The sequence below is a fragment of the Lactuca serriola genome, chromosome 2, assembly GCF_051521515.1.
Source record: "Lactuca serriola cultivar US96UC23 chromosome 2, Lser_US96UC23_V15, whole genome shotgun sequence".
Lineage (NCBI taxonomy): Eukaryota > Viridiplantae > Streptophyta > Magnoliopsida > Asterales > Asteraceae > Lactuca > Lactuca serriola.
Window position 1 is genome coordinate 183593745 of NC_136409.1, and position 72089 is coordinate 183665833.

At 38.6% G+C, this 72089-nt stretch overlaps 1 protein-coding gene across 1 annotated transcript; it reads right to left on the bottom strand.

Annotated features, from left to right (window-relative positions):
- Positions 1 to 35251: 35251 nt before the first annotated feature.
- LOC145089847 (uncharacterized) lies at positions 35252 to 36800 on the bottom strand. The gene is made up of 2 exons (XM_079028237.1): positions 35894 to 36800; positions 35252 to 35646 (listed from the first exon to the last, which is right to left on the bottom strand). The coding sequence occupies exons 1-2, from the start codon at positions 36798 to 36800 to the stop codon at positions 35252 to 35254; spliced, it is 1302 nt and encodes a 433-aa protein (XP_078884363.1).
- Between the last annotated feature and the right edge of the window lie 35289 nt (positions 36801 to 72089).

Consider the following 72089-nt stretch of genomic DNA (forward strand, 5'->3'; position numbering starts at 1 on the left):
TTTGATAGTTGTTGTCTAGGAAAGTGATGTCTGGTAAAGTGCTTTCTGGGAAAGTTTTCTGACTGGGAAAGAAACCATGTTGTTTGATTGTACATCTGATTGACTGTGCTGAATGATGAAAAAAAGTAATAGAAAATAAAAAATAAATTAAAAAAAAGTTATTTAAAAAAATTAATAATCCAAGAAAGAAAGAAAGAGGCGGGGTTTGGTGCATAATTGTCTTTCCAACCCATTCAGCCAGAAAGATATGATTTTGGGGCTTTCTGGGAAAGACATATCTTACCGGGAAAGACCATTTTTTGTGCAAATCAAACAATCTTTCCGGTCCATTCAGCTAGAAAGATCTGTTTGGACCTGGAAACGGGACCTTACTTCAGTTCATGACTATATGGGGGTTCCTCCCCCACTTCGATTCAACTAGCTCCTTCTAGCTCATTTTCTGAAAAGGATTCCCAATCCTTCTTACCACTCCATGGTCGATCTGCTAAAAACTGATGCTTATCGCTGCTAGTGATCCAAAACTAACCATTATCGTGATGCTACCGCCCCTGAAAAATAGGGAAATACTTCCCGAGTCCCAAATCAAACTTGCTACAGTGACTGCATCCTGAGAATCTGCTCTAAAGGGAAACATCTTCGAACTACTACTCCAACATCAATGGTATGCAAATTGCATATAACTCATTCATAGGTAGGAAACATAATATTCTGAAATACACTTACTAACATTGATGCAATACCATAACAATAAAATCATAAACAAAAATTGAGTTTGGAATACATACCAACGATCTATTGTGGCTCGATCTTAGCTTCCTGCGGGACCATGGGCACTGAAGCTTGAACTCTCTCCACCTCCAAAATAGGACAACGGGACTTGAAATGACCTAGTTGGTGACAATTAAAACATATCTGATCCTTATTACAATCCCGGTGTACATCCCCTCTTTCTCCACACTTGAAACACCTAAACTTGTGACAAGCAAACCCATAGGTTCCCCCACACTTGCCACACACCTCCATGCCTCCCTGACTCTCAACACCCAAATCTGCCTAGTTGGGTTCTCCACCCTGTTCCAATCGTCTTGAGGTAAGTGCTTGCTTCCTTTTTCCGAGCTACCTATCCAGACCAATCTCATGCTCCTGAGTTACCCCGACTACCCCATCAGTCGTTTGAATAGTCGATGCCCGACCAAGAAGTCTAGCGGTTAGACTATTAGTAACATGCCCAATAATGACGGGTAACTCCTCTTGCACGGCCCGTGAAACCTCCACCACGATCCAATCATGCAGTGAACTCTTTTGAAGACCAGGCGCGTACCCCATCTCTGCTCCCTGACGACAAAAGCTAATAACGGAATCCTTCCTCCCGAGGGATCCTAGTGATCCACAAACATTCGGCCCCAAAGGAGCCCCTAACTGCCCTGCAGTGATCTCGGCCCGAAAGGCCTCGAGGAGGCTATCCAAAAGCTCCAAAAATCCCTCCTTGACTATGCCAAAGATCAAAGGAGTCTGGTCCAAGATATTGTGCGTAACCTCAGTTGATACAAACTCTCTCATCTGCTCCTCGAGCTGACTAGCTCCCGAACCCGAGCCTGATCCCTCACCGGTGCCCGAACCGTCCATTAGTCTATCTCGTAGCGTCACCATGTTGTAAACATATCATAACAACTATTTGAACATTCCACACGAACGAGGGATCACACACGCACTACAAGTTTCCTAATCTCATCTCGACTCTTCTTGAATCGAGTACGGATCCTCTGCTTTCAGTAGTACATGCCCATACTACCTTCCACATCTATATGTACTTTCCTCAAGAATTGATTTGACTTCACCAGGTCCCTTCTACTAACACTGCTCTCAGCACTAATCTCATCCTAGGCTTGCCCTAGGGTATCCTCCAACTCACTCCGTCCTCAACTGCTGAAGGTCTTCCTAATAATGTCAATTAGCTACCTTATGAACATAGCCACATGCAACAGAGATAAAATAATCCTTTGAGTAAAAGATTCATCCCTAGAATGGTTAGAATCATACGAGAGCTGCGCAATAGGGTCAAATCTATCACTCTGAGATTATCCAGCCTGTGCCACATGTTACTTAGCATATTCATTTAATAGCTAGCTCACATTACTAAGAGTCCCGCAAGCACAAAGCAAGCATAATTCAGACAATGGGAAAAACTAAACACTGAAATCCGTAAGCACGAAGCTTAGTGAGTTTCCCCAATCTACCACATACCATACACTTAACATATAACAAATAACATAATTGTCACACCCCCAAACCGGAACGGCGGAAACGTTTAAGGGCTGATGACTTCATGTGGTAACGTAACAAATGAATATATAGTAAAGAAAGCAATACAACCATCATATATATAATTGAAAGTTTACATTGTTAAAAAGTACATGTTCAAAACCAATTACAATATGAAGCCAAAATATGAATTTAAACTGGCGCTGCAGCGTACCTTCTTCAAAAGTTGTTTGTTACCTGTAATTACTGAATCCCTGGGACATACAAGTAGTTTTGAAAGAGTAGATCAGCATTTAAGCTGGTGAGTTTCATAAGTATTAAATGACAATGTTTGTATGAAATGAAATGTTTTGTTTTTGTTTGTTTGTTCCTAGAAAATCCCATATTTTCTACTAGCATAAATGTAGCCTTCTATCAAGACCAATGTTTGTTTCTAGAAAATGTATGTACGTATAAAATTACCAATACGTCTGTAAAACCCCGTAAATCAATGTGTTTTTAATACTCCATGTGAGTTTTATAACCATGCTATTGACTAGAAATGCCTATACACAACGTTCTTCAGGCGTTGGAATGTTCTGACGTTTGTCACTCCAAATGGTGTACTGTAGCTAACAGTCCGGGCGCGGGGTTTTCAAGCCCATATAGATCTATACACAAACACCATGCTCCCCCTCCAAGGGATTCTGGTATATAATACCGGACTTAGAATGTGTAATCGAACGTACTTGAAGTTAATGTCTCACAAAACTTAGTATAAAATAGATTTACATGTGAAAATGTTCGTTTGCTCTTGTATGTGAAAGTAAACTTCTTGAAATAGTATTTCTAGTATGTAAAAGTTCGTAATGTTCTCGTAAAACTATACCTATTATAGTTTTCTAAAAGTGTGTCTCGTTTGTATAGTAATCCCTAGTAAAATGCTCACTTGTTATGAAAAGTATAATTTTTATAGTGTCTAAGATAGACACATATACATACAGTATGAGCAGAGTGTTTGATTTATACATATATAACAACATTATTCATTTCAAAAAAAAGATATGATGTTATCGTGATATATTTTGCATACGAAAGTTTCCCTATAATAGTTATAAATCACATATGATTCCGTTGATAAAAAGTGTATAATGAAACTTTATATAACACACGATAATAATCGTGTGTTTTAATTGTATTCCCCCCCCCCCCCTTAAAAGCATATAAAAGAATTTATAAAACATTTAAAAGTGTGGATTATAAGGGTATGAACTCACTTGAAAGATTGGAAAAAGGCTAGATGAAAACCGAGCAGAATTTCGATTCGAGAAAGCGGATTTTCTCGGGACTCTTGGGAATCTCGGGAGCACAAATGACCTTCGGGACATGAGCAAGGAAACCGGGGCTTCAGGATAGTACGTTCATGGAAAATGAGGCAAAACGCAAGAAAGATGAGAGGAATTGGCCCTTTTCTTCGGAACCCTCGCATCCCTTTTATAGGAGGTGGGAACCGTCTCGGTACGCTGGGCGTACGCATGCGTCATGCGTGACCGCATCCTCGACTGCTTCAGAACTTAGGATGGGACGGGGCATAGCCTCGCATAGGGGCGACATGCACGATCCGAGGCCTAGGCCTCGAGTACGTTGGGCGTAACTCGGATCGACTTGGTGACTCCTCCTTCAGATAATACCAAGATTAAATAATAAAATTTATATTTTAATTATTTAATAAACTTCAAAAATTAATATCTTCTTCTTACGAACTCCGTTTTCGACGTTCTTTATATCCACGCGTAGGTGAGACTACGCTCTACAACTTTTGTTTAGATTCCGTCGGCAAATTTTGAAATTATTTTTATTATTTATTTTTAAAAGGTCGCGGTAAGAAAATTTCGTTAGAAATTCATAACTTCATTATCTGACATCTGTTTTTGCCAGACTTTTTACCGTTGTAATACCATTGTCGAGACTTTCGATTCTCGTTTAGGTCATTCCGGCCAAAAGTCGCTCGATCTCCGATTCGAGTTTTTAGTTGTCCGTCGCTAAGCCGAACTTGGAAAAATCATAACTTCATTTTACAAAGTCAGATTTGGGCGTTCTTTTTACGTACGATCACGGTTTAATGACATCAAACATAGTAGGTAATTAATTAGAGACTTTTTGGACATTTTATTTTCGAAGTTAATTTCGTTATATCAAAAGTGGTTACAATACTTGACTTTTTAGGTCATTACATAAAGTTGAAATATCGGGTTGTCTCAATAACTCCGGGACTACTCCCAACAGCATCAGGACGAATCACGACATCAGAATCCTGCCTGGCATTGCGCTCACCCCAGCATCCGACCGCATCGGGCATCAGGCTCACCCTTGTACGTACACAACAAACATATATCATAAACACATAACATAATCACATAATATGCATCGGGCTTGCCCCGGCATCGGACCGAATCCCGGAACATATAACATATAACATAATCACATAAATTGCATCGGGCTGCCCCGACGTCGGACCGAAGCCCTAAACATATAACATATAACATATAAACTAGCATACATCGGGCTTGCCCCGAAATACATAATACATGGCATAATGACTAACATACATCGGGCTTGCCCCGACATCAGGCTTACCCTGGAACACTTAACATATAACCTATAACATAATCGTATATACTGCATTGGGCTTGCTCGACATCGGACCGGAGTCTGGGACACATAACACATAACACATAAACATGCATGAATCACAAAGACATCAAGCATACTTAACTACTTCTCAGGACCGCCCTGGCATCGGACAGAAGTCTGGAACATATAAATTGTATCGAGTTCTCCCCGACATCGGGCTCACCACGGCATACTCTACTACTTAAACAGGCCGACATTGGTGCCTTAGACCCGTTCATCCTGGAGGAAAATTCTCCTCGCACAACTAAAGACTGGATGAAACCTTTGGCTGCTATCCGACAATTCCCCGAACTGCTGCTCCCCTAGCTCCCCGAGCTACCAATACCAACATAACACTTAGTCCCAAAATGCCCTCCTGAAGTCAAACTAAGTCAGCTCTGGTAAAAGTCAAAGTCAACGGTCCATGGTCAAAGTCAACACTTCCAGGTTGACTTGACTCGCCAAGTTGCTCCATCAACTCGCCGAGTTCAAAAGCTCAGAATCCTGCAATCGCGAACCAACTCGTCGAGTAAGCCCCTGACTCGCCAAATTCCCTGGCTAACCAGACTCGTGATAAACCGAGTCAACTCGCCGAGTCATTCCCCTAACTCGTCGAGTTCACCCATAACCAGAAAAAGGGACAATTCACTTAAACTCGTCGAGTCCCTCCCTGGACTTGCCAAGTACCTCATTCTGATGGACTATCTTAAAGGATTAAGCCCCTATACATCAGATCTGAACTCCAAACTTCATAAACACTTTGGAAAAGACTTATTAAGCGTAAAGTTTCTAGATTTACCCATCCTAAGTCCTTCTTAATGGGTTTAGACAAAACTGATGGGTTTTAGCCATACGAACATCCTATGTGCTCATACAAACCCTAATGCTTGGATCTAGGTTTCTCTATTGTACATGCAATTCATCCAAGACTATAAACCCTAGATTTAATATATGATAATCAATATAACATATGAATTAGGGTTTAGATCATACCTTGATTGTTATGTAGCAATAACAATCTCAAATCCTTCTTGTATTGACTTTAGAAAGCTTAGAGTCACAAATGTCACTCCTCTAATGGCTCACAAACACCAAGAGCAAGAGGATGAAGAAGAAAAGAGAAGGAGGCTGCCCAAAACGTTTGGAAACCCTAGAGAACAAGTTCTACACGTTTTTGGGGCTTAAGGGTTCCTTAAATAGTGAGGCTATTAGGGTTATCTAACAAGGAAACCCTAATTTGGATGCTTAGGCCCTAAGCAACCCATGTACTCTTTTCTTAAATGCCTTTGGACGATTTCTAATGGGTTTCCCCATAAAATTCGTCCACCCCTTTAATATGGAGTCCATTAGCCCAATATTCAACTATCACACAATTGACAGTTCTAGTCCCTTAAGTTTAATTAATGTCTTTTAGCCACAAACTTAATTCTTATTAATTCTTGACTAATATTAATTAAACAATATGATTTCTCCTTTAATATATTATTCTCATAATATATTAATAAATCATATTTAATCCTTTCTCTCCATAATTCATCCTATCAAGTTGCTTTGATGAAGGCAACCCAAAAGGACCATGCACCATCGGGTCAAGTACATGCCAAAATAGTTATGGACTTAGACACTAATCCAACAGTCTCCCACTTGGATAAGTCTAATAACTATTCCGCATATGACTTCAGATCCCGATCTGCAATCGTAGCTTTCTAAAGCCACTGTCAACTCTGATCTTATCAGATACGCGTGTCCTTTAGATAAGGGATCATATATTCCTCCATTCTAGATATCGTATAGACTGAGACATGGATCTAAATCATTCTCTCTATCTATGTGTTGTTTCCCGAATTCAGATTTATGACGACTGACAATAGACTACAATTGAACACATCAATTTAGTCCCGGCTTGGCCAAGCGCTTAGGTGCCATCACTAAATCATCGAGGGGCCCACATATATCGCTTTCACCCTACTTTGGATAAAAGGAACGGATAAACTTTTCCTCAATGCTCGCTTGCACTCACTCACCGAATCACACACAATAATATGTTTTATAACACCAAGTTACTGGTGCGTTTACATATTATCAATGTGCAACCGACTCGCAAGATGCAACTCACACATCTTGGTTTCAAGAATATAAGATGTTATCGTCTCACCAATCACTCGTGATGAAATCCATGAAGTGATCCAAGTGAGCGTGGGTTTAATCCAATGCTCAAATCATATTCATAAGCACTCATGAACGTTGCAGCAAACATTTGCTTATGTCTAATACTCTTTAGACAATCCACACACCAATTCACGACAGTCTTTATTCATACCTACTTCCAACATATGAACGACTGTGGCCCGTTCGAATAATTTGACTGTTCTTAACCAATTAAATTATTCAGGAAGTCAAAACATGCAAAGTGAAACACAAGAATAATACTAATCCCATATGGCCTCAACCTTTGAGTATAAATAAAACACCTTTTATTTATCACCATATCGATTACTCATTATTTGTCGTTTCGGGTAATCAACTTCTTACTTGAATTACTTACCACACTTGTCCCATGCTTTTAGCATGCACATAATATTTACATACGGTTCTTGCTTTGTGAAATAGATCAAATGAACACATTTCCAATCATACTCATTTCACAACACCTAATCCTTTCCACAAGTGAAAGAATATCAAATTCTTGCCACTTATAGAATATGCTAGATTCTAACATTTTATGCAATGATCCTTTCGTAATGTCATAGCACAAAAGTCACAATGACTATTGCCAATAAAATTACAAAGTCCTCTATCGGGGATTGTTACAAGACAATTCCATAGATGTGATGTCTTTCACTCAAAGTACATTCCTTTGAACATCCTTTTGCATAAAAGTTTCTAATCTAGACATTGATTCTCAATATCCAACTCCCAATATGGAAACATTTCCATATTTTCCATATGACAACTCATTCTTAATAGAATCTTATCTATTCATAATAATGTCGATATGCTCCATCCAATATCATATTTCCAACTACTCACAAGCGACCAATCCTTAGCAAGCTTTGGATCATCCTTTGATAGTTGTTTAATTATCTTAGTCAAAACCGATTCTAGTCCTTTTCCCTCTAAATGCGCTAGACATTTGGAAAATTTTAGAATGGTCAAATATTATTGCATTTGCAATCTATCCTATACCCGAAGCGTATGGGACACGATGCATAATGTCTTACATAAAGATTTGATACTTTATCAATCTTCTGCCATAATATCTTATGTGTCACGTTCTTATGATTCAAATTATGAAGAGGAATGCCGTAATCATAATCGAAATTTAAGAACTCATTATGTATCCTTGACTAAGTTTATTAACATTCCATAACCTAAGCCTTTAGTTTTGAAATGAAGCATAATATTCTCTCCCTTAATTATAGAAAAACAACTTTACATCCTTACTACTTTGCAAAGTATGACTCTTGTTTTCTGTAATTAATATTGCTAACTTGCAATACTTGCCTTAATAACCATACAATCATAACATTTATGCTCCCACTATCATGATGATTATTATAAACGTAACACTTATGCTCCCACTAGCTTTGACATGTATTCAGAAACCAACTTAACTTCCAGAAAACAATAATTATTGAATTTCTTAAGTTCATGTTTCTAATACCTAATGCTTTGATAATCCTTTATCTAAGCTTATAAACCTTTCCTTTAGATAGCTCATATGTGTGTCTAAACAATTAAGACTAATTGCCAAATCTCACAATTCGAATCATGGAAAGGGATACCGTAACCATAATCGAATTCGAGAATACAACTACACAATCACTATCTTCTTAAAATCTTTCTTAGTGAAAGCATTTCCTCACAGTCATTTTCATGAAGGAGGGAATATTACGACACTTAGATTTTAATGGTGTATGTGTTCCTATCCATGTGAATTTGTCAAAAACAAAGTTTACGACAAATTCGAACTCATATGGACCGAACTTTCTTAATCTTGATTTCTTGCCTTATGGTAACACGGCTGCCCACCATGTCTTCCAAGTAGTTAAGCAGCTCACCATTTCCTATCAATGTACTTTTCATTGATCAAGGTCCTTGCCTTTTATGCATTCAAATGAGAACTCGCAGGGCTCACATGCATAATTAACTCAATTTGAACGACACAGAAACAAGATAATGTCAAGACGATAGATTGTAAACCTCTACTCGTGTGCTAGTGATGATCGATAAGGTTTATTCTTGATTAGTTCTTGAAACTTTTCAAGACCATTAAGACTCCCACTGACTCCTTGACATATAAGATTCTTTTGTCAATGAGCATTTCTTGACAAACAAATATTCAAGAGTTAGTGTAGCTTTTATCAAGACAAAACACTTCATAAATTGGTCCTAGTTGGTTTATGTCTTATCCAAGACATCACAACTTTCCAATTTCAAATGTATGAAAATAAGAAAATCCTTTTCCAAATTCTACACTTGATGAATGTTATAAACCTTCTTGAGACTTGTCACTCAATGTCATAATCTTAACTCTAAGACTTGTTTTTGGAACGAATTATGATTGACTTCTTGATTTAACCATTTCTTCAATTCCCGATTCCTCTTTCTTAGACATACAATTGCACAAAGATTCATTTAGAGGATCAATTGAGATATGGTTCTTAATCATTAAGACCTATCATAAAGCATAAAAGGTACTCTCCCTTCTTCTTAGAATAGAGAAACTTTTATCTTTCTGCCTACTTGATTCTTCTTATTCGTTCTGCTATTGATTTAAACCTTTTCAATCAATTCAAAATTACACTTAATCTTGTAAGTATAATCATATTTACTAAACCTTTAGTAAACCATGACGAATGTCTTGTTACTCTTGTGGTGGACTTGATCAACACACAACTTTGTGTACTCGATCTCCTAGTCCTTCATTTGACACTTTGTCAACGACTTAGTCTAATTTCCAAATATGAAATTTCTCATTCATCGTGCAACCAAGTTGCATGATTCCAAGTTTCTTTCCAATTGAAACTTGGGCGATGAGAAACTCTCCCTATTTGGTAATTTCTTGACATTTCCACTATTATCATAATTAAGAATCACATCCATTCGTTGTAGAAATATGCAAACATCAATTTTTCATAATGATTTCATTGTAAGGAAATAAATAAATAAATAAATGAGTCAAATCAAAATTTATTTTATTCATAAAATCAGCGGAAAACATTTGTCCTTACAATGCAAAATCAACTGAAAACTATGTAGTCAAATATTCCTAACAATTATATCATAACTTTCTAAGCTCAAAGTCTAATCTTCGAATCCATGCGATCGAGATCCATTTCTTCGTGATTAGACTCATCTTGCTCTTTCATCAAGCTTCCTTTCTTTTCACTGATCCTGCAAAACATTCAAATGCAATCTTATCACATTATGTATTAAGAATCAATGAATAGGAACTTAATGGAGTTAGATAATGGATTTTACCTGAAGCACAGCCATACTCTTTGACTCTCCCATCTTCTGGACTCTTCAGGCTCTTAGGGAAGACTTGTATCCAACGCCCTTTCCCTTGGCAGCAAATGCATGTCTGTTCTCCTAAAACGTCCTCAGAAGCATGGTTGGTTGACTTTCCCAACAAATATGCTCCATTGCTTTGCCAAATTATTTCTGATTCAACAGCAATGAGCATGTAAGTTAGGTCAATGAGGTTTTCGTCATGATCCATCATATAATACTTTCTTTTGATCTCATTATATGATTCGGGAAGTGACTACAGAACCCAGTTCACAGCTAACTTATCCGGGAATGACGCACCCAACATTATCAACCTATCGATGTGTGATTTCATTCCTAGAACATGGGCACACACGGGTTTACCATCTTCATGTTTCATTTCTAATAGGGTTTTAGTGACATTGAACCTTTCAATTCTTCGATCTTGTGGGTTAGGGAGAACAACGGGAGGAGGAGGAGGAGGAAGTGAAGCATGATTTCTTGTTCCTCGATCGAATCGTGGAATATCATCTTCATGTGGAATGCTTGTTCCACGGGATTTGGGAAGACCATGGTTGTCGAACTTTGACATCTACAAAACGGGAGAAAACAAATTCAAGTTAGTTGATCGATTGAGTCCTTAGTACATCACCCAAATGATATACTAGGGCTAGGACCCAACACAATATTCTACAACTTGGGAGAGGGATGCCGTAACCCAAATTGCAGAACATTTGAAGGTAAGTGAATGACGATTCACTAATTTCCACCATGAAAAACGAAAAAGAAATTTAAGTTTTAAATCTATGAAAACTCCTAGATCCTTTGAAGTTCATTGAACATTTCAATGGCATGTTTAAATCTCGATATGCCCCTCTAGTTTGTGACTGGGATGCCGAGGATCATAAAGCGGGTGTGAATAACCATGCAAATCTACATGGTGCCCTCACATGTTATAGTCACCTATTGGAAGTGCCGGTAAACCACACACGCTCCACCGAACTATGACAAACATTGAGTCACCCTTTTCTACCTTTGCTTAGAACCATTTAGTGTGTCGGTTAACCACACACGCTCCACTAACGTCTTCGCAAGGGCACAAAGTGTAATTTTATGGAATTGCATCAATTCACTTTTGCCTAAAGTAACTAAGATTGGGAATTTTACGAAAACATTTAGTTACTTTTATACTTCATTATACTTATAATGGAAGGTTTCTGTCCTATCCTACCCATTCGGCTAACGACCCTCCACTAGTCAAGAGTGCGGTGGGTAAGAGTGGATACCCATTAAATCGTCATTTTATAGGCAATTTCCTTAAACACCCCTTATAGACCAGCTTCGTGAATGAGGCCTACTAACGGTAAGACTGACTTTTACTTATACATATATATAATGTTAGACTTTTAATGTTATATATAGTATAGGGTGTATTTTACACTTTTAAAATACTAGGTGGTCTAATTTAATAATTATACTTTTAATTTAATTAAATTGTACACCAAAACTTTATGGATTTACTAAATCTCTTTTAATTATACACTTTAATTAATTAATAAAACCATAAGGGTGTGATTTGAACTTTTCAAAACAATATTAGGGTTTTAGAATTTAACATTCCTAAATTAAACTTTTAATCAACTTTTAAATTCCAAAACTTGAGGGCAAGTTTTGAAACATTTCCAAACATTAGGGTTTAGAATTTAAATATTTCAAAATCAAACTTTTCAATCAAAATTTAAATTCCAAAACTTGAGGGCAAGTTTTGAACCTTTTTCAAAACATTAGGGTTTCAACTATTTAAATTTCAAAACAAAACTTTTGAGTTCAAATTTAAACTATAAAACCTAAAGGGGAAAAATTGAAAGTTTTCATAACACAAGGATCAAATAACAAATAATATAAATTAAACAATTTATTTTATCATTATCTATATTTGACCTAATTTCTATTTCTTGCAAAGTAAGTTACCCAATTAATACAAATAATCAACTTTAATCATATAAGAAAGTTATTATCTAATCAATTGGTAATTATCTTTTGTTTAATCAAGGATATACTAAAAAATATGCATAAAATCAGATTTTAATGATCTAAAACAGATAAGGCATGTATCCATGAGTAAAACAGCAAGAAATCCCGAAATCCCCTCTTTCTAAGGCTCGAACTCGCCGAGTACCCCTATGGACTCGCCGAGTAGGGGCCTACTCGCCGAGTCCACAATAGGACTCGCCGAGTTCATCAGGCAGGAGGCAAAAAATCGATTTTTTTAAGGCTTGAACAAATAACCAAGGCATCAATACAATAGAAACCAATCAAGTCTCTGATACCACTGATGGGTTTTAGCCATAAGAACATCCTATGTGCTCATACAAACCCTAATGCTTGGATCTAGGTTTCTCTATTGTACATGCAATTCATCCAAGACTATAAACCCTACATTTAATATATGATAATCAATATAACATATGAATTAGGGTTTAGATCATACCTTTATTGTTATGTAGCAATAACAATCTCAAATCCTTCTTGTATTGACTTTAGAAAGCTTAGAGTCACAAATGTCACTCCTCTAATGGCTCACAAACACCAAGAGCAAGAGGATGAAGAAGAAAAGAGAAGGAGGCTGCCCAAAACGTTTGGAAACCATAGAGAACAAGTTCTACACGTTTTTGGGGCTTAAGGGTTCCTTAAATAGTGAGGCTATTAGGGTTATCTAACAAGGAAACCCTAATTTGGATGCTTAGGCCCTAAGCAACCCATGTACTCTTTTCTTAAATGCCTTTGGACGATTTCTAATGGGTTTCCCCATAAAATTCGTCCACACCTTTAATATGGAGTCCATTAGCCCAATATTCAACTATCACACAATTGACAGTTCTAGTCCCTTAAGTTTAATTAATGTCTTTTAGCCACAAACTTAATTCTTATTAATTCTTGACTAATATTAATTAAACAATCTGATTTCTCCTTTAATATATTATTCTCATAATATATTAATAAATCATATTTAATCCTTTCTCTCCATAATTCATCCTATCAAGTTGCTTTGATGAAGGCAACCCAAAAGGACCATGCACCATCGGGTCAAGTACATACCAAAATAGTTATGGACTTAGACACTAATCCAACAAAAACCCTAGCTCATTAAGACATAACTCCATGATCCAAAACCCTTATTACTCCAAATCGAAGTAGGGAAATCAAGATCTAGGCTCTAGACATCCAATTACCACGTAAAGTCCTAGACTTTACTTCCTTGCATGGCCTTTAGGGCTCCAAAAGGCCATGATAATATCTTTAAGCTTGCATGGTACATCCTAATGGCATAACGCTTGCACCTTTATGCCTTAGCCACACCTAGGGGCTCCATATCTGAATGGATCTAAGCTTAGGACGTGCGACATCCCCAAAATTACGGCCAGAAAAGACCGATTTTGTTTATGCTTTATAAAAATCAGAGTACTTCATTTTATAAAAAGGTTGCGGAATTTGTTCCCAGAAAAACATGGTGAATACGTTATTAAAACAATTTCGAAGAAACGTATTCGTTTTATTTTAAAACGTTTGGGATGTCATCGTTAATACCGAAACATAAGCATAAATAGAACTTACAATGATTTACACTAGTGATCTACATTTCTTTAAATCTCTCAGTGTAATGTCACTTCACTTCGTCACCTGTGATATACATAAACTGAGTGGGTCAGGTTGGGAAACCTGGTGAGTACATAGGGTTTTCAACCCACAATAATATAATTATTATGTTCAATCAAACAATCAACCCAATTACCCATCCCCATTATCTTCTTTACTCTTAAGGATTTAACCTAAGAGTCGTCTATCCTGCATTCGTTTATTCCGAAGTCCCCGATTTCCAGGGTTATAGGACTGACACTAAGTCCATAGCTGCCAATGTTCGTTCATAAAGCACTAATTCCATAGCTGCTATAGTCTATTCATCGGGTACTAAATCCATAGCTACCAGTCTTTATCTAATAGGTACTAAGTCCATAGCTACCAATGTTCAACAGGTACTAAGTTCATAGCTACCAATTCCTACAGGTACTAAATCCTTAGCTACCAGCGTCTAACTAATAGGTACTAATTCCATAGCTACCAATTCCCAACAGGTACTAAATCCATAGCTACCAACGTCTAACAGGTACTAAGTCCATAGCTACCGGTGTTTGTCCCATAGGCACTAAGTCTATAGCTGCCAATGTATACTCACATCATCTTCTATCTCTCATCATTCATCTACCCATCTCATACCCAACATATTCGTATATATAAAATATGTATACAGTTTAAATTCTTTAAAACATGTATAAAACGTTCATCCAGCATAGACAGCAAGTATTTAGATAATATGCACACATAGCACGTAGTTTATATAAAATACTTCATATCTATGTGTAAGGTGAAAGGGACTATGCACTCACCTGAGTAGGTGGTGACTCAACACTCGAACATCGCTTCGATACTCTCAAAACAATTTCCTTCGATAAAACCTAGTATCAATACCACTAGGGTTTAGTCCAACGATAACCGCAACAAACTAATAGTCTGACTATTATTATTATTATTATATAAGCGTTAAATAACACTCAATATAACTCATAATAATAGCCCAAATACTCATTATAAGTTCCTAATAATGTTACTATATTAAAACATAAGTTATACTAAAGATGGGTTAGGCGTAGCTCACTTACAGCGGGTTTTCTCGAAAACCGGGCTTCGCTGGAGCAGCGTTACCGAGCCAAAAGGCTCTTTTCTCGGGACTCCGGGAGCCTCGGGGCTTCCTTTGGGTGCTAGGGGGTTTACCTAGGCTTTTAGGGGGGTTAGGGAGCTTAGAGAGAGAGTATAGAGAGAGAAAGAAGAAGGTTGAGGGGTGAGAAAATGAGGGAACCCGGCACCTCTATTTATAGGGGAGAAATCTGATGGACTCGCCGAGTCTGAGTTATGACTCGCCGAGTTGGTGCATGTGGCAACCTTCTGGTGGTGCCACGTGTCCAATTTTGGTGGTGCCACGTCACCCCCTATCGCGTATCAGCCTTCGAACTTAGAAAAATCATAACTTTCGCATACGAGCTCCGTTTTCGACATTCTTTATATCCACGCGTAGGTAAAATCAAAATCTATCGGCTAACTCTCGACCGATCTCAAATTTAACAGTAGGAGGCGTTTAGACTGTTAAATGACCGCGAAGAATTCATAACTCCTTCATACGAACTCCGTTTTCGTCCATCTTTTTACCGTTGAGTTCCTATTAATGAGATCTTTAACTCTCATTTAGGTCGCGTAAGCCAAAAACCGCTTGAACTAAAATTCGAGTTTCGGGCCGTGCACTGCTAAGCCGAATCTTAGAAAAATCATAACTTCCTCATACGAAGTCAGATTTGGGCGTTCTTTTTATCGACGCTCTTAGTTTAACATATTCTACAACTTTCGTTTAGATTTCTAAGGCTAAATCTCGCTCTATCATAAATTCACTATTTACGCTTCTCGGTGCCGTGCCGGTTTTGCCGTAAAACTTCGACGGGCCATAACTTCTTCGTTATAACTCGGATTTTGGCGTTCTTTATATGTACGGAAACCTTGTGACATATTCTACAACTTGATTAAGATTATTTATTTTAAATAACCTTTTGTCGAAAAGTCGTTTTCGACCCCTATTGCCTCTAAATTGACTAGCCCGGATCTACGGGCGTTACATGACGTCCTTGTCCCCATAGATCTAGCTTTTGAACAAAAACTTAAACAAAAGGGACATGATGAGATCTATGAGGTTGATGAGCAAGTGCAAGACTTGATTACCAGAAAGTGCTGGGATTGAGAAGCTACTTTTGGATCTACAATCCTCTTCTTGATTCCTCCAAGCTTTTCTCCTTCTTCTAGGCTCCAAGTAGACCACACACACTACAAAAATGGCTTACAATCACAAGAGAGGCACTAGGGTTTCGTGGGTGAGGGTTTGGGCTATGGGGCTGAAGATGAGGCTGAGGGGATGAGAATATGAGGCTTAAATAGGGCACCAAGTCCCAAAATTAGGGTTTACCAACCCAGACCAGACTCTCCAAGTCAGTCCTACGACTCGCCGAGTCGGCCACTTAATCCGGGACACGGAACTCGCTCTTACTCGTCGAGTTCTTCCTTGGACTCAACGAGTTGACTCCTTGACTTAGGGTTTTCCTTTCTTTCTTGGTCTGCTGGATTAGGGGTGTCACATTTGACATATTTATGAACCTAGAAAATCTGTGAAAACGACAACCTACTTATATGTTAACAGAATAAAGGTTTAAAAAATATAATAAATTGTATTCCTTAGATGTTATAATTGACAGAAAACGATAAGCATCCTACTTATATGTTTACATAATTTAGGTTTAATATATGTAGGATGCTATAATTGATTGAAAAGGAAACTCCAATGCTATTATTTGGCATTTTATAGTTTTTTCTTGGATTTTAGTAATAGGAATAAAATGGAAACACTTATCCATGTGTAAATGAAAATTTAGAGATGGTATTGTTTAAAAAAAAATTCAAGAATGTAAACTGTGAAAATAAAAGGTCAAATACAAACTTCTTAAAATTACTTGAATGAGTTATCTGGAATGTCAAATACACACTGTTTACAATTACTTAAAGGAGTTATCTTTTACCTTTTTTCCATGGTTGTTTATTTTATTTTAGTGTTTATCAAGATGGAGAAGAATTGCCATAAATTGTTGCATTTATGAAGCTGGAGTCAGGTATACAAAGGGTATAATGGGAATTTTCGTTGACTACTTATTTGTTAAGATAAAGATGAATCAAAGAAGGTTGCAATTTTGATAGATTTTTTAACTTGGAAAACCTGTTGAAACAACAACCTACTTTGAGATTATAATAATGTCACACATAAAAGTTTAAATAAATGGTTAAATCGTTCAAATAAAATAGTTTTAACAAAAACATATGATGGTTAGTAGTGAATGAACTAACCTGGATTTTCTTTAGTCTCTATTGCAGAATTGTAGAATTCGTTGTGAAGATGATGAGAAAGATAACCTAGCGTATTATGATTGTCAAGGTAAGGTTTGGCATGCATAAGATATGGAAATCAAACAGAGGATCGGGTAAAAAAGGTATATAGGAAAATGTATCCCTTAATTGTTGGGATCCATTAAAATCAAAGAGAAATTTCTGTATTTTTAAAAGATATTTTAAGTTTTTTCGATAATGTATGATAACTAGGATAGGATGTTGTTTTTTTAATTTTAAATCAAATGTGTTTTACCAATTACCAAAAAAAAAACTGAAAATTTGAGAATTCATTAAAAATACTTTCCTTTCTAGATTTTTCGAAAATGTGTGTATTAGGATATGAAGGATGTTGTGTTTTTAAATTTTAAATCAAAGATGATTTAACAATTACAAAAAAAAAATCGGAAAATTTGAGAGTTCCTTGTAAATACTTTCCAATTTTTTTCGAATATTTAGGTTAACAGGATTTGATGTTGTTTTTTAAAATTTTAAATTAAAGATGTTTTATTAATTACCAAAAAATCAAAAATTAAGAATTCCTTAGAATTTGCCAAGTGTCAAATAGCCTACCTAGAAAGGGGACATGTGGCATTTAGAGGTTTTGTTTATTAAAGGATATATATATATATATATATATATATATATATATATATATATATATATATATATATATATATATAAACTTTGATCCGCAATGAGAACACGTAATAAGATTCTAACATACCTACAACTAAAACTACAAACTCAACCCTTTAGGTCAAAAGCCTCAACTAAGGTTAGTACCGTACATAAGTCATACCATAAATAATCCTAGAACGTACGCCTATGTTCTTTATGATCGGGTTGATGCACAAGCCACCTTGAGCAAGGAGTTTGACATACTACAATGGTTGAAAGTTTTAGAGATTGAAGGATGTTCTCAAGATTCGTTGCAGAAACCTAGCTCCTTAGAAACCTTATATTAACCCCAAAACAATGTATACATTTTAAAATATACTTAAAAAATATGGGATAACGTTCAGATTTTCCTATTTCGCCTAAATCCAAAGTAGAACAAAGAACCAATAGCTCCGCTACCGTCGTAGCAGAGAAACCCATAGTTCCCAATCAATCATTCAGTAGTCTCCAAAACTTCTCTCTCTATCACCTGGAATCGGTAGGATTTCAATTCTCTCTTTATAATTTGGAAATCTATAGGATTTCTAGAACCGATTACTCTCTATCATTTGGAACCTTACCATGAAAGGATCGGAGGTGATTGCTTATACCTTCCGATTTAACGACCTCGTAAAACCTTTTCCCAAGAATGGTGAACTCAGAATAAAAAAACACCAAAAGGTACATCAAGGGATTAGCTTCACAAGTTCAAGGTATGGTCATTACATCCAGACCCACTATATTTGATAGTGCTAAGAAATTGACCTATCAATTGATTGAACAATATACCCTCCAGGCACCATGGCCCCACAAACTGAGAAGAACCAGGCTTGGAGTACAAAAAGGAAGTTCCATGGCAACTTAAAGGGGAACTTCAAGCATCACAAACCCAATCCAAATCCTATGGTTGTGTAGGCCATAATCACAAAAACTCTCGTTCCATCAAAGCCCTGCTTTAAGAATTTAACCCCACTGTACCAAGTGTAATTTCCACCATGTCGGAAATTACATGGACTGCAGCATCTGTAACTTGAGAGGTCACACCTTTAAGTACAACAGAAAGGCCCCAAACAACGCAACCTCAACTACTGCTACAGGAAGAAGCTGAAATTGTTTTGAATGCAATCAACCAGGACATTTTCAGAATGACTGCACGAAACTGAAGAATTAGGGTGGCCAAGGAAGAGCATTTGTGATAGGTTCCGGAGATCCTCGCCAGGAACCAATTATGGTTACTGATATATTTACTATCAACAATATTTATACATCAGTATTATTTGATACTAGTGCCGATAGAAGATTCATTTTCCCATACGTTTAGAAACATGATTAAGCATAAATTATGCAAACTTAACAAAGCTTACATGGTAGAACTAACAAAAAGCCAATTAGAAAGCAGCTAAGAAATAGTCACTAATTGCCTTCTCACCTTGAATAACCTCGTCTTTCTCGTCACCCTAATACCTATGACCATTTGAAGTTTCGATGTGATCATCGAAATGGATTCGTTATCACTTCATCGAGCAGAGATCATATGTTATGAAAAATCTGACCGGCTAACTTTACCCAATAGTGAAACCCTTACGATTTACAAAGATAAATTAAGAAAGAATCTAAGAATCATCTCTTGCATGAAGACAAGAAGGTGTTTGCAGAAAAGATGCTTCACTTTCTTGGCCCACATAGTGGATATGCAAGACAAGGGTAAGGAAATCAAAGACATTCCACAAGTGTACAATTACCCGAACGTATATCTAGAAGATCTACCTCGAGTACCTCCATTTAGACAGGTTGAATTCTGAATCGACATAATCTTTGCTGCAACAGTAGTGGCAAGATCTCCTTATTGTTCGGCTCCATCGGAAATGCAATGTCATACCCCGCTAAAGCGGAAACACGAGAAGCGACAGTACAGTGGGTCTCATAGAAAAAGTTAAAAGACAACACCAACCATAGTATTAAAATAATTATGATTTACAATAAGTTTGAACAACATTTAATTAAGGTACAATACAGAAAAAAATGTAACATGTGCGAATGCTTCTACAAGTGATGTGTCTCTAGGTGCCTCTTACTAGATGATTCCTGAGAAAGCATGTAAAATGAGCAGTCAACTACTGAAATAGTTGGTGAGTTCACAAATTTATAACATAACATAGTTTTAAATCATGAAACCAGAATATTAATAAAAGTTTCCAAAATGGAAGTTCGTTGCTAAAAAGAGTATTACAGTTTCCAATAATAGAAGTTTGTTGCTATAATGAATAAATAAGTTCATTGTTATCAAAAGAAATAAAGTGCGTTGTTATCATGAGAAATAAAGTTCATTATCAGCAAGAGAAACAAAGGTTGTATGTGTGTAGTGATCAAATCATGAGTTCACAACCCAAGCCTAAGACCAAATGCCCTCTTCAATGCTATGTCTATCGCTAACATATGGAGAAATATGGTAAAATGCACTCAAGTGAATCATGCGAGTGAGGAGTTGTCTACCTCCTAATAGCACTATCTATAATGACCATGTGCTCAAATGACTTAATGAGTTTTCTGAACTGATTCCAAGGACTTAAATACGATAAGGCCTCATGAATTAACAATAGCATATACATACATAATAAAATATAGCAACCAAGATTGATATAAGTCAAATTAAATACAATGAACAATAAACAGTCTTTGGACATGCTTTTCCACCCCAAAACGTAAAAACTGAAAATAAGGGGAGGTGTGAATACTCACAATGCTTTGTGTTGATGCTAACGATGCCTTGAACTACATCCACACAACCTACTACCGATGCCCTACAATAATGTTACACACTAGTAAGTCTGTAGTCGAAAATATAACACTAGTATATTTAACTTCTACAATAGAATTATGCCAATAATGTGTCAAACATCAGGTTTTGTATAAGTTGCAAATTCTTTTCTTAAAATTCAGATTTTCATATACCAATTGACTTATTAACATTTGCAAGTGACAAATCCCATTTTGTATTATTATTTGAAATGGATTTTAGCATTTTGGAAGGGTTTTACAAGTTAAAAATTTAAAAACTAAATCAAATAAGTTCTAAAAATTTCCAAACTTTAGATTTCAATTTTAACTATAATTTAGAACCTCCTTGTAATTTTTCATGATTTTTAATATGTTTAACTATTTTTTTCCTCCATTTAATTCCTTTAAAACGTCATAAAATCATGGAAAAATAGTACATTATCATGAAAAATTCTTAGAATTTTTGTGTAACCATTTCACATCATCCCCAAACTGGGAAATTTATTAAATCCTAGTTTTGATTAATAAAATTTCGCTTTTGTAATTTAGTTGTGTTTTACATCAAGAAATTCTAATTAAAAAGAAAATAGCAATTAAAAATCACACAACTTGTATTTGTGTTCCAGTTGCAGTGGAAGATGTCTAGAAAATGTTTCATTAATCTTAGAGAAGTATTGCCATTTTTCCTATATATAATACTCTAAATCGATACAAATTCATGAAAAATAGCAATCAGTTTAGAAAATTCCCCAAACTTTGTGCACTACTTTTAGCCAACATATATAATCTAGGAAAAATATAAAAATGGATTTTCAGACAGTTTAACTTGAATTAATGTTTTTTGTTCATTTATGATAACAAAAATGAAGATAAATAGAAAACAATTTCAAAATTTTTCCAATATTTGTGTACTAGTGTTATTAAACATAAAAAAGCTGGGAAAAATATAAAAGTTGGTTTTCAGATGGTGTAGCTATTTTCATAGTTTTATTCACTTAAATAAGCATTAATTCGTGAATAACTATTTAACAGTTAAGGAAAATTACAAAACTTTTTGAAAAATTCATATACAGTGTACATAAGCTGGGAAAAATACAAAATGTGATTTTCATATACGGAATCCGAGTTTTGGATTTATGTGTATATAATCTTAGGAAAATTGAAAAAAATAGCATATAGAAGATAAAAATCATCCAACTTTTTATATGGCATTTGGATTTATCTAAATCAAATCAACAAGATTGTCATCGTACAATGAGTGAGATGGAAAACGGGCAACAAGCTGTGTCGCTAAGCTTTTTTGAATGGTAAATTCTTTTAAAGACTACATCCGAAGATCTAGGGGATATAACATTATTATGCATGATTCGTTGTACTCTTTTAAGAAGCTCTATCGCATCCCGTGCGAGGAAACCAAATGTATCAAATGCAAATGGTATGAACACGTGTTGATTTTCGAGGCACGATCTCTCATGTTTGGTGACTTTGCATGTGGCTGCTTTTAAAGCAGCATGTCCCGCTGTGAAACTCCCAACCCTCAGGCCCACGAGAGGGGATCCCCCTGTAAGATCCACACATGCGTGTTTCTCTCCGACCCATCCAAAAATCAAAATGTCAGCTGGTTTGAGGGTTGATGTTGAGAGAAAAATTTGGAGACACACTTGAACAAACGTTAGAACAAGTTAATTGCGGAATAGTTAATCTCTAAGGATCTAAAAGCTCAACAATAATAAAGTTAGATAGTTAGATAGTTAGATAGTTAGATAGTTAGTTGCGGAAAGTAAAGAAAGATAAATGACAAAAGTTATATCAAGAATACACTTAAACTGATTCATAACAAGGAATGCAGTCACTCCAAGTTAGTAAGCGAGATCAAGTTTAGTGATTAAGTCTAGAAGACTTGCTCTGAAGAGAGGTTATGTTCCAGTAGCAATTTGAGTGTGATGAAGATAAGAAAGATAATTGATGAAGATAAGAAAGATGATTAAATGAGAAACCTTGTGTATTAAGAAGTTAAGAGTTTTCACACTCAGATATATCACTAGTACATAATACATAAGAAAGAGTCTCTATTTATAGAGTTTAGAAAAGAACAACTCTATGAGCAGTCGTGCAAGACATGTTGGACAATAGAGTGAATTACATAGTAAAATAAATGACTAAGATTGCGGATATGAAGGACTTGAGTACTCCGGATGCTCATATGGTTGCTGATGGAGAATGGTTGCGGTCTTAGTTGTAGAGATTGACTCCAGTGCTGAATTGGCTGCTGGTACTGAACCGTTGCGGTAGATAAGTTAAAAAGGGTCACTTTTATGTTTCAACAATTTCCCCCTAAGTGACCTTTTTAACTTTGGTTCAGTTATCAAGTTTGAGAAACTTGATCAAAATCCACCAAAATTTTCTAACATTTTCCAGCCACAAGATTCTTCTGGAGATCTCAAACTTGACTTCAGCAGTAGTGTGCTTTGATCTTTCTACTGCGGTCTTGCATATGTCAAGTTGCTTCTTCGGTAGGCGATGCATGACATTCATCGGAATGAAATATTTGACATTGTCCATTTTCTGTTTGAATATGATGCCAAGATCTGGGAAGTTGGTTACGCCTAGAGATCTTTCTTCAAAACCTTCTATAAGCATTGATACTTGTTCAAGTGGTGGAAGGTCAAATTTCTTGACAATGGTGGGGTAGATGTCCACATCAATCTTCGCAAAGTCATAGACAGTTTCCTTGAGGAAGGATTTGGCTTTTTCGAGAGCTATCTGCATCTTAGGATGTTTCGCTGCCTTGTTCTGAAAAACTTTGGCAATGAGAAATATTTCTTCAGGGTTCATGCAGGGGAAGTCTGCTTGGGTGCGAATGTAATCATGCTCTCTTCTGGTCAGAGTGAATTGAGCAAAGTCTGCTTTCATACACTTCCGCATCTTGTAGTTCTTCACTGCGGATGGTCTATCTTTAGACCAAATGTTTTCAACTGAAGAGCCATGCTTCGCATAGAAGCGAGTCAGTCTTTCGAATTCCATTGACAGACGCTTGTGATCAGGAAGACTGCGGTCGAAGGAGTCAAAGATAGCAAAGTACTTGGCATTGGCTGAAATTGGAATATCCCAATAACCATCTGATGGTGGTTCAACATATGTGAGGTGGGGAGTGTAGTCTTCATCAAGTAGCCTGCGGAGAGGATTAACCCATGAGTTGATCAGCGATTCATCAATCATAGTGTCAAAACCGCATTCTCTCCATATAATTTCGGCTAACTTGGCTGCTTTCCAGTCATGTTTCCTCTGGGCAGTAGCAGGAGAATCTATAGAGCTTTTTGAGGACATATATTCCTCAAGATTCTTTAGATGAGGAGGCGTCAGAGGACGGTTTAGGTTGTTTTTGGGTGAAGAGTGGGGAGATGGAATATTTTGAGATGGTGGAGGAGAAGGCTGCGGAGTGGGAATTTTATTTGTGGTTATTAGAGGGCTCTGACAGATGGATGTATTTGATCGATCACCTTCTTTATCACTTCCCCCTCTTGAGGAATGCAACCCTGGTGCTTCCTCAAGCCATTGTTTCAGTCCATCAACTTTGGCACAAACCTCAGCAAAGTGTGCTTTCATAGATTCGGCCAGTTGGGAGTTGTTTGGAACGGCAGGGTTGAAGAGCAGCTTGTGAATATCCTTTGTGAGCTGAAGTATCTCTGGGCCATGAAAGTTTGATGTGAGGGATTTTTACATGCAGGCGATTGTTGCATGAAGGACAGAAATCGTGGACTCATAGGGAGTATGAGTTTCCTCTATTGCCTTTTGGGACTGGGCAGCTTGATCCGCAACGGCTGTTTGTAAGCCTTGTTTGATTGCGGTTACCTCAGTGATGAGGCGTTCCGCTGCAGCCATGAAATCTTGATGGTCGGCCCTATGGTTGGTGTCGAGAGATCGAATCCCCATCTCGACTTTGAGAGAGATGTGCTCAGCGTCCATACGCTCTCTCGTTTCAAGTCGTTCGATACGCTCAATTAGGGATTGCGGACCTGGAATATCTTCTGGTGGAGGTTGGGTAGGCTTAACCACAGCCAATATTTGATCAACTTTGGCTTGAAGGTTGAGGAATTCTTTGCGAGTGACTGCATCTTTCTTCTTCTTCTTCTTCTTCTTTTCTTTGGGCTTTGAAGTGGAGTGCTGAGAACCGCTGGATTCTTCTTCTTCCTCGAACATCATGAGGTCATCATCTGAGGGATTCAGCTTGTTGACCTCTTGGATGTCTTCATCGTCAAAACCGAAGGTTGGGGCCAAGCTGAGTTCAATAGTTGGCTCTTCGTCCTGAGATGGGTTGACTGCGGTAGGTGGAACAGGAGGTGAAGTAGGAGGAACATTAGATGTGCCTGGGGCTGCGGTTGAGGCTTGGGATTTTAGCATAGTTTCAGCCATTTGGTCCATCCAGGTCTGAACCTTAAGAATTGTTGCAGCAGTGTGGGCGTTGCTGATGGCATTTGCCTAGTATCTGGCTACTGACAGAATTTCTTGCTCCTTCTGCTTTTGTTTTTTGACCTGCTGCTCTTTGCGGGCTTGGAACGCCCTTTTGAAAGCAGCATACTTCTTGATTTCAGCATCAGTGGTTGGTTGATACCGACTCCAAGAGTCATTCGAGTCTTCATCGTCAATTCCTTGTTGTCGCACCAAGGTGTCCCTTGGGTTCACAGATCCATGCACATTAGTGCTCACCGTGCCTAAACCACCTGATACAGATGTAAGCATAGTAGGATTTCCTGGGCTTCCTTGGTCTCCTTGACCCGTGGTCAAGTTTGGCCTCGGCCCAGCTCTGGAATGGGCGAAAGAGATGCCCTGCGGAGGGAGTGGTGTTTGTACTGTTTGGGATACTTGCAAGAGGATGGAGTCTAACTCCTCAGAAGAAAAGATGTGCAGCTGAGAAGCCCTGGAGACCTTAGGGCGATTACCAATTCTATCTCCTTGAGATACAACTGGGGGGCTGTCTCCACGTTCAGAAGAAGATGATGATGAAACAATCTCACAAGATGAGGTTGAGTGGTATTCGATAGTGGCATTGAATGGATGTGCGGCCATCCCAAGGACTACCGGAGCCTGTTGAGAGGCTTCAGTATCAGTCCGGTCACGCATATGGCTAGTAGTTTCGGTTGTCTTTCTTTTCTTGAGGATAGATATGGGTAGTCTATCTTCCTCAGAGTCACTGCTTGATACAGTGGTGGTTTTGGTTTTGCGTTTCTTGGAGGGTGCGGTTTGTTTTGGGGCTTTCTTTTTGGGTGTTGTAGCTTTCTTTTTAGAAGCTACTGTTTTTCTTTGTTGAGAAAGGTTAGAGAGTGTAGTGGTAGAGGGGGCTGCAGTATCCTCAGGAAGAATAGTTGAAGAAGGAAGAGGTGGGGTAGAAGGCTATGGGATAATACCCTCCGTGGCCTCAATATGATCTGAGACATCAGCAGTCTCAAGACCAAGCAGTGAAAGAATGTGTGTGGGGAGCCTGCGGATAGGTCCAAAACTAGTTTGATCAGAGGAAGGAGTATACCTTTTGAGATCCTTAGTGACAAAGAAATTGATGTCACTTCCCATGTCGAGACTAGCATCCGCATGCAGATCAGAAATACACAGAGACCAAAAGCGAGCAAAAGTGAGCTCGGTTGGGTTTTCCTTTGGTTGTCCTTTGGGAATGTACTGGAGGAAGTCATCCCAAATAGTTTGACCATAGTTGACATCACGGCCAGTGAAGATGCTCCATACAAGTTCAAGGAGCTTGAGTCCCATGTTTTCGATGCCTCCAGTTCTGCCAGACAGACAGCGGATGACGAAGTGGCATACAAACTGCCAAACCGCATGCAGCTGATTTTTCTTAAATTCACCAACACCTCAGATTGGTTTCTGGTAACCCATTTGGTACAGTGCAGTAGTGATATTGGATAAGGATGGAGTGAAGATTTTGATGGAGGCATAGATTAACAGTTTAATGGAGGTTAAGAATTTTTCTTTGGTCAAGATGACCAAGGAATCGTTGAGGAGGTTCAGATGCACTTCTTGGGGGTTTTCCATTGGTCTGTATGTAGACAGAGCACATTTAAAAAGTGTAGAAACGGGAACAACATCAATGAATGCGTCGAACGGGCCAAATAGGATGTGGTTCTTGAGATGCTTGATCATCAGTTTTGTTGGAGCATTGTAAGAAGGATGAACGTCAAACACAGCCCTGAAGTTGCTTGAAGCGATTGTTGGTGATGTGGAACCGGTTTGATTCATCAAGATTGAAGCCTTGGATTGCTTCTTGGATGCACCAGATTTCGCCATTGAGAGTTGTGAGATTGAAGTTCTTGAGAGCTTTTGTGAGTTCTTGAAGAGATGAGAGAGTAATCGATTAACAGAGAGCGTAAACGATTATAGAGAAGAAGGTGGGTTTATAAAGGGGGATAAGAGGATTTTAACCCTAGGTAAAAGATAAAATGGGGTAAGAAGTTGAATGGGGTTTTGGGGGGAATCAACGATTCTGGGATTGAATCTCCACCACACGAATATGAAACGGGTTTTAAAGAGATTTGAGAGATCTTAAAAGGAGGTTTTGCATTTAATGGTGGAGTGAACGCATGGTAACATGTCAGGTAATCGTGGGTTGATGAGAGAGAATGTTGGAACTGATTGGACGTGTTTGGGAGAGGAAAGGACAAGTTGAAAAAGGATTGATTTGGGAATCATTCTTTTTGGCATCATCCCTAAAATAGGTCTGATACGGGGTTTATTAAGAAAGGTAAAGTGACAGTTTCTAAAGGGAATGTTTGTATTTTATTTAATGAAGGATCATTGAATAGCACACAAGGATTCAAGGGTTAATGAATCGGTTGGAATTTATTTGAGGTGGTTGTGGATGAAATCATCAAAGCCGTTGAGAAGCTCCATTGCGGATGAGAAAGAAAAATTTCAGAGAATCTGTGAGACAAACACTTATACAAAAATTAGAAATAAAGGAACATTAAGACACATGAGAGGTACGTATGACATATGGTTGTGGTACCTAGATTGCGGTATCAAAACCATCTATCATATGTAATTCTCAGTTAGAACCGTAATGGAGACCAAGGACGGTCTGCGGTAGCTAACACTTCAAAAAGAGCTGCGGGTCCGGATTCATCATTCCCAACATTTGTAAGAATGTATTGAGTTTTGAAGAGTCAAGAGCTTTTGTAAAAACATCAGCAATCTCTTCATGAGTAGGAACAAAGATGAGTTCAATATTACCTTTCAGAATATGATCTTTGATGAAATCGTACCGTAACTCAAAGTGTTTCGTCTTGGAGTGTTGAATAGGATTATGAGAGATAGCTATACCACTTTCTGAGTCACAATAAATTGGTATCCACAGCATTCTGTACCGTAGTCTAGTAATTGTGTCTTCATCCAGAGAACTTGGGAACAGCAGCTGGCTGCGGCCATATATTCTGCTTCTGCGGTAGATAGAGATACACACGTTTGTTTTCTTGAAGACCAGCTTACAAGTCTTCCTCCTATAAATTGACATCCACCTGAAGTACTTTTTCTATCGAGCTTACAACCTGCATGATCCGCATTGGTGAAGGCTTGAAGACTGAAGTCGTTTCCTGCAGGATACCATAAACCCATAGATTTGCTTCCTTTAAGATACCGAAGAATTTGTTTGGCTACGGTCATGTGAGACACTTTTGGATCAGCCTGGTATCTTTCACATACACCTGTTGCAAAGACAATGTCAGGTCTGCTTGCGGTGAGGTACATTAGCGAACCAATGATGCCTCTATAAGTCTTGTGATCCACAAGTTCACCAGAGGGGTCAGCAGATATCTTATATCCGAAGGCCATAGGGACTTTAGCAGAAGAGCAGTTATCCATTGAGTATTTCTTCAGAAGTTCTGTGGTGTATTTTTCTTGATGAATGAAAATTCCTTGCTGAATTTGTTTGACTTGAAGACCTAGAAAGAAGTTGATCTCTTTATTCATGCTTATTTTGAATTTGTTGGTCATGAGCTTTGCAAATTCATCTACCATATCTTGATCAGTAGACCCAAAAATGATATCATCCACATATATTTGTACCATCATAAGGTGGTCACCATTTGCTTTTCTGAATAATGTGGGATCAATCACTCCTCTTTTGTAACCAGATGAGACAAGAAATTCAGAGAGTGTCTCATACCAATCTCTTGGAGCTAGTTTCAGGCCATAGACTGCATTTTTGAGTTTATAACAGTAGTCTGGAAATTCATCATTTTCAAATCCTGGAGGTTGCTGAAGGTAAACTTCTTCTTTTAGTTCACCATTGAGGAAGGCACTCTTGACGTCCATTTGGTGTACCTTGACATTTTTATGGGCTGCGTATGCTAGAGAGATACGAATGGCTTCCATTCGTGCTACCGGAGCATACGTTTCATCATAGTCAATGCCTTCTAGTTGACTATAGCCCTTGGCAACAGTCTTGCCTTGTTTCGGATGACTGAGCCGGATTCTTCTAGCTTGTTCTTGAAAACCCATCTTGTACTGACAATAGTATGACCTTGTGGAAGAGGAACAAGTTGCCATACTTTGTTTCTTTTAAATTCTTCTAATTCTTCTTGCATTGCAGCTATCCAATTTGGTTCAAGCAAAGCTTCTTTGATCGTTCGAGGTTCAACCGAAGACATAAATGTTGCATATTGACAGTGGTCAGATAAATCTTTGGAAGACCGAGTCTGGATACCTGCTGATGGATTGCCGATAATTTGACTTGGTGGATGGTCTTTTGTCCATACATGAAGACGTGGCATTAGATGATCAGCAGCTGCGGTAGAAGGAATGTCTTGGATATCAGAGGAATCTGCGGTTGGGGAAGGCAGTTCCCCCTGGACTTGAGAACATCCTGCTGAATCATCTTGATCTATTAAAGTAGGGTTTTCTTGAGGAGTTGGCAGAGATGGAGGTTCCCCCTGGATTGCGGATGGGTGTTCCTCTGGAACTTGAGAGGATTCCCCCTGGACTGCGGATGAAATAGTGACAATTCTAGGATCGGATCTAATGTCAATATTTTCTATGAGTTCGTCATCTGAGTCGTCCGAAGGTTCGTTTGATGGTGAGACTTCACTTCGGGTAGGAATGTAAGCAGCATCAAGTACTAGAACCTCAACGGTTGTAGCAATATCCGGAGTAGAGCTTTCCCCCTCAACCAGAGAGGTGGAAGTATTGAGTGATACTACTTCAGATAGAGAAGGTCCAGATACGTTGGCATGTTGTTGTTGAGTTGCGGATGACACTAGGACTTCGGATAGTTTCGCCGTTTCAATGGGATCAAATAGATCATCATAGTTGATTTCAACTAGATTTAGAGGTCTAGAATTGGTTGGAATGTCACTTTCCATGACTGCAGTTGTTTCGGTGGATGGAGGTGCGCTGCGGATGTGAGAGTCATCAAATTTCACATCAAAGCTTTCAATGATCAACCTTGTTCTTCTGATGAGCACTCGATATGCAACCTTGTTAGTGGAATAACTAAGGAAGATACCTTCGTCAGACTTTGGTGCAAACTTATTGAGTTGATCTCTATTGTTGATCACGAAGCATCTACATCCAAAGATATGAAAGAAACGAACATTGGGTTTGCGATTGTTGAGCCCTTCATATGGCATTTTGTTGAGACACTTGCACACAATACTTCGGTTTTGAATAAAGCATGCGGTTGCTACTGCTTCGGCCCAGAAGTAGAGAGGAAGTTGGGCGAAGTTAAGCATGAATTTGTTTGCTTCAACGAGTGTGCGATTTCTTCTCTCTACTACAACATTTTGTTGCGGTGTATAGGGTGCTGAAAAATTGTGAGAGATGCCTTTGGAAACTAGGAAACTGGTCAGAAGATGATTAGTGAACTCAGTTCCATTATCACTGCGGATGCGTCTGACTGGAAGCTTGATTTGAAGTTCGATTTCTTTGATGAAGTTAAAGAAGACTTGTGATGTCTCTGATTTGAGTCTGAGAAAGAATACGCATGTGAAGCGTGTATAGTCATCAACAATAACCAGTTCTCCTGTGATGAGGTTGTTGATGTAGCGAAAATTAAGATGAGCGAGCTTGCGGTGCCATAGCCAGCAGACTTCGGATACAACTTTCGACAGAAAACACAGCTGCGGTTTGCCAATGATGAGAGAAACATCAAGAGGGTACATCGTGCCTTTGCAGCGTGACTTGATTAAGCAGGTGCTGCAATTACTCGTCATTATGTAACATAATTGATTGTCAAATTCAATTCGATGTCCTGCTTTACATAGTAGGCCAACACTGATAAGATTGTGTTTAAGACCTTCTACATTAGCAACTTTCTAAATAGAAAAGTTCCCCGTAGTGAGAACACCGTAACCTCGGATGAAACAATTTGCAATGTTGCCAAACGTGACATTTCCACCATTGCATATAGGCCTGAAATCCCGAAGGTACTCTAACCTTCCGGTCATGTGCAAGGAGCAGGCACTGTCAATTAACCATTCTTCTTCTTGTTCCTCCTTGCACAAAGCCTGAGATTTAAACGGTTAGTTTAGGCATCCAAACTAGTTTGGAGCCGGGGACGATTGATTTATTCTTAAATGATGCATGGTCCGAGGTTGCATGGACAGGTCTTTTGTCATCTTTCAGACCGAGTCCTGGGTGTTTGTTCAGATTTGGATTGTTATGAGTTTTCTAAAAGGTATGAGATTTCTGACTTTGATTTGACTTGACATGAGATAAAAACCTTTGACAGTTGCACTGACATTTGCAAAAAGAGGGTTTGTCATTGAATCTGACATTGTGCTTGGTCAGCGGTTTATGGGGTGTGTTGGACTTGAAATTAGTCCGAGGTGGGTAACTTTTGAAAGATTTGACGTTGGAGTTTTGAAAAGTTTGTTTTGAACGAGGTTTCCCACATGTAAATCTTTGATTTGCTCTAGGAGGATTTGATAAAATTCCTTTCCATTTGTTTTTATTTGATCTTAAAAGTGTTGGAGTGGGTAAAACTCCTTTCCATTTCGGGTCAGTTGAAGAGTAGATCTGAAAAAATAGTTTATGACAAGTTTGATACCTTTTTGGGTTGTGTCAGAAGTAGCAGGAGTGACTTTTGAAACTAAACTTTTCTTTTTGTTTGTTTTCATGAAAGAAGAATTTTTTTGAAAAGTAATTTGTGAGAACAAATTTTTTTGGACTCCTGGATTTAGGAATTCTTACATGTTTTCTATTTTCTAAAAAACTTTGTTTGCTTTTGTTTTGAAATCTAATTTCCTCTTTGAAAGCTCTTTTTGCCAAATATTTTGGTGAACCGTAGTCATTGTTATTCAACTGCGGTTTCTTGGAACCTTTTGGATTATTTTGAAAACGTGGGCTAGAATCATCAAAACTTGAGGATTCTGGAGTTTGAGAGCATTGACCTACCTCAAAATTTTCTATAGGCAATTTGTGAAAAATCGGTTGAAGAGTTATAGTTGCTTGAACTAAAGAGTTGCAATCAATGTTTTTTAACTGCGGTGAAGATGACTTGACTATTTCAGAGTAGGTTTTAGATGAGACTGCGGTGGGACATTTGTGGGACAGTTGATTGTAGTCTGAGGACAAAGATGGAAAGTCCTATGAGACTTCGGGGCCTTCAACAACAATTTCTTCATCAACTTCGGATGAAGTTTGAGAATTTGAGTGAGTTGTGCCACTGATGGGAATTTGATCATGTATGTGACTAGAATCCTCAGGCACAATTTCCTCAATGACACAATTATTGCTCAAACTGTGTAATCTACCGAAGTGAGTTTTAATATCCTCGGGAAAGGTCTTGTCATTGACAGGGAAATGAAATTCTCTATTAGGAGGGACATACACTCTGTCTTTGTTAAACCGGGGTGAGGAATCCATTGCGGTAGGATATCCATTTGACCAACCCCAATTATATGTATTGTCTACGATTCCATTGTTTACCAAATTTTCAATAGCCTCACTTTCATTAAACAGTTTTTCAATTAAAAGATTCAAGCGTGCAATTTCTTTCTGAGCTAAATCTTTTTGATTCAAGGCTATTTCTAATTGAGTTTCACTTAACATTCTAGCATCTTTCTCTAACTCTAGATCTCTTTCTAGCATTGCCATCTTAAGTCTCTTGTTATCCAGTCTTCCTCTCATGTGGAACATCTCTTGGGACGCTATGTTCTTCTCATCTAAGGCTTTGTTATAGTCTGAAAGGACGGCAGCACAATTGTCATTAAGATTATCTATGTAGGGTTGACAATCATGCATGCTATAATTTAAAGTTTGGATCATGTGTTTTACCTGTTCAACGATGCTTAGGGTCCCATATTTCACCATGTAGCAGTAGTTTTTGTTCAACATTGTTGACCCATCATCATCCGCAATGGCCAGCATGCAGATTTTCCCTTTTCTTGTAACACTGCTGATGGTCTCTTCTTCATCTCCTGATGACCAAACTTGATGGTCTCGTTTATCTTGAGCCACATATGCCCTTGCCTTTTATTTTTCTTCTAACTCTTGAGCCATTCTGAGATAGAATGCTCTGTCCTTGACTACGTTGGCCTTACAGTCTTTTGCGAAGTGATTTTATTTATTGCATTTGTGACAAATTACAACATCAGTCTTGTCTTCTGATTGAGTACCGGAGTCAATGTTCTGAGGAGACTGCGGTACCTCCTTGGGTTGATTGTTCTGAGAGAATTTAGAATACCAAGAGTTGTTGTTCTAAGGACCGAAGTTACGGTTGAATGGTGGTTTGTTGAATTGTTGATTCTTGCGAAAAGAGGAAGGTGGTATGCGGTTGAACTGTTGGCTAACTAGAGCAATAGCCTTCTGAAAATCTTCTTCATCATCATACTCAGAATCTACTTCGTATGACTGCGGTGGGGTGTCATACGATGAAGAGTAAGGTCACTGCGGTGGAGCTTGTGCTATGAGAGCAAGCGGTCCTCCGAAGTCAGCACAGTCTTTGAGTACAGTGGATTCTTGTGCTTGAAGTTCTCCATAAAGTTTATAGAGTGATAAAGAGTGAATCTTTCTATCACCTTGGACTATCATTTTGGCTGTAGTCCAATGTCTTCCTAGCCCATTAAGGAACTGGAGATTGGTTTCATGGTTGCTGCGGATGGTACCAGCATTTGATAACTTTGTAACTATTAGGTTGAATCTTTTGAAGGAGTCTTCCAAACTTTCACCAGCATGAGCTTTGAAGTTGTTGAAGTCGTTGAGTGCGGTCGTGAGCTTCTTATCTTGTGCTTGTTCTGAGCCTTCGTACAAGTTTTTGAGTACATCCTAGATCTCTTTGGCTGACTTGCAGTTTATGATAATATCAAAGTTGTCAGGAGCAACACCACATGAAATTTCATAAAAAGCAACAACATCATTTTCCATTTTATCGAGATCATCGGTAGGACGGCTCATAGTTGGTTGACCTCCTCCTAGTCTGGTTGCATCACCGTTAGTTTGGATTGGTGTGAGGACTGGAATATGTGGTCCTTCTTCCACGAATCTCCATACATCTCTACCCAATCTTCTTAAGTACCTCTCCATTCTTTGTGACCAGTGATGATATTCATTTGCTACTAGTATTGGGGCTCGATTAGAGCCACCAACACTATTGGAAACATTTAGAGATAACGATTGTGCCATTTTTTTTTTTTGAGAAATGAGCTTTAGTGGTATAGAAAGCTTAATGAGAAAATCAGAGTTCCGATATCCAAAAAGCAACCACTTTGGCTCTGATACCAATTGTTGAGAGAAAAACTTGGAGACACACTTGAACAAACGTTAGAACAAGTTAATTGCAGAATAGTTAATCTCTAAGGATCTAAAAGCTCAACAATAATAAAGTTATATAGTTAGATAGTTAGTTGCGGAAAGTAAAGAAAGATAAATGACAAAAGTTATATCAAGCATACACTTAAACTGATTCATAACAAGGAATGCAGTCACTCCAAGTTAGTAAGCGAGATCAAGTTTAGTGATTAAGTCTAGAAGACTTGCTCCGAAGAGAGGTTATGTTCCAGTAGCTGTTTGAGTGTGATGAAGATAAGAAAGATAACTGATGAAGATAAGAAAGATGATTAAATGAGAAACCTTGTGTATTAAGAAGTTAAGAGTTTTCACACTCAGATATATCACCAGTACATAATACATAAGAAAGAGTCTCTATTTATAGAGTTTAGAAAAGAACAACTCTATGAGCAGTCATGCAAGACATGCTGGACAATAGAGTGAATTACATAGTAAAAGAAATGACTAAGACTGCGGATATGAAGGACTTGAGTACTCCAGATGCTGATGGAGAATGGTTGCGGTCTCAGTTGTAGAGATTGACTACGGTGCTGAATTGGCTGCAGGTACTGAACTGTTGCGGTAGATAAGTTCAAAAGGGTCACTTTTATGTTTCAACAGTTGACCTTCCTTCTGTCGGGTCAGTCAAGAAATTAACAGGTGCCTCTTTCTTAGCGGAAACCCTGGCACGCTTAAATATGTCAAACAAAACATCCCTAACCATATCGTGCCTGTATTTGAACCCCGGGAGTTCTTTACACTGAACTGCATGCTCTCCAAAAGTGTCCAAACATGCCTTGCGAAACACATGACATATCTCGTCAGTTGGGAAAATGGGAATCATGAGTCGATATTTGAGAATAGTACGATAATCCACGGGAGACATGTGTTGGCCAAGCCCATCTATACGGATAGCCAGAAGAAAATCTTGAGCATGTGGTGCACGTAAGCACTGGAAAACCGCTTTCTGCCGAGCCGTCATGTCGAAATGCACTTCCATATCTTGGACAATTTTACAAAAAAAGGCACTCACCAGTGTATTCTAGGATTTAGGGGGGGGGTGTCTTTAGTAGTAAAATTGTTAAGGTCAAAATCTGGAAGCTTGTTGCGAAGGGATGCCAAGGCACAATCATAATCAGAATCAATACCATGTATACCGCTATCCGTAAGATGTGGTCTTGCAATACCCAAGATTGGTCCCTTGAGGCAAAAAAAGCATAGGATGTAGCCTCTACTGCCAAGTATAAACCCAAACCCCTAAACCTAATGGGTAACGAAGCAATTCGCCAATGTATGTCACCAAAGAAAGGTCCCCCACAAACCACAATGTCCTCAATCGCCCCGCGTAATCCATTGTCAAAGAATATTTTCGCCTCCTCCATGTGAACGGGTTGGCACGTCCTCAGCCCAAAGAAAAGCTTAGCAATACCCATACAAGACTGAAGAAGAAGGAACTCACTCTGGGGGTCAGACAATAGTGGAAGAAGGCACATCAAATTTACAGCATTTTCGGCTCTCTTTATGGCTAGGCTGCGAATGAAACTAGCATATCTACTAACAGCTCCCCCAAGAAATTTCACCCCCAAAGGCGGCCTCCCGATGTCCGCCAGAAATAGCCCCTCCCGTAACTTCCTACCATCACACGAGGGCCAAAAGAGCTCGGTTTTCTTGATATTCAGCTGAAGGCCCAATTTTGGGCCAGTCACCGTAATGATGTCCAATGCTTTGGCCACCTCCTCCGAATCTCCGATACATGTGCCATCATCCAAGTACCATGCATGGAGAAGAAGCTTGCAATTGTCTCTAATCTTATGCAAGAGCGGGTGCAACACAATGTCAAAGAGAAGTGGTCCAAAGGGGTCTCCTTGTTGAACCCCAGTAGAAGACCTGATACGTGTGTTGCCTAGATATAACCTTGCTTCTTGACCATATAGGAATTCTACACACAAGGAAATAGAGGGACACCTCAATCTGACCTCATGAAGTAATGCGGATCTGTCAACGAGGTTAAAGGCATTAGAGATGTCCACAGTAAGCATGGAGAGAGATTTGTCACCGTGGCGCTCACTCAACAACCTATTGGCACTATGTAAAATGGCCTCAGCGCCACCCGACACCCCGACTCCAAACTGAAAATCATTGAGATATTTGGCCATTTCTTTACTAACCCATTTCATGGCCAACTTGGAAACCAAACTTTTCCATATAGTACCTACTGCAATAGGTCGTATTCCCTTGTCATGTTTTAAGAGCGGCATGAGAGGATCAGAGGCAACAAATTATGCCAAGCCCGAAAGGAATCTTCCCCTAGCCATAGATTAGCCACAGAAGTAATAGCACGTAGGAGGTCTTTGGCTATAGTTGAACCTTCTCCACAAAGGGCATCTAAAATGTGTTGAGTTCTCAACCCGTCCCTCCCACACGATGTACCTTTAGGGAAGGATTTAATTCCCCTAAGGACATTGTCAACATCCACTACCAGGGGAGGTTCTGAAAATATGGTGTTGGGCATGGAAGGCGGTGGCTTGTATGGATGCTTATCCTCCAATGCCTTCGTGGTATCACCCCTAAATGGAGCAACCCCGAAGAACATAAAACTTTCACTACTATTGTAAAATGTCCATCGGCAACCTTACGAAGACATTGTCTGGCATTGGTGCTGCCCGGTGTTCTTTTCTCTTGAATGTACTCTTCTTTTTTATCTTGTTGCTATAGTATTGCATTGTCAACTAAGTTTTTAACTAGCTTGGCGATACCGTCTTCAGTCCCCCAAGTAGCTAAAGCCCTCAAGATATTACGATGTTGCAAAGACTTCCTGTTTCCAGACCTAATTTCTTGCTTATTCTTGGGCCTGAACACCTGAAGAGTACACCTAGGAAGAATTAACAGAGCAACCCACGCTTCAACGGATCCGGGATGAGCAACCACTTTGGAAAGGGTTGCTTTCAAAGCCTGAGAAAAATCCATACGGTAGTTATGAGGGATGATTTTGACAGTGGTGATAGGCAGCTTAAAAACACGATCAAGTAGTTGAGCATCCATCACCAACCCATCATTGAGGTCGGCTTTCGGTTCATTGGGTAGCGACTTTGGAATTCCAACAATATGCATGCTCATGTCATCATCCCCGTCAATAAACTTAATCAAGCCACCCAGGTGGTGACATGAACGACTCAGGACATGAAGCTTCATGCAATCCCCACATATCCATTGACCAAACTCCTTCAAAGTTGCTGCCACATACATAAACAATCCAATATCAAAAGTAATAGCCCCCTGTAACACAGCTCTGTGTTCATCTGTATGGAGGTGTAAGCTCTTGAGATGAGATATCATACGGGAAATACCTTTACTTCAAACAATACCATTTGGGCAACAGTGAAACCCCCGAAAAGGACTTGGCCAAGTCCCGCTCTTCATCTTTTTAAATCATGAACCTTGAACCTTCGACTTCAAAAATAGAAAACCGAGACGGTGATAGCAGAGGGTGGTGAGAGTGGTGTCTGTTTTTCTTGTGTGTTTGTGTGTTTTCATGAAGTGTATTCACGAAGAACACAATTGAAAGCTTTTGGCAATGAACTTTGAACATCTAACATTCCAAAATCAAAATTTTCACATGCATGTTGGTTTAATGGCCATGCATGAGTTTGAAATGTTCAAAATTTGTGTTTAAAAGAAAACTCATGGTGCATGTGGTGATTTTTCACCCAAAACTTGTAGAAAGGTGCATTATCTTGATTTTGACTTAGGTTTAGGTCATGGGACTTCACCATTTGCAACATGCATGTTGTTTTTAGGTGAAATCCTACCACCATCATCATCAAAACCGTGAGTAGGTACAGGTTTCCATGATTTTACAATATAATGGAGTAGAAGAAGGAGAAAATGCAAATAATCTTAATGAAATGAAAGAAAAATGAAGAGAGAATGGAAGATTTCGTGATTACCTTAGATGAACACCTTCATATGATAAATATTTTATGTAAAATGGTTGTTCTTTGATATTAAAATTCGTGAGTTAGAGGGAGAGAGTAGAGAAAATGGAGTGGTGGTGATGAAGAGTGTGAGAGAGAATGAAAGGAGATTAAGTGTGGGAGAAGAGAAGAATTAATTGAAATTTAGGAGAATCTGTTGTCTTGGGGGAGGGGAGCCGAAAATTGAAAAGGAGAGAGGAGATTCTCTCTTCTTTTCATTCATTTAAATTGTTTCTTTTAAATTTTATAAACTTTTTCTAAATTTTTATAAAGTTTGCATTTTAAATAGAATTTGGTTCATTACTCTTGGATTTTTGACTTGTGGAATAAGGTTAAATATCAATGACCTAAATTTTATTTTCCATTGATTATATTTTCCTGAATTTAATTATTTTAAATTGATATTATAAGGTTCATAAAAATTTTTATGGAGTTTTAGGTGTTAAAGTTTATAAATTTGGGTTTTAGGGATTTTTAGGTTTTGGGATTTAGTAAATCTTTGAATATCGAAATAAATTGAATCTTTGAGACTTCAAATTATTTTTGAGTTTCCTAACTCTTATTCAAGTTAGAAATAAGGTTTTTAATTTATTTTTATCGACTTATTGGCATTTCTATGTAGTGGTTTCGAGATTTAAGTGAAATTGAGGAATCAAGTATACTAGTCCTAGTTTCAACTTGGACTTAAGTTCCTATGAGACTCTGACCTAATTTCTACTTCTAGGTCAAGTGCATGATGTGTCTACATGAATGTAAAAAGATGCTCGATTTAAAGAATGAATCGGATATGGATATTCACTGCAGTTAAGTAGTTGTCGAATTCACATATCAATGTCAAAATCTAAGTACTCTATACACCGATTCTACTTGTTTCCAAGTTTCTAGTAGGTTATAACTATTGGGTTATGAGGAAAACATCAATCCTATGGTGCACATGCAAACCCCAAAGCTTTGGATGTAGGTTTTTCTAATTGTACATGAAATAATCATCCAAAGCTTGTAAACCCTAATACTAGCATACAAAAATCGAAAACTACATCTAATAAACAAGTTAGAATGTTACCTTTGATTGTAGCTTGATAATCTTGAACCTTTGAGAACCTAGCACCTCAAATGTGATACCTCTAATGGATCACAAACACTAAAAGCAATTGGAGAATCTTAGAGAGAGAGAGGGAGGAGGCTCAAAAGTCAGTTGGTTATCCTTCTTAGGATTCAGTGGCCAATTTTCGCTATCCCAAGGGTTCCTTATATAGCTGAGCAGTTAGGGTTTTAGTCAAAACCCTAATCCAGTTGCTTAGTCCTTAAGCAGCCCAAAGGATCCTTCCAGAAGGCCCCTTGGACGATTTCTATGTGGATTCCTACATAGAATTTGTCTATTTCTTCCTTATGGATCCTAAGCCCAACTTTGTAACTATCTTATAATTAGAGTATCAGTCCCCTTGATTTAATTAATCTCTTTTAACCACAAAATTAATTCTAAATTAATTATTGACCAATATTAATTAAACGATATGATTTCTCTTTTAATATATTATTCAAATAATATATTAATAAATCACTTTTATCCTCTTTCTCCATTATTCTTCCAGTCAAGTTGCTTTAATGAAGGCAACCCAAAAGGACCATGCTATAACCGGGTCAAGTACATACCAAATATAGTTATGCGCTTAGATACCTAATCCAACAGTCTCCCACTTAGATAAGTTTAATAACTATAAATGCGAGTATGACTTCAAAATCCAATTAGCAATCGTAGCTCTCAAAAGTCATTGTCGAACTCTGACACGTCTTTTAGATAAGGGATCGTATAGTCCTCCGTTCTCAAGATGTCGTGTGGAAAAATACATGGAACATAGTCATACTTATTGTCCAGCAGTTTGTTTCTCGGTCTCTGATTTGTTTGACATAGAACTTAATTGAACACATCAATTCAGTCTTGAACGGGCCCGACACATAAGTCAAAACAAAATCATCGAGGGGACCAAGATATCGCTTTTAACCTCGTAGGATAAAAGGAACAGATAAACTTCGACTTATATTCTTGTACTATTTACTCATTAAATTGTACACAACAATGCGTTTTATAACATCAACTTACTGATGCGTTTTCGCATTATAAATGCACAACCAACTCGTAAACAAAAACTCATATATCTAGGTTTAAAGACTATATGATATTATTGTATCACAATCACTCATTATTAAGTTCCATGAAATGATTCATGTGAGCGCGGGTTTAATCTAATACTCAAATCATATTTCATAAGCATTCATGAACATTAACCTTTGCTATGTCTAAACGCTTAGACAATCAACAAGCCAATTCATGATAGTCTTCTTTCATACTTACTTCCAACATATGATCGACTGTGGATAGTTTAAATAATCTTATTATTTAGGAAGTCAAAACATTCAAAGTGAAACAATAGTAAACAATTGACACAAGATAGTAACATTACTTATAAATAAAACACCTTTATTTAATCATCAAAATGTCAATTACAATTTATCTATTACAAGTTTCTAAAAGTTATCTAATCACTAAAACTAATATCTCCCTTCAGGCCAATGCTCCTAGCGTGTTGCAAGTGTGTAACCCTACTCAGTCCCTTCGTAAGGGGATCTGTTGGTTTTTCCTCTAACGATACCCTCTTAACTATGAGGAGACCTTCTTCTACCCGATGTCTAATGAAATGATATTGTCTATCGATATGCCTCGATCTACCATGATCCATCGGTTCCTTGGTTAGGGCAACTACACCTTCGTTATTGCAGAAAATCTCCATAGGCTTCTTTATGGCCGGTACAACTCCAAGGTCTCCAATGAAGTTCTTTAGCCATATTGCCTCCTTTGACGCTTCGCTCACCGCTATGTACTCTGATTCGCACGTTGAATCAGCTACGGTCTCCTGCTTGGAACTTTTCCAAGTCACTGCTCCTTTGTTGAGGGTAAAGAACCAGCCCGACTGAGAGCGGAAATTATCTCGGTCGGTCTGAAAACTGGCGTCACTATACCCTCGCACTCTCAAGTCATCACTTCCACCGAGGATAAGGAACCATTCCTTAGTCCTTCGTAGGTACTTGAGAATATTCTTTACTGCGGTCCAATGTGCTCTACCAGGGTTCCCTTGATATCTGCTGACCATGCTCAAAGAGAAGGCCACATCAGGGTGAGTACATGTCATAGCATACATGATTGAGCCAATTGCAGAAGCATAAGGTACTCTTCTCATCTCTGCTCTCTCGGCTTCGGTACTCAGGCTTTGAGTCTTACTCAACTTGGTATTGGTTTGGATTGGTAACTCCCCTTTCTTGGAATTTTCCATGCTAAAAAGTTTTAACACTTTATCCAAGTAAGTAATTTGACTATGTCCTATTAGTCTTTTACTCATATTTCTCAATATCCTTATCCCAAGAATATAAGCAGCTTATCCAAGGTCCTTCATAGCGAAGCACTTCCCAAACCAGGACTTAACCTCCTGCAGGGTTGGGACGTCATTTCCTATGAGAAGTATGTCATCCACATATAATACGAGAAAGCTAACTATACTCCTACTGGCTTTGACATATATGTAAGACTCATACTCGCTTCTCGAAAAACCAAAATCTTTGACTTTCTCATCAAAACAATGATTCCATCTGCAAGACGCTTGTTTCAATCCGTAAATGGATCTCTCAAGCTTACACACTCTATTAGGGTGCTCTGCATTGACAAAACTCTTTGGAAGACTCATGTAAACATCTTCATCCGACACCCCATTTAGGAAAGCGGTTTTGACATACATCTGCCATATTTCATAATCATGAAACACAGATATCGCTAGCATAGCCTTATAGATTTAATCTTAGTTACTAGTGAGAAGGTCTCATCATAGTCAACTACAGGAGTTTGAGTAAAGCCCTTCACAACCAATCGTGCCTTATATGTGTGTACTTTCCCATCCATGTCGGTCTTCTTCTTGAAGATCTACTTGCACCCGAACATCTTATGACCTGGTACATTGTCAACCAAGTTCCAAACTTGATTGTCATACATGGACTAAATCTCGTTGTCAATAGCCTCTTTCCATTTTGCAGACTCTGGGCCTGCCATGGCTTCCTTGTAGTTGTTAGGTTCATCCAAATTTATTAGTGTACTATCACTAATAAACGTATCACCCTCAACAGTTATATGGAAACCATATAATACGGGTGGAACACTAACTCTACTGGAACATCTAATAGGCAAGGACTCGTCAATTAGTTCAACAAGAGTTTCTACCTCGGGTTGAGCGCCAGTGTTAGAGGTTCCTTCATTGCTTAATTCTTGAAGCTCTTCAAGATCAATTTGCCTCCCACTATCCTCTTGGCGTATGAGTTCTCGCTCTCAGAAAACCCCTCTCCTCGCAACGAAGACAACATTGTCACTCGGTCTATAGAAGGGATATCCAAAGGACTTTTGCGGATAGCCGATGAAAATACACTGCTCACTACGCGGTTCGAGCTTGTCGTGAGTCTCTCGTCTTACGAAATCCTCACAACCTCAAACCTTGATATGTGTTAACGAGGGAACCTTCCCTGTCCACATCTCATGAGGAGTTTTGGCAACCTTCTTAGTCGGGACAAGATTAAGGATATGGGTGGCAGTCTCTAAGGCATATCCCCAAAATGAGATAAGTAACGAAGATCGACTCATCATGGAACGAATCATGTCCAACAAGGTTCAATTGTGCCTCTCAGCCACACCATTCAACTGATGTGTCCTAGGTGGCGTCAATTGTGAAACAATTCTGCATTCCTTGAGGTAGTCGTGGAATTCAATACTAAGGTACTTACCTCCTCGATCGGATCGGAGCATCTTAATTTTCCTGCCTATCTGATTCTCCACTTCTTGCTTAAACTCTTTGAACTTTTCAAAGGTTTCTGACTTGTGCTTGTTTAAGTAGATATATCCACATTTGCTATAATCATCGATGAAAGTCACATAGAAGGAGTTTGCATCCCTTGCGGTGGATCTAAAGGGCCTATATACATCGGTTTGTATGAGATCCAATAAACCCTCACCCCTTTTCACCAGTACCAATAAAGGGTGACTTGGTCATCTTTCCAAGTAAACAAGACTCGCACGTGTCATCGTCCATAAGTTCGAATGACTCCAACACTCCATCCTTTTGGAGTTGGGTTATGCGCTTCTTGTTTACATGTCCAAGACGACAATGCCACAAGCATGCTTTTTCCAAACCATTGGAATAATCGATATGCAACACATCATTTCCTAAGTTGTCTACAACCATCACAGTTTCTGTTAGGGCTTATTGTGTTGCGTCTTGGGCTTTTCGTTATATATCCGGATTGGGCTTGTCCATCTATGATTCTATTGTAGGGTTAGAGTATATATATGCATGCATGTGTGCATTATAGAAATTAATTAATTATGTTTTGAGTATTGTAACCCTAAAACACCTCTACAGTCAAAGTTCTTAGTCGAGCTCTACTGAGGTGTTGAAGCATTAATCATTCAACATATTCAAACCATATTCATGTCTATATTCACATACTTATTTGTTTTCATGCATAGAATCAATCGATCCTGAAAGAACTATGTTCTAATGTAACGCCCATAGATCCGGGCTAGTCAATTTAGAGGCAATAGGGGTCGAAAACGACTTTTCGACAAATGATTATTTAGAATAAATAATCTTAACCAAGTTGTAGAATATTTCACAAGGTTTCCGTACATATAAAGAACGCTGAAATCCGAGTTATAACGAAGAAGTTATGACCCGTCGAAGTTTCGCGACAGAACTGACACGATACCGGGAAGCGTAAATAGTGAATTTATGATAGAGCAGGATTTAGCCTTAGCGATCTAAAAGAAAGTCGTAAAATATGTTAAACTAAGAACATCGATAAAAAGAATGCCTAAACCTGACTTCGTATAAATAGAGAATTGCATGTGTATGGCTGGAGGTCCATATGAATAGAGGAATGCACGTGGGAGTGTACGGTTAAGAAAGAGGCTAGAAGTGTGTGTGAGAGAGAATCTATTGTAAGGAGAATCAATCATATCATCAATACATTAGATTCATCGTAATTCTTCTTCTCCTTCTCTTCTATATTGATCTGACATCATCCAATTGATTGGGATTCCGCACCATCAATTGGATTTGATTGATACACAAGCAATTTTGGGGACTTACAATTGGTATTAGAGCTTGGTTGTATCAATCAATTTTTTTCAGATCTGGAGCTTATTTGATCTTATTTTGAAAAGTGAATAGCGTTTTTGGATAGATCTCGCAAAAATAAGGGGGGTTACTTCTTTGCATTTTTCATAAAACCGAGTTTTTGATCGAGTTTTGGAGCAAAAAAGGGTGAAAAACGTCGTTTTTTCGAGAATATGTTGAAGGAGTGCGGCCACTTGAAGGTGTGCGGCTCAATAGCCTCGGTGTGCGGCTAAGTGTGTGTGGCTCAGCAGTGTGCGGATCAGAGTGTGCGCCTCAGTGTGCGGTTAGGGTTTCGGTGTGCGGCTCAGGAGTATACGGCTCGGTGTGTGCGGCTCATCAGCCTCGGGGTGCGGATCAGTGTGTGCGACTCGGACGTGTGCGGTCTCGTGTACGGTCCAGCTCCTTCGCTTCGGTCTTGCATCTGGTTCACGGCTCAGCAGCATCGGTCTCGGCTTCGCGGCTTCGTCCTCGCTTTGCAGCTCTAGCCCTCGCTTCGCAGCCGTCCTCGCTTAGCAGCCTTCGCATAAAAAAGGAAACGGGTTTGAAGTTGCCGGGGATCGAACCCAGGACCTTTAGTTGAGCAACCCACCGCCTTACCAACTCGTCTAGGAGGCTTTTGTTTCCTAAATCCGAAATTTAGAATATAACTCATCGTTTTCGCATATAATTTCACAAATTGACATTTTCAACCCCAAAAGTTCAAAATTTTATTTTTAAAATCCTTTTTCAACCCAAAAAATTTAGTTTTTAAATTTTAAGTTTTATTTTTCATTTTTTACTTAAAATTTTGACTTTGACTTTTAAAAGTTGACCTTTGACTTTAAATTTTGACTTTCTCATTTGACTTTTAGTTTTTCGAATTTGGCTTTTCGGTTTGACTTTTAAGTTTGACTTTCCAAGTCTGACTTTTGAGTTTGACTTTTTTTTAATTTGACTTTTAAGGTTGACTTTCTCTTTTAAGTCAAAGGGCAATTAAAAAAAAATAAAAATTAAAAAATATATATATAAAAAAATTTTAAAAATAAAAAATGAGTTCCACATCAATTCTGGTAAATGAAGTTTCATGTACTCCATCTTGTAAAGCTACGATTAAATTTCTTCGTGAACAAATTGATTTGCTAAAAAGGGAAAATGAGGACCTTAAATATGAAGGCTATACTCTAAGGAAAGTTCAGAAACCTTTAAAAGCACAATTAGAGGCCAAGACTAAGGACTTTAGGAAATTACAAGAAGATTACAGCAACAAGTGTGAAAATTATGATCACATTAAACGCAAACTTGCTGTTGTAACTGAAGAACTTGATGCTTTGAAAATAAAATGTGGAAAAACATACGTTAGTTTCAAAAATTATACTACATCAAGTAAGACAGTCGAGTCCTTAGTAGAAAATCAATTGAGTTTTAAAGATAATCAAACCAAGGGTCTAGGGTATCACAGTGTGCCACCTCCTTTTAATCACAATTATAACCCACCCTTTGAGACCAATGAGGAAGAAATGCCTGCTCAGTATGGCCAAACCCCTGCTCCAGATTCACTTAAGACTGAACAATCAGGGCCAACTGAGGGTGCTGAGCTGAACGATACTAATGCTTCTACTTCATATGCAGGTAAAGTAGCAGAGGATGAGAACAAGGAGAACACCATTGAACAAACCAACATCTCCTTTTACTCTGAATCTATTGCTTCGAACTCAGTTGCTTCTGATCAACCTGCTGTTGAGAAGTACAGGCCACCAAGTCAAGTGAAACAGCCGACCTATTGTAGCTGTGCGTGTGGAAAAAGCAAGAGACAAGGCAAAGACACGCCACCAGGGACAAGAAGAAACAACTTCACAGTGAAGAAAAAGACATGTTTTCACTGTGGAACATCTGGTCATATTGCCCGAAATTGTCCAAATCGCGCATATGTTCCTTACTATGCACAAGGCTGGCAAAATGCACAAAGTGGGAGATTCTACAAAAGAAACCATTTGAGGCCACATTCAGACAATAGCGACTGGAATGCCTAGAAGGCCAAGAATCAAACCCACAAGGTCAAGAAGGGAATGTCGGCAAAGAAGCCAAATCCAAGAGATGCTACCGTGAAGCCAAAATCAAAATCATCTCAACGGCCGACATCAAGTTCAAAAGCAAATACTGAGCCACCCATCGGATCGAAAAAGAAATGGGTTAAACCCAACTACAAATGGGTTCCAAAAGCTCAATCTCCCAAATGAACTAACGATTCTAATATTTCTATGTCTTATGTTTGTGATAAACTGGACATGTCATGGGAGAGAGTACCGTGCAAGGATGACAAAGGTCGACCCAGTTTCAAAATGGAATGGGTTCCAAAGACCAACTGATCCCGCTCTGTGTCGGAGCAGCTATAGAGGCATATCATTAGACTTCGGTTTGTTGGTAGTGGCTATTCCTGGCACTTGATAGGGGACATCTCTCAACTATACAACACTTAGAACATTATTTGAGAGTATGTGTCCTTGGCGGGAAAGGAAGAAAAGAAGAGATCACTCACGGGGTTTGTGCTTAATGACATGAAGAATTTTCGGATCTGTTCTGAATTTATGCGTGCTGTTCTCAGACCTTCTGGATGCAAATTCAATCAGTGACTTACGGTTTGCGTTTTCTTCTCTATACTCCTGAGTTTTTCTTAACCTGATTCGCTTTAAAGACTAATTTTTGGTTTAGGATAGTTTGAATTTGCGCATTTACTTTTGTTTCTCTCTTATGCACAAATTTAGGGGGAGAAATAAAAACAAAACAAAAATTAGAAAAAATTTAAAAATCCAAAAACATTAGAAAATCAGATAATCAAAAAAAATTGTTGGTTATGAAATGTGCTGCTTGAGGGAGATGTTCTGGGAAGTGATATGATAAAGTGATAAGAGGCAACCTGAGTTTGCGTAACGTACCCGAAGTTGAAGGGTCTATGCTCTGGTTTGATGCGTCGGTAGGCACAAAATTTTTTTAAATGGACTTGACTAGGGAGATTTGAACTTAGGAAATTTATAGACTTGACAAATCTTGACCTAGTTAGATCTGTTCAGCCTGACAATATGACACTCGGATAGGTTGAGCAGGCAGATATATATGGGAATCTACTCGTCGCAATAATTGAACCCGTACTTGGAACCGTGGCTTAACTTTTCCTCGATGTGCGGGTTCTGTCCTTATTTCCGGTTGGATGGGGCGACTGGTAAATTCCGATAAATTAGGTCTGTATAATATCATTTTCTTTCTTTCCGTCTGTTAGTCATATGTTGTATCCTTTGCGTGACTTCCAATCCGACCTGGTACACAACATATGAACTCTATTTCTCTGCAGGTTATATATGTGAAAGACTTCTTATCTGTTAGCCATATGATGTCTCCTCTGCGCGACTTCTAATCCGACCTGGTACACAACATATGCAACCTTCTACTTCTCAACCCCTCTGAAGTAATAAGTAATAAGTAATAGAATTCTGAATCTATCTTCTCTCTGAATGGTTGTTTGCTCACCCGGTGTAAGGAGTACTCTGGAAGTTCTTGATGGCTGGGTCATATCAAGAAGCGGGAAACACGTTCTAGTACACTTAAAATTGAACACATACAGATTGTCTATAGATCTCGCTGCTCAATTTAGGTGGATAACAATATCCCTGGTCGTCGTCGGATGAATGGTCCTTAAGATATAGTATCTAAGAAATTAGGATCAGATATAATTTTTAGGAACTTAAGTTCACCTGTCTTGTAACAAATAGTATGTCCTAAATTTGTCACAATTTTTCGTGTTTAAGTGGACAACAATACCGACGATCGACCAGAAAAAGATGTGAATATGAAAGGTACCGATAAGTGGATAAAGGCTGTCTAAAAACTTTGATCCCAAATCTCTCTTAAAGTTAGATATCATTTTTATTTTTGTTAAATTTGTCATAGTTTCTTCTAATTTAAATATTAGGGGAGAACTAAAAATTAAAAAAAATCAGAAAAATTCAAAAATCAAAGAAAAATCAGAAAAATTTAAAAATCCAAAAATAGTGTTATTTCTGTTTTATTTCTTGTTCAGAAAAATCAAAAATCCAAAAATATTTTTTGTTTCTGTTTTCATTTGTGTGCTAAGTTTTCTTTTAGTTTTGTATTGTCTTGAAAAGTGATTTCAGGTATAGATAAGACTCATGGAGCTTGTGTTGAAGATTTCTGAGCCAAAGCCTCATCCGTGAGCATCGAAGAATTCACATTCGAAGGAGCAAGAAATGAAGATTATTCTTTCGACATTCAATCTGTCAACCCCAGAAGCATGGTGAAGCTGTACTTGAAGATTATGTCACAGATTGCATTGAAGCCTCCTCAATCAATTTGCTGCTATCTTTGTACCTGCTGAAGTGATCCAGAAGATTTGTTCTCTCTGTAGATTCTCAAGCTGAAGCGCTATCTTTCAAGAATCTGTACATCAAGGCTCCTCACCCAATGTGCATTCAGAGTCAAATCATGAAGAAAGGCCTAACCGCTTGAGATGAAGTCATTCATGAAGATTCATCAAGTTCATCTTGAAGTTGTGAAGAAATCAAAGATTAATGCGGAAGCCAAGCTCCCAATGAAGATTAACAAGAAAAAGCCAGCTACTTTTTAGGGGGAGCTTGTTGGGTCAATTAGAAAAGAAAGTTATAAACCAAGGGGGAGATTGTTGGGTCAAAAATATGGTTTATACTTTGCTTTTCTAGGAAAATATATTTTTATATAATGTTGTATGTGTTTGCGGTTTGTCTGTACGGCCGTACACAGGGTGTGCGGCTGTACACATGCGTATGGCTGGAGGTCCATATAAATAGAGGAGTGCATGTGGGAGTGTACGGTTAGAAAGGTAAGAAGGCTAGAGAGGAGAGAGAAACATAGAGAAAAAAGTGTGTGTGTGAGAGAGAGAATCTATTGTAAGGAGCATCAATCATATCATCATTACATTAGATTCAAGTTATTCTTCTTCTCCTTCTCTTCTATTTGATCTGACATCATCCAATTGATTGGGATTCCGCACCATCAATTGGATCTGATTGATACTCAAGCAATTTGGGGACTTACATCGAAGTTTCGAACTAGCAGTGTACAGCCCGAAATTCGAATATTAGATCGAGCGGTTTTCAGCCGACACGACCTGAACGAGAATCGAAGATCTCGTTAAGAGTAGCGTAACGAGAAAAAGATGGGCGAAAACGCATGTCAGATGAAGAAGTTATGAGGATTTAATGGACCAATCCTGTCCTGGCCCGCTAATAATATAAAATCGAGTCAAAATTAGCCGACGAAGTCTAAACGAAAGTGTAGAGTACATTCCCGCCTTCACGTGGATATAAAGAACGTCGAAAACGGAGCTCGTACGCGAAAGTTACGAATTTTTAAAGTTTATGATCGAATTTGCGAAGGCTGATAAGGAATTGATGACGTGGCGCGTTGTGGGCCGTCCATCGCTGATCAGATCTCACTTCGGATGAAGGACACATCGCCCTCGCTTACGCTCCGCGTCCGAAGCCAGTACGCCCCGCGTACCATCGCCCTTATCTCTTCCGGAGTGCAAGCCAGCTGGTCCGAGGTGGCGCTCTTATCCGAACCATTACGCCCAGCGTACCGAGGCCTCGCAGGCTATAAAAGGGGGCCGAGATTTCTTCATTCTTCACACCATTTTTCACTTCTCTCTCTACAAACTTTCTCTCTCTAAGTGCTATAAACCCCCCTAAGCCCTAGTTAAGCCCCTTAGCCCCCGAGGGAAACCCCGAGGCTCCCGGAGTCCCGAGAAAAAGAGCCTTTCGGTTTCGAAACGCTGCTCCAATTAAGTTCCGGTTTTCGATAAAATTCGCTGAAAATGTGCTACGCTTACGCAATTTTTAATATAGCTTTCAAATAATTATAGGAATGTTATTAGGTCCTTAAAATAATTATTTGGGCTATTATTATGAGTTATATTAAGTGTTATTAACGCTTAATAATAGTCAGACTAATTAATTTGTCGCGGTTATCGTTAGACTAAACCCTAGTGGTATTGGTACTAGGTTTTATCGAAGGAATATCGTTTTGAGAGTATCAAAGCGTTGTCCGAGTGCTGAGTCACCACCTTTCAAGTGAGTGCATAGTTACTTTCAGCTTACATATAGATATGAAGTATTTTATACAAATTACGTGTTGTGTGTGTATATTATCTGTATACTTGCTATCTATGTTGGATGAAAGTTTTATACATGTTTTCAATGATTTAAATTGTATATGTATTTTATATCTACAAAATGTGTTGGGTAAAACATGGGTAGATGTAATAGTTGTTGTGTGGCAAAATAAAATAATGAGAGGCCTCGTTATAGCTGTTCTTGATGAACTAGTCATCTAGCGGAGTATAGATGACGACCACGGACTATTCTAGACAGTCCAGTGGAACACTAGCAGGATCGCAACCTGTAGGTGTTTATTCGAACTGTGTGTTTATTTGAACTGTTTGTTTATTCGAACTGTGTGTTTATTCGAACTGGGTGAACTGTGTGCTCACCAGGTGTACTCCATCCCCCATATGGTTGCCTTTAGGACTTTCATTGCCAAGGAATCCCCTTAGCAGTAGTGTCCATCCCAATGATAGTCCTTTGACTAGGTCCCTTGTGTTAGATGTTTTAGGGACGTAATGTGAGGATAACGGGAATGGGTAATAGGGTTGATTGTTTTATGTTTGAAAATAATAATTATATTATTGTGGGTTGAAAACCCTATGTGCTCACCAGGTTTCCCAACCTGACCACTCAGTTTATTTATATCACAGGTGTTGATATGAAGTGACATTACACTGAGAGATTTAAAAAGATGTAGATCACTAGTGTGAATAATTGTATGTTCTGTTTATGCTTATGTTCCTGTATTAACGATGACATCCCAAACGTTTTAAAATGAAATAAATACGTTTCTTCGAAAATGTTTTAATAACGTATTTACCATGTTTTTCTGGGAACAAATTCCGCAACATTTTTATGAAATGAAGTACTCTGGTTTTTATAAAGCATAAACAAAATCGGTCCTTTCTGGCCGTGAAAATGGGGATGTCATAGTTGGTATCAGAGCATTAGTTTAAGAAAACTAGGAATATGGATTTATTTCTAGACTTAAACTTAGAATGCTAAGCGATGATTGTGAGGTGTGAGCACTATATTATTTTAGGAATTATGCCTAAAATGCTTTTATGTGCTAAATGCTTTGTGCATGATATGTTGTTAATTGTTCGGATCAATGGTCTGTTGCCGACCGGATCTGGAAACCTTATGTGTTTAGGATTCTAAACGTACGACTACGATATTAAAACTAGCATATAAACATTTCGGAGTGATAAGGATGATTTAACCATCAATCCTAAGTAAAGATCTAGATTCACCTTATTCGGTGTATAGATCAAGATGGCAAGAAGTCGTAGTGAAAACATGAATGCAAATGGGAACCGAAACCAACCCCCAGTGATTGAGCAAATACCAGTGATGGAACCCGCTGTTGAGCCAGTCACAATGGCCGGAGTGCAAGCAATGATCCAAGCGATGTTGGATCATCAAATGGAGGAAACCAGACGTTTGCTCCAGCAAAATCGAGAGGAAGCAACCATTCAGATCGAACAACCCGAGTTGAACGAAGGGCAGACTGAGGAAGGAAACTACAATGGGACTGTTGGTCAAGTCAACCCACCAATAGTTCGACAAAACAACCAAGATGACGAAGTCGAGAGGAATGGATGCAAGTACAAGGATTTTCTGACTTACAAGCCATCGACTTTCACTGGAAAGGAGGATCCGATCGGGGTCATGGATTGGATCTCGGAGATAGAATTAGCTTTCATGACGTACGGTTGCAAGGGAAAACAACAAGCCACATTTGCAGTGCGTCAGTTTCGAGGAGGCGCTGTACGTTGGTGGAACACCTTGGGGAAGACTCTGAGCCCCAATGAGCCCCTACAACTGACATGGGTAGAATTTCTGGTGCAATTCAAACGAAAGTATTGCTCAGCTCAAAACCTGCTTGAGCTAGAGAACCAGTTTCTAACCCTGAAGAAGGGAAGCATGTCAATCGATGAATACACGAACAACTTCACAAAAAAGATGGAGTTTGCCTTGCGCCTTGTTCCGGATGAGCTGACGAAAATCGACAAGTACGCAAAGGGAATTCCATGGGAGTACGCAGTGCCAGTGCGTCAGGCACCTACTCTGGAGGCAGCTATCTGGGCTTCCAAGTCTGTGGAAGATATGATTAAGGGAAGAGCTACCAACAAGATTGAGGTTGGCAAAAACAGGAAGTTTGAGGAATCTACGAGGCCCAATTAGAAGATCAAGTCTAGTTCAAAGGAGTCTAGCGGAGGAGGAAACAAAGTGAAATGGTGCGAGAAGTGCAAGAAGAATCACTTTGGGAAATGTAGCGAAGAAGTGACTTCCTACAAGTGTGGGAAGACCGGACATTACGCCAACGAGTGCAAAAGGGTGTGTTATGAATGTCGTGAAGAAGGGCATGTTGCTAAGGATTTCCCGAAAAAGAAAGAGGCGGCAAAACCAAACATTCCGCCAAAACCGAAGGCAAGGGCATTCCATATGATCCTAGACGAAGCAGATGAAAATGCGAGGATTCAAGAGTGACGGCTTGACATCCAAGGATCGAGTTATAAAGTAGCCATAGAATCATATGATGTAGCCTGTTAGAGGCATAGTCTAGGGTGAACTTGAACACCTATGTAATCGTTTCAAGAAATAATATGAAACCTTTGTTTTGTTATCTGATGTGTTAAGTTGTTGTGTGGTTTTCTTGTATGGTGACTTTGAAAAACTGCGGGACGATACTTGGGACGAGTATGAGTAGGTGTGAATGGTAGTAGAGGCCTATCCTACCGGAAGCATAGGACTCACACTTGGATCAGGGAAAGTCACAAGGTTACCAAGAAGCTAGTAATTGATTTCGTTTTATTCAAGTATGTCGTTACCATTGTTTTGGTAATGACTAAGAAGATTGTTGTTATCCCGACCCTAGTGGTCATATTCCATTGAGTCCGACTACGATGAGTAGGTTACGTGGTTCAGAGAACCAAGTTTGATGTAGCGTCCGACTTAAACCAAACGATTGAAATCAAAGCGATCAATAGAAGTATCGCGCTTGTTGTTAAAGAAGTTGGTAGCCAGAAATGCCTAATGTTAAAGTGTGATTATATCACATTAGAACATGAAGGAAGGCATAGTCTATTTTAGAATTTAACTCTAAGAGACCTAAGTCTAAGTGTTGCAACATACGATGATAGGTCATTAGAATATGACACATCGATCTATGGTAGTAATAAAAGAACTCATCTCAAGTTCGTATCTAGTAAGGATCGAGATTGTGACTTAAGGGTCATAATTAGTCTAACCTGAGGTAGAGAGCAGGTGTACGATCGAGTACTGCTTACAGTCAATGAGTCTAAGAGATAGACTTGAAGGAATATAGAAGTTATAATTATTACCTAGGATGAAGAGATGACATATGGGGTCATTATACAAGCCCTGTTTCGTTGATGATTCCGGGACGTAATCATCCTAAGGGGGAGATAATTGTAACGCCCGTAGATCCGGGCTAGTCAATTTAGAGGCAATAGGGGTCGAAAACGACTTTTCGACAAAAGATTATTGAGAATAAATAATCTTAACCAAGTTGTATAATATGTCACAAGGTTTTCGTACATATAAAGAACGCCGAAATCCGAGTTATAACGAAGAAGTTATGACCCGTCGAAGTTTCGCGACAGAACCGACACGATACAGGGAAGCGTAAATAGTGAATTTACGATAGAGCGAGATTTAGCCTTAGCGATCTAAACGAAAGTCGTAGAATATGTTAAACTAAGAACATCGATAAAAAGAACGCCCAAATCTGACTTCGTATGAAGAAGTTATGATTTTTCGAAGTTTCAGACTAGCAGTGTACAACCCGAAATTCGAATATTAGATCGAGCGGTTTTTAGCTGACATGACCTGAACGAGAATCGAAGATCTCATTAAGAGTAGCGTAACGAGAAAAAGATGGGCGAAAACGGATGTCGGATGAAGAAGTTATGAGGATTTAACGGACCAATCATGTCCCGGCCCGTTGATAATATAAAATTTAAAATCGAGTCAAAATTAGCCGACAAAGTCTAAACGAAAGTTGTAGAGTATGTTCCCTCCTTCGCGTGGATATAAAGAACGTCGAAAACGGAGCTCGTACGCGAAAGTTACGAATTTTTAAAGTTTATGATCGAATTTGCGAAGGCTGATAAGGAATTGATGACGTGGCGCGTTGTGGGCCACCCATCGCTGATCAGATCTCGCTTCGGATAAAGGACACGTCGCCCTCGCTTACGCTCCACGTCCAAAGCCAGTACGCCCCGCGTACCCTCGCCCTTATCTCTTCCGGAGTGCAAGCCAGCTGGTCCGAGGTGGCGCTCTTATCCGAACCATTACGCCCAGCGTAGGTCCGAGGTACGCCCAGCGTACCGAGGCCTCGCAAGCTATAAAAGGGGGCCGAGATTTCTTCATTCTTCACACCATTTTTCACTTCTCTCTCTACAAACTTTCTCTCTCTAAGTGCTATAAACCCCCCTAAGCCCTAGTTAAGCCCCTTAGCCCCCGAGGCTCCCGGAGTCCCGGGAAAAAGAGCCTTTCGGTTTCGAAACGCTGCTCCAATTAAGTTCCGGTTTTCGATAAAATTCGCTGAAAGTGTGCTACGCTTACGCAATTTTTAATATAGCTTTCAAATAATTATAGAAATGTTATTAGGTCCTTAAAATAATTATTTGGGCTATTATTGTGAGTTATATTAAGTGTTATTAACGCTTAATAATAGTCAGACTAATTAATTTGTCGCGGTTATCGTTAGACTAAACCCTAGTGGTATTGGTACTAGGTTTTATCGAAGGAATATCGTTTTGAGAGTATCGAAGCGTTGTCCGAGTGCTGAGTCACCACCTTTCAAGTGAGTGCATAGTTACTTTCAGCTTACACATAGATATGAAGTATTTTATATAAATTACGTGTTGTGTGTGTATATTATCTGTATACTTGCTATCTATGTTGGATGAAAGTTTTATACATGTTTTCAATGATTTAAACTGTATATGTATTTTATATCTACAAAATGTGTTGGGTAAAACATGGGTAGATGTAATAGTTGCTGTGTGGCAAAATAAAATAATGAGAGGCCTCGTTATAGATGTTCTTGATGATCTAGTCATCTAGCGGAGTATAGATGACGACCACGGACTATTCTAGACAGTCCAGTGGAACACTAGCAGGATCGCAACCTGTAGGTGTTTATTCGAACTGTGTGTTTATTTGAACTGTTTGTTTATTCGAACTGTGTGTTTATTCGAACTGGGTGAACTGTGTGCTCACCAGGTGTACTCCATCCCCCATATGGTTGCCTTTAGGACTTTCATTGCCAAGGAATCCCCTTAGCAGTAGTGTCCATCCCAATGATAGTCCTTTGACTACGTCCCTTGTGTTAGATGTTTTAGGGACGTAATGTGAGGATAACGGGAATGGGTAATAGGGTTGATTGTTTTATGTTTAAAAATAATAATTATATTATTGTGGGTTGAAAACCCTATGTGCTCACCAGGTTTCCCAACCTGACCACTCAGTTTATTTATATCACAGGTGTTGATATGAAGTGACATTACACTGAGAGATTTAAAAAGATGTAGATCACTAGTGTGAATAATTGTATGTTCTGTTTATGCTTATGTTCCTGTATTAACGATGACATCCCAAACGTTTTAAATGAAATAAATACGTTTCTTCGAAAATGTTTTAATAACGTATTTACCATATTTTTCTGGGAACAAATTCCGCAACATTTTTATGAAATGAAGTACTCTGATTTTTATAAAGCATAAACAAAATCGGTCTTTTCTGGCCGTGAAAATGGGGATGTCATATCTAACAATTGGTATCGGAGCAGGAGACTATGTGATCAATACACATTCCTTCTGTATTCAGAATTCGTTAGGGTTTCCGCTTTTATCGTATAAATAAGAAGTCGTCTTCTTTGTTACGACGACAACTAAGTTTTAGATAAAACCCTAATCTCAAGTTTACAGGTATGATTCCAGCAGCTCATCATGTCTCACGATGATTCGTAAACAAACCCAATCAACATCTCAAACAGCATAGGATCCACTACCAGAATACCCATACTCTACACTCAGGACTAGGAAGTGTGGGCACATGAATTTGAAGACTACGTGGTTGGATCTGAGGATAACGGCTATCTCATATGGGAAGCCATCACACTTGGTCCATTTGTTCATTCTGGAACAAACACAACAGTTAAGACTCAAACAGAATATAACAAGTTGGTTGCTGATGAATAGAAGATGCCACAGGACGAAAAAGACAAGCTGTTGTGTAACGTGAAAGTCATGAGAATGATAATTTTCGCATTACAATCTGACATGTTTCAGTTAGTAAGTTCGTGCAAGACAGCCAAAGAAATCTGGGATAGGTTGAAAGAGCTCTATTCGACCGATGAAGATCTTGAACACTCCATTCAAACATTGCTGCTGTCAGAATTTGGAGTTTTCGAACAGAAACCTGAGGAGAAGCTAATACAGACTTTTTATCAGTTCAATCATCTCTTAAGTAAGATGATAAAACATGGAATAGAGAGGAAGTTGATTGAGCAGAAAGTAACTTTCATGAACGGACTCAGACCAGAATGGATGGCTGTCGTTTCTACCGTAAAAGTGCATGAATAGTTTAAGTCTTATTCGCTAGCAAAACTTGTGGGAATACTTAAGTCCCATGAAAGTGTCGTAACCAAAGAAGCAAAAGTGGTTTCTAGTGTAGGATCGTTGGCCCTTGTCTCAAAAGCAAAAGGCATTGCAGAAGAAGAAGAAGAGTCTGATTTGTCTGAATGTGACCTTACAAGTGAGGAGTATGCTATGATGGTCACCAATCCAAAGAAGTTTGCAAGATGAAAATTCTCGGTCAGCAAGAACCGAAACTGGCAGGGAAGTTACAGCTCTAAAAAGGTGAAGGATGAAGCGAAGAGCTCTTCTCAAAAGGATGAAGACAAGAAGGAGAGCAAACTTGTAGAAGACTCTGGATACGACTGCAATTACAATCATGGAAAGAATCACTTTGCCAAGGATTGCATGCTAAGAAAAATGGTTGAGAAAAGAGATGGTGAAGATGATGAGGCGTACTACATGCGCAAGCTAGAAAAAATAAAGAAAAAGAAGACAACTAACAGTACAAAAGGTACTCTGAATGCTTTGATTGTGCAGGAGAATGCAGAGGATGACGAGTTCGGTGGCGTAGAAGTTTGGTCAACCGACTCTGAAGATGAAGAGGTAAGAAAGCCCACTCATGGAAAGGCTTATGTTGCAAAGGAAGAAGGTTCGGCTGGCAAATGCTTGATCGTCTCAGCCAGTCCATCAACCGAAAGTGCAAGTGAGGAATCGAATATGACAGGAAACAAATATTTTTCAGCAAAGCCAGTAAGTGAGCAGATCAACGACTGTGATAGGTTGATCAAAAAGGTACAATCCATCCTTGAATCACTTAAAGTTCCATTAACAAATTATGACGAAGAATTAAATGAATTAAAATCTAAATTTTCTAACTTAAGTGGTAGTCTCATGCAAACTCGCTTAGTGAATTCTAGCCTAAGCGACCAACTCAGCAGGGTGTCTTCGAAGAATTAGGAGAGAAGAATGTGGATTGAGCTGAAGGAGGCAGAGTTAGTTAGAGCTAAGGATGAAAGTTTTTATTTGCAAAAAGACAATTTGAAGTTTTAAAAAAAAAAAAGAAATGTTTTTTGTTTAATTGCTAAGCGTTTGTATACAAATATTGCTTAGTTACATTTAAGTTGTGAGATAGGAAAGAATATTCACAAAATGATTTTGCCCTTTCTTGAATTTAAGGAAGACGAGATCATAGCAGAATGTGAATCATAAGTGTCATCGGATGAAACATCCGTGTCTTACAAAATCGGTCTGGACAAAATAGAAACCTTCATTGATTCTAAGGAACATAAGTGTATGCTAAAAGATATCTTAGATGAAAATCATAAATTAAGAATAAAGTCAGATACTTTAAAATCATTTGAATGTCTAATGCCAAATTGACCTCAGAAAATAGAATGAACCTTGATACTACATCTGAATTTGATGAAGAAAGCGAGATGAGTGAAATCTCGGTAGAAGATGTCATTGATTGCTCCAAGTTTGTAAAAAGCGATACTGAGAATGAGAAACCCCTCATTTTAGAAAATTCGGTTGAATTTGTTCACATGACAAAAGAAAAGCCACAAAAACTCAAGGAAAAGGCCGTGGTTTATCAAAAAGTTCAAACTATACCAAATCAGGTGTATGCAACAAAAGGAGTCACTTCTAGACAGACAACAGAACTAAGAGTCTTGGTGGAAAAAGACAATGCAGAAGGGTGCGAAGATTTCTTCTGGTCTGCTCCTATTGACAATGCAGATGAAACCGAAGGCTTGTCTGAGCAAACTTCATGGAGGGTTAAAGGAAGGTACGTTGCTGAACCCATAAACAAACCCTCAAGCTTCGAAAAACCAAGAACAAGTGGAACTAAAGAGATTCCAAAAGAACCAAAGAAAGAACCGAAAGTTATAAACAAAACAACCGAAACTCAAAGAGAGAAACCAAAGGCCAACTTCAATATACATAAATCACAGAAGGAACTAGCTGAACAGAAATGCTTAAGAAATCAAAGATATGCAAAGAATCTGAATGAGCGAAAGAGTTACTGGCATTCCCAAAATCCCAACTATGTGCCTCTTAAGAAGGTCTCAACGGAAAAAGGAAAGGAAAAAGTAAAGGAAAATTTTATCCCAAGTTCCTGTTGGAATAGTGTCTAAGGCTGCAACTATATTAGGCAAGTATTTGACCCGGTTGTGCATGGTCCTTTTGGGTTGCCTTCACCATAGCAACTTGATAGGATGATTTATTAAGAGAGAGTAAATATTATTAATATATTATGAGAATAATATAATGAATAATATATTTGTTATTTGATTAATATAAGTCATAGAATTAATTAGAATTAATTTGGTGACTTAAAGAGATTAATTAAATAAAGGGGTATAAACTGTCAATTGTTTGATAGTTAAGCTTTAGACTGTAAATCCTTATGGATATGCTAGGGACGAATTCTAGAAGCTAAAAGGATAGCTAATTCGTCCAAGGCTTATCTATGGAAAGGATTTGGATAGCCTTAAGAGAAGATTATCCAATTAGGGTTTAGGTTGTAACCCTTAAGGAGTCTTCAAGTATAAATAGACCCCATGGCATAAGTAAATCGGTACCTCTCCAAAAGTAAGAGAACCCTGGCCGATTTCCTCCCCTCTCCTCTCTCCTAAATCATCTTCCTTGCTATTGGTGTTTGTAAGCCATTATAGGAGTGACATTTGTGACTCTAGAAGCTCCAAGACCTCAAGATCAACAAGGAACTCAAAGGTATGATTCTAGATCTGTTTCAATGTTGTTATGTAACCTAATTAGTCATTAGAAGTCTTGGATTCAAAGCATGTTTATTAGAAAGCCTAGATCCAAGCATTAGGGTTTTGCATGCGCACATAGGAAAGTTCTTATGGCTAAAACCCATCAGTGGTATCAGAGCCTAGCTTGGTTTTCTTTAAATTATTGCTTGATTAACTGAAACAAACCTGCAAAATTCGATTTTTAGGTTTCTGAGTCATGGACTCGGCGAGTTCCAAGGTGGACTCGGCGAGTAGGCCTGACTCGGCGAGTCCCCTTGTGCACTCGGCGAGTCCCCTTGTGCACTCGGCGAGTCCAGGCGTCAGGAATGGCCAGATTCGGGATTTTTTCATAATTATCTTATGGAAACTTACCTTAATAATAATAGATCAATCTAAATCCGATTTTTTGATATATATGACTATTATCTTGATCTAGTTAAAGGTATTTATCAACTACTAAAATATTTAATTTCCTTATATGATAATTAATTAATTATTTTAATTATTTTGGTAATTATCTTGAATAAAATCAAATATAGATAATTAGGATATTAATTGTTAATTGGAATTATTTGTTATTTGATCCTCCATGTTTTAAATGTTTAAAACTTGCCCTCAAGTTTTGAAATTTATATTTGTGATTAAAAGTTTTAATTTAGACAACTTAAATTTCAAACCCTAGATTTTAAAAGTTTTAAAATACAACCCTATACTAATATGATATTACTAGAATAATATATATATATATATATATATATATATATATATATATATATATATATATATATATATGTATAACTAAATGCTAGTCTTACCGTTAGTAGGCCTCATTCACGAAGCCGATCTATAAGGTGGGTATAAGGTTGCGGCCTATAAAATGGCGCTTAATGGGTGTACACTCACACCCACTGCTTGCTTGATTGGTGGAGGGTCGTTAGCCGAACGGGTAGGATAGGGCAACCTCATCCTCTCATTAAAAGTATAATAAGAAATATAAAGTAACTACACATATTTTAATAAATTTCCCAATCTTAGTTACTTTAGGAAAAGTGAATTGATGCAATCCCATGAAATTACACTTTGCACCTTGCTAAGAAGTTAGTGGAGCGTGTGTGGTTTACCGGCAAACTAATTGGTACTAAGCGAAGGTGGCAAAGGGTGATTCATTGTTTATCATAGTTCGATGGAGCGTGTGTGGTTTACCGGCACATCGAATAGGTGATCGTTACAATGAAGGCACCATGTGAATTTGCATGGTAATTCACACCCACTTTGTGATCCTCGGTATCCCAGTCACAAACAAGAGGGGCATATCGAGATTTAAACATGCCATTGAATAGTTTCAATGAATCTCATCCGAACCTAGGAATTCTCAAAAAAAACACTTAGGACTAATAGTTTAAGTTTTGTGATGGAGAATTAGTGAATCGTCATTCACTTACCTTCAATTTGTTTGCATGTTAGATTACGGCATCCCTTTTCTAGTATGTAAATGTTATTGTTGGATCCTAGCCCTAATTTTTCTTATTGGGTGATAATTAGGGATTCTTATTCTAATCTATCTTTGTCCTTTCTAATTGTAGATGTCGAACGCAAACAACGCTGCTGCTAGTTCTTTCACGTTGATGAGCCTTTGCCAAAAGGTCACCTTCGATGGAACGAACTTTAGCGAATGGATAAGATACATTCGCACCATTGCTCGCTATGAGGATAAGGAGTATGTCCTCGATGAGAAGCTCGAGAAAATCAACCCCGAAATTGCTATTCCCGCCAAAATCACCACCTTTGAGACTCATGAGCGAGATGCAACGAAGGTACATTGCATCATGATCGCTACCATGAACTCCGAATTCCAAAAGTCCTACGAGGACATGTACCTGTACGAGATGCACCAAGACTTATTGGAGAGATACCACCAAAACGCGAGACAAGAGTGTTATGAGATTTTCACCAACATGATTTCCGCTAAGATGGGTCATGGAGAATCTCTTACCGTGCACTTGCAAAAGATGCAAAGGTATGTCGACCGCCTTCACAAGTTAAATGTTGACTTCGGTGAAGACTTGGCGATCGATATGGTGCTTCACTCTTTGCCTCCGATATACAACCAATTTAGGATGACCTACCACATGAACAAAGAAGAGGTCACCCTAAGAAAACTCCAAGGTCTCTTGAGGGTCGCTGAGAGCAACTTCAAGGACAAGTCTGTTGCACCTACTCCCAATCCGCCCGCTGCTCCTGTCTTGGCTATTGGTCAAGGAAAGGGAAAGAAGAGGAAAGCTTCATCGAAGAACTATCGCAAGGTGAAAGCCCAAGATGGTGCCTCTTCTAGTGGGACCAAAGTTGATCCCGCTAAGCCCTGCCCTAACCCAAAGGAGGCAGAGTGCCACCACTGACACAAGATAGGACATTGGAAGAGAAGCTGCCCAGATTACCTGCAAGCAATCAAAGAGGGAAAGATCAAGCCATCTTTCGCAGGTATATACACAATCAAATCTAACGATTCTAATCATGCTATTTCTTGGGTTCTTGATACCAGTTGTGGTTATCACATTTGTTCTAATGTGCAGGGACTAAGAAGAAGTAGGGATGTGGAGCAAGGAAGGATAAATCTAATCATGGGGAACAGAAGATCGTCGCCTGTGACCAAGATTGGAGTGTATTCTTTAGTGCTTAGGAATAGTTTGGTTTTAGATTTGAACAATTGTTACTATTCGCCAGAAATGGCTAGAAACATCATTTCATTTCATGGTTTATATAGACAAGGATTTAGATTTTCTTTTAATAATGAGAATGGTTCTATTTTGGCTTATCTAAATGGTGTCTTTTACTTTGAAGCTATACCATGTAATGGAATATATGAAACCGTTATGATTGTTGATAACTTAGGAAATGATGTTTTGAATATTGATTCTTCCACTAGTATGGATAAAGCATCCTTGTGGCATTGTCGTCTTGGACATGTCAACAAGAAACACATAGCCCAACTCCAAAAGGATGGAGTGTTGGAGTTATTCGACCTTAGGGAAGATGACATATGCGAGTCTTGTTTGCTTGGAAAGATGACCAAGTCACCCTTCACGAGTACATGTGAAAGGGGCGAGGGTCTATTGGACCTAATACATACCGATGTATGTGGACCGTTTAGATCAACCACAAAGGATGGGAACCGCTTCTATGTGACTTTTACCGATGACTATAGTAGATATGGGTATATCTACTTAATCAAGCAAAAGTCAGACACTTTTGAAAAGTTCAAAGAGTTCAAGAATGAAGTGGAGAATCAATTGGGTAGGAAAATCAAGATGCTTCGATCCGATTCCACGATTATCTCAAGGAGTGTGGAATAGTTTCACAATTGACGCCTCCTAGGACACCGCAGTTAAATGGTGTGGCAGAAAGGCGTAATCGAACCTTATTGGATATGGTTCGCTCTATGATGAGTCGTGCTTCACTACATATCTCTTTTTGGGGGTATGCCTTAGAGACTGCCGCCCATATCCTTAACCGAGTCCCTACTAAGAAGGTTGCCAAAACACCTCACGAGATGTGGACAGGGAAAGCTCCCTCGTTGGCACATATCAAGGTTTGGGGTTGCGAGGCTTTCGTAAGACGAGATACTCACGACAAGCTTGAACGTCGAAGTGAGCAATGTATTTTCATCGGCTACCCGCAGACATCCTTTGGATATCTCTTCTATAGACCGAAGGACAATGTTGTCTTCGTTGCGAGGAGAGGAGTTTTCCAAGAGCGAGAACTCATGAGCCAAGGAGACAGTGGGAGGCAAATCGAACTTGAAGAAATTCAAGAGTCGATAGATGAAGGAACCTCTGCTGCTGGCATTCAACCCAAGGAGGAAACTCCAGTTGAACTGATTGACGAATCCTTACCTCTTAGACGTTCCAATAGAGTTAGAGTTCATCCCCAGTTTTATGGCTTTCATATTACTACCGAGGGGAACACGTATATTAGTGATGGTACACTAGTAAACCTTGATGAACCTAATAGCTATAAGGAAGCCATGGCAGGCCCGGAGTCTTCAAAGTGGAAAGAGGCAATGGATAGCGAGATCCAATCCATGTATGATAACCAAGTTTGGAATTTGGTTGATCATGTACCCGGACGTAAGACCGTTGGGTGCAAATGGATCTTCAAGAAGAAGACCGACGTGGATGGGAACGTACACACATATAAAGCGCGATTGGTTGCGAAGGGCTTTACTCAAACTCCCGGAGTTGACTATGATGAGACCTTCTCACCAGTTGTGAAGATTAAATCTATTAGAGTGATGCTAGCAATTGCCGCATTTCATGATTATGAGATTTGGCAAATGGATGTCAAGACCGCTTTCCTTAACGGAAAGTTGGCTGAGGATGTTTACATGGCTCAGCCAGAGGGGTTTGTGGATCCGAAGCATCCGAATAGAGTGTGTAAGCTTGAGAAGTCCATTTATGGACTTAAGCAAGCATCTCGCAGATGGAATCTTTGCTTCGATGAGAAAGTCAAAGAGTTTGGTTTTGTACGAAGCGAAGACGAATCTTGTGTATATGTCAAAGCCAGTGGGAGTATAGTAAGCTTCCTCGTTCTATATGTCGATGACATATTACTCATAGGAAACGACATCCCGACTCTGCAGGAGGTTAAGTCCTGGCTCGGGAAGTGCTTCGCTATGAAGGACCTCGGAGAGGCTTCTTACATTTTGGGAATAAGGATAGTAAGAGAAAGAAGTAAGAGACTAATTGGACTTAGTCAGAATACTTACTTAGAGAAGGTACTAAAACGTTTTAGTATGGAAAACTCAAAGAAGGGAGAACTACCGATACAAAGTAATGCCAAATTGAGTAAGACTCAAAGTCCGAGTACCGAAGCTGAGATAGCAGAAATGAGCCGAGTACCATATGCTTCCGCAGTTGGCTCAATCATGTACGCTATGACTTGTACTCGCCCTGATGTAGCCTTCGCTTTGAGCATGGTTAGCAGATATCAAGGGAATCCTGGCAGAGCACATTGGATTGCAGTGAAAAACATCCTTAAGTACCTTCAGAGGACGAAGGAATGGTTCTTAGTCCTCGGAGGGAGTGATGACTTGAAGGTGCGAGGGTATAGTGATGCCAGTTTTCAGACCGACAGGGACAACTACCGTTCGCAGTCGTGCTGGGTCTTTACCCTAAATGGAGGAGCAGTGACATGGAAGAGTTCCAAGCAGGAAACCGTAGCTGATTCAATGTGCGAATCAGAGTACATTGCAGCGAGCGAAGCGTCGAAGGAGGCAATATGGCTAAAGAACTTCATCGGTGATCTTGGAGTTGTACCTGCCATAAAGGAGCCAATGGAGATTTTCTGTGATAACGAAGGCGTGGTTGCCTTGACCAAGGAACCGAGGGATCATGGTAGATCAAGACATATCAACAGAAAGTATCACTTCATTAGACATCGTGTAGAAGAAGGACAACTCGTAGTAAAGAGGATATCATCAGAAGATAACCCAGCAGATCCGCTTACGAAGGGACTGAGTAGGGTTAAGCACTTGCAGCATCCTAGGAGTATTGGACTGAAGGATGATATTAGCATAGATTAGATAGTATTAGAAACGTGTAATAGATAAATGTAATTGACATTTGATGATTAAATAAAGGAGTTTTATTTATAAGTAATGTTACTATCTTATGTTAATTGTTTAACTATTGTTTCACTTTGCATGTTTTGACTTCCAGAATAATTGAGTTTATTAGGAATAATCGAATTGTTCAAATGGTCCACAATCGTTCATATGTTGGGAGTAGATATGAATGAAGATTGTCATGAATTGGTGTGTAGAATGTCTAAATGGTGTTAGACATAGCAAAGGATTGCTGCAACGTTCATGTGTGCTTATGAACTAGTTTTGAGCATTGGAATAAACCCGCGCTTGCTGGAATCACCTTATGGAATACGATATAAAAGGTGATCGCAAGACGATAATATCATATAGTCTTAAAACCTAGATATATGGTTTATTATTTGTTAATTGATTGTACATTGATAATACGAAAACGCATCAGTAACTCGGTGTTATAAAACGTATTGTTGTGTATAGTTGGTTAATGAATAAGTAAATGCATATAAGTCGAAGTTTATCTGTAACTTTTCTCTAAGAAGGTAAAAGTGATATCTCGGCCGCTCGATGATTTGATTTGACTTATGTGCCGGGCCCGGTCAGAACTGAATTGATGTGTTCGATTAATTTCTATGTCAAATAAATCAGAGATCGAGAAACCTAAATGCTTGACTAACCATTCCATAGGATTTTCAGCATGATATCTAACAGAGGACTGCACGTTCCCTTATCTAAAGGACAAGATTGATTAGATCAGAGTTGACAGCGTCTTTGAGAGCTATGATTGCAAACCGAATTGTACTTGTATAGTTACTAGACTTATCCAAGTGGGAGACTGTTGGAATAGTGTCTAAGGCTGCAACTATATTAGGCAAGTATTTGACCCGGTTGTGCATGGTCCTTTTGGGTTGCCTTCACCATAGCAACTTGATAGGATGATTTATTAAGAGAGAGTAAATATTATTAATATATTATGAGAATAATATAATGAATAATATATTTGTTATTTGATTAATATAAGTCATAGAATTAATTAGAATTAATTTGGTGACTTAAAGAGATTAATTAAATAAAGGGGTATAAACTGTTAATTGTTTGATAGTTAAGCTTTAGACTATAAATCCTTATGGATATGCTAGGGACGAATTCTAGAAGCTAAAAGGATAGCTAATTCGTCCAAGGCTTATCTATGGAAAGGATTTGGATAGCCTTAAGAGAAGATTATCCAATTAAGGTTTAGGTTGTAACCCTTAAGGAGTCTTCAAGTATAAATAGACCCCATGGCATAAGGAAATCGGTACCTCTCCTAAAGTAAGAGAACCCTGGCCGATTTCCTCCCCTCTCCTCTCTCCTAAATCATCTTCCTTGCTATTGGTGTTTGTAAGCCATTATAGGAGTGACATTTGTGACTCTAGAAGCTCCAAGACCTCAAGATCAACAAGGAACTCAAAGGTATGATTCTAGATCTGTTTCAATGTTGTTATGTAACCTAATTAGTCATTAGAAGTCTTGGATTCAAAGCATGTTTATCAGAAAGCCTATATCCAAGCATTAGGGTTTTGCATGCGCACATAGGAAAGTTCTTATGGCTAAAACCCATCAGTTCCTACTACTCCAAGTCTCAAAACCGAAAGTCAACATTCGGTCTTAAAACCAGTTTCGGCCCTAAACCTAGTTTCGGTCACAAATCCAGTTTCGGTCCTAAAGCGAGTTTCGATACATCCAAGTCCCAATGCAAGGAAAATTATTTTAAGAACATCAAAGGAAAAGGCAAACTAACTTCAGATTCTAAGTTCCCCTTTAAGAAACCATCAGCTAACCCAAGATCTCAAAAGAAAAATCAAATGCCAATACCATCTAACAAACCATCTAATGCACTTAAGTTTAAACAAGATAAAACCAAAATCAAAGTGTATACAATTAAAAGAAAAGATCAAACCACTTTAATAAAAAGAACATATTTGGTTGATATTTCTACTGCAATTCCTTATTCTCTGAAAAACTCACCAGGACCCAAGAGACTTTGGGTTCCTAAATCTGCTTAAATTTGCAAGTAATCAGTGACGAGCAGTTCAATGATGAATGGTATATCGACAGGGGTTGCTCACGTCACATGACAGAGAGGAAGGAAGAGCTGAGGGAGTTTCGGTCCTTGAAAGATGGTGGGTCTGTCAAGTATGGAAATAACTCCTATGGAACAATCAAGGGATATGGCATGATAACAAATGGAGAATTCTCGATTTGAAAAGTGGATTATGTAGAAGGATTACAACATAACCTCATACGTGTGTCTCAACTAGACGTAGGAACAGGTCTGAAAGTGTCCTTTGATGATGAAGGATCTGAAATAATTGGAAAACAATCCAAGAAGGTACTCTTGAAATCAGAGCGAAAAAGAGAGATGTATCCATTAAATCTCAAACTGATACGTGGCAAACCGGCAATATGTTTGCTATCAAAGGCAAATATAGATGAAAGCTGGTTATGGCATCGAATATTGCCACACCTGAATTTCAAAGACATGAATAAATTGGTGCTCGGTGATCATGTTCGAGGACTCCCTCTTCTCATGTTCGACAAGGAACATCTATGTGCAGCCTGTGAGATAGGTAAACAAAGCAGAAAGAGCCATCCTACAAGGATCAATACAAAGATTGTTGATGCTCTTGAACTATTACACATTGACTTGTGTGGACCCTCGTGTATTGAAAGCATCGATGGTAGTAAGTACATACTTATCATCGTAGATGATTTTTCACGTTTCAACTGGGTTTTCTTTCTTAAATAGAAATCTGAAGCAACTCCCAAGTTGAAGAAATTTATTAAGCAACTAGAAGTGCAACTGAAAAAGACTGCGAGAAATGTCAGGAGTGACAACGGGTTAGAGTTCAAGAATAACGACTTTGAGGAATTTCTAGCTGATAAGGGGATCACTCACAACTTTTCAGCCCCATATACACCACAACGGAATGGCATCGTTGAAAGGCGAAATTGTTCCTTATGTGAGGCCGCTAGAACCATGCTTTCTTTTGCTTCACTTCCTTTATACTTCTGGGCTGATGCTGTGGCAACTGCATGTTACACTCAAAACCGATCCTTTCTTAATAAATGATTCTCACTTACTCCTTATGAGATTTTAAATAATAGAAAGCCCAATGTTAAATTCTTCAATGTGCTCGGTTCAAGGTGTTTCATCCTCAACTTAAAGGCGAACCGAAACAAGTTCAATGTTAAAGCTGATGAAGGTTTATTTCTCGGTTATTCACTCTCCTCGAAAGCCTATAGAGTTTTAAACAAACGATCCAAAAGGATTGAAGAAACATATTACGTCACCTTTGATGACAATTACATAAAGAAAGTTCAAAGAAACGAAAGTCACTTAGGGGAAATTTTTCCGACTTCAGGACAAGTCTCGGTTCCTATATCCAACCTGTTTGAGGAATACATTCGCTTATTCGATGAACCAAAGAAAGCGGCACACTCAGAGGCAAAAGTAGCCGATAACAAAATTGATAATCTCTAACAGATTATTGATGATGCAGCAAAAGAAAAGACAAGTGACATTCCCAAATCTACAGGTAATCAATCCTCTGCTAACTCTCAAGACCACGTCTCAACGTTCAAGAGGGAGAGTTCAAATGCACCAAGTGCAACAAAGGTATCTTTCGAGGGGGAGAATTCTACAACATCCCCATCTAATAAACATACATTTAAGGGGGAGAATCTAAATCTATCAGAGGAAGCAAATTTTGATGCTACCTCTGGTTTCACTTCACCAGTCGAGGGGGAGAAAGACCAGGCAACTGATGAAGGCGAGAGTGATCTCTCAAAATTTGAAGAAGAAGTGAGTGCTGAATTGGATCCGGTATATGATCCAAATTATCCTCCGTTAGTGAAATTGAACAAGGATCATCCTAAAGAGCAAATTATTGGTGAATCTTCTGAGAAAGTTCTTACTCGGTCTCAAGTAAAAGCGAAACAAACTGCATTACTCTCTAAAGTTGAGTTCTGTATGTTTAACTCGTTCCTCTCCAAAATCGAACCGAAAACAATGCATGCTACACTTGATCATTCTGATTGGGTTCAAGCAATGCAAGATGAGCTCCATGAGTTTGAACGTAACTGAGTTTGGAGATTGATTCCCACACCAAAGGATGCTTCTGTAGTTGGCTTGAAATGGATTTTTAGAAACAAATTGGACAAAGAAGGGAACGTTATTCGAAACAAGGCTCGATTGGTGGTAAAAGGATATTGCCAAGAGGAAGGGATAGATTATGAGGAAACTTTCGCTCTTGTGGCAAGGTTGGAATCAGTTAGAATCTTCCTAGCATATGTTGCCCATAAAAACTTTGAAGTCTTCCAAATGGACGTCAAATGTGCTTTCTTAAATGGAGAACTAGAAGAAATAGTGTATGTTGAACAACCTCCCAGATTCGTGAACGAGAAATATCCTGATCATTGCTATGTGTTGGATAAAGCAGTTTATGGTTTAAAGCAAGCACCGAGAGCCTGGTATGAAACCCTAACTCGTTTTCTTAAAATGTCAAAATTTACGCATGGTTCGGTTGACCTTACCTTCTTTCACAAGAAAGAAGGCGAACATCTAATGATAGTTCAAATTTACGTTGATGATATCATCTTCGACTCTATGAATCCTAGCTTAACAGCTGAATTCAGAAAGTTGACGGAGACTAAATTTGAAATGAGGGCAATGGGTCCAATTAATTTTTTCCTTGGTTTAAATATAAGACAGGGTCCAGAAGGCATCTTTATCAACCAGGAGGCATACACGAAAAGTATGTTAACTAAATTCGGCATGACAGGTGACTCTAAAGTAAAGGTTCCGATGGAATTTGGTACTAAGTTAACACCGTCTCTGGAGAAACCTACTGTTGACATTACGCTGTATCAACAAATGATAGGGTCCCTTATGTATCTAACAGCTAGTAGACCGGACATTATGTTTTCTGTTTGCTATTGTGCTAGGTTTCAAGCTAATCCAAGAGTACTCACATGCTGGCTGTAAAGAATGTCTTCCGTTATCTAAAGGGAACTTCATCTCTCGGTCTCTGGTATCCTGCCAAATCAGGATTCTTTATTCAAGCTTTTTCTGATGCTGATCTTGGAGGGTGTGGACTAGACCGAAAGAGCACTACAGGTGGATGCCAATTTCTTGACAGAAAACTTGCTAGTTGGCAGTCCAGAAAGCAAACCTGTGTGTCATTTTCTACAGCAGAAGCCGAATACATAGCTGCGGGTTCTTGTACTTCTCAAGTTATATGGATTCAAAGTCAACTAAGAGATTACGGACTAAACATGAAGAAGATTCCTCTCTATTATGATACAAAAAGTGCAATAAGGATTTGTCACAATCCAGTGCAACATTCCAAAACTAAGCATATTGCACTTAGATATCATTTTATGAAGGATCATGTCGAAGAAGGGAACGTAGAAGTACATTTTGTTCGATCTATTGATCAACTGGCCGACATATTCACTAAGGCATTACCTGAAGCACTCTTTAACAAAACCTTACAAGGCTTGGGTATGATGGAAGCAGAGTCGGTACCAAACACTCAAATCTCTCATTAAAATTACACAAACGAAATGGAGCGAACGCTCGGTCTATTTCCGCTCCTTAATTTTTGGGAACCGAAATGAACCGAACGCTCGATCTATTTCGGCTCTTTAATTTTTGGGAACCGAAATGAACCGAACGCTCAGTCTATTTCAGCTCTGAAATATTTAAGAACTGAAATGAACCGAACGCTCGGTCTATTTCGCTTCAGTCAATTGGGATAAGGTTTCGGTTGTATACTGTGTAAATTTCTTCTCTTCTCTTCATTTGGTCTATGCATATTTATTTTATATGCTTTTTGTTTTGTTTTTACTTTATTTTTTTTCAGAAAACTTCAAAAATCCAAAAATATTTTTTATTATTTTATTTTTTATTTTCTTATTTTTGTTCAAAAAACTCAATATTTCAAGATATTTTTCGATTTTTTTGTTTTGTGTGGTGTGTTTTTTCTTACTTTAATTAGGTCACAAAGGTTTCAGAACCAAATAATTTGGAGTTTCGACAAGTACAATTATTTCTATATGAACTAGTTTAGGGTCCCTAGAAGCATGTTGCTGCATGTTGACCAAAGCCTCTATGACGACGAGTAGGCC

Excerpts from the sequence above, each read along its gene's own strand:
- LOC145089847 (XM_079028237.1), bottom strand. The coding sequence starts at position 36,800 with ATGGCCAAATATCTCAATGATTTTCAGTTTGGAGTCGGGGTGTCGGGT. Across the intron at positions 35,647-35,893 it reads CATTAGGTTTAGGGGTTTGG|ATATGGAAGTGCATTTCGAC; the intron begins GTTTATACTTGG and ends AAATTGTCCAAG.